General features: G+C 42.9%; 1 protein-coding gene across 1 annotated transcript; it reads left to right on the forward strand.

Annotated features, from left to right (window-relative positions):
* The first annotated feature begins 6114 nt into the window (after positions 1-6114).
* On the forward strand, positions 6115-58749 carry LOC124770913 (poly [ADP-ribose] polymerase tankyrase-1-like). The gene is made up of 3 exons (XM_047249228.1): positions 6115-6211; positions 37552-38086; positions 58224-58749. Exons 2-3 carry the CDS (start codon positions 37563-37565, stop codon positions 58702-58704), a joined length of 1005 nt encoding a protein of 334 aa, XP_047105184.1. The 5' UTR covers positions 6115-6211; positions 37552-37562; the 3' UTR covers positions 58705-58749.
* The last annotated feature ends 13340 nt before the right edge of the window (positions 58750-72089 follow it).

Here is a 72089-nt window from a genome sequence, read left to right on the forward strand (position 1 = left end):
AGTGGAATGAATAGGGACGCTTGAAGTTCTCTAAGGCTATAGATACAGCGATAAGGGATAGCTCGACAGGCAGCTCGGTTTAATAGGAATGGACATCTCCAAAGAGGACATATACAGAAGTTGGGAAGAAAAAAAGTTGGTACAAAGAAGGTAATTAGAAGACACCATGAGTAACAGAAGAAAAACCTCAGCTGATCGATGAAAGAATGAAGTACAAAAATGTTCAGGAAAATTCAGGATTACGGAAATACATCTAGGAATGAAATAAATAGGAAGTGCTGGGAAGCTAAGGCGAAATGGCTGCACGAAAAACGTGAAGAAATCGATAAAGAAATGACTGTCGGAAGGACTGACTCAGCATACAGAGAAGTGAAAACAATTTTCGGTGAAATTACAAACAAAGGCGGTAACGCTGAGAGTGCATTGGCAATTCCACTGCTAAATGCAAAGGAGAGAGCGGATAGGGGAGAAGAGTACATTGAAGGCCTCAATGGCGGGGAAGATGTGTCTGATGTGATAGAAGAAGAAACAGAAATCGATATAGAAGAGACAGGGGATCCAGCATTAGAATCAGAAATTTAAAGAACTTCGGAAGACTTACGATCAGGTAAGGCAGAAGGAACAGATAGCAGGCCATCAGTTTTTCTAAAATCTTTGGAGGAAGTGGCTACAAAACGACTGTTTACATTGGTGTGTAGAGTATATGAGTCTGGCGATGTACTATCTGACTTTCTGAAAAACATCATCCACATAATTGCCAAGATTGCAAGAGCTGTCAAGTGCGAGAATTATCGCACAGTCAGCTTAGCAGCTCATACATCCAAGTTCCTGACAAGAATAGCATAGAGAAGAATGGAAAAGAAAACTGAGGATGTGTTAGATGATGCTCAGTATGGCTTTAGGAAAGGTAAAGGCACCAGAGAGGCTGTTCTGACGTTGTGGTTGATGATGGAAGCAAGACTAAAGAAAAATCAAGAAACGTTCATAGGATTTGTCGACCTGGAAAAAGCGTTCGACAATGTAAAATGGTGCAAGATGTTCTAAATTCTGAGAAAAATAGGCGTAAGCTATAGGGAAAGTCGGATAATATACAATATGTACAAGAGCCAGGAGGGAATAATAGGAGTGGAAGATCAAGAACGAAGAGCTCGGATTAAAAATGGCTTAAGACAGATGGAAGGGAATACAAACGTTTTAAAAATGAGATTGCCAAGAAGTGCAAAATGACTAAGCAGGAATGGCTGGAGGACAAATGTAAAGATTTACAAGCATATTTCATAAGCTGAAACGTAGATAATACATATAGGAAAACTAAAGTGACCTTTGAGAAAAGAGAGGCAGCTGTATGAATGTCAAGAGCTCTGATGAAAAACCAGTCATAAGCAAAGATGGGAAAGCTGAAAGGTGTAAGGAGTGTATAAAGGTCCTATACAAGGGTGATGCACTTGAAAGCAATATTATAAAAAGGGAAGTGGACATAGATGAAGATGAAATGGGAGATATGATACTGCAAGAAGAATTTTAGAATGCTCTGAAATATCTAAGTCGAAACAAGGCCCCGGGAGGAGACGATAGTCAGTCAGAACTACTGATAGCCTTGGGAGAGCCAGCCATGACAAAACTCTTCAATCTGGTGAGCCAAATGTATGAGACTGATGAAATAACCCCAGATTTCATGAAGATGTAGTAACTCCAATTACATAGTACACAGTCGCTGAAAATTACGGAACAGTTACTTTAATAAGTCACGATTGCAAAATATTAACACAAATTCTCTACAGAAGAATGGAAAAACTGGTAGAAGCCGACATCAGGAAACATCAGTTTGGATTCTGGAGAAATGTAGGAACACGAGAGGCAATACTGCCCCTACGACTTATCTTGGAAGATAGGTTAAGGAAAAGCAAACCCACATCTATAACATTTGTGTTTTTAGAGAAAGCGTTTGACGAGTGTTGACTGGAATAATCTCTTTGAAATTCTGAAGATAGCAGGAGTAAAATATATGGAGCGAAACACTATTTACGAATAGTACAAAAAACAGATGGCAGTTATAAGAGTTGACGGGCATGAAAGAAAAGCAGTGGTTGAGAAGGGAATGAGATAGGGTTGCAGCCCATCCTCGATGTTATTCGATATGTACATTAAAAAAAGCAGTATAGGAATCCAAAGAAAAATCTGGAGTAGGAATTAAAGTTCTGGGAGAAGAAATAAAAACTTTGGTGATTGCTGACGATATTGTAATTGTGCCAGAGACAGCAAAGGACTTGGATGAGCAGCTGAGCGGAATGAACACTGTCTTGAGAGGAGGATAAAAGATGATCGTCAGCAATAGCAAATCAAAGATAATGATATGTAGTGTATTAAATCAGGTGTTGCTAAGGAAATTAGATTAGAAAACGAGACGCTTAAAGTAGTAGATGAGTTTTGTTATTCGGGCCACAAAATAACCGTGATGGCCGAAGTAGAGATCGTATAAAAAATGCTTTGGCAATGTCAGAAAAGCATTTCTGAAGAAGAGAAATTTGTTAACATCGAACATATATTTTAAGTAAAATATGGCGTTTCAGTCTTCGATCGCTATTCTTTATTTTCAATTACCGGTTTCGGGCTAGCTGCCCATCTTCAGATCATATATTGTAGTTACAGAGTAACTTGTCCGTACAGAACACTCGGTTCGCTGTCACAAGTAAAGTAAATTTCAATCTGTTAAAACCTTATATCGCAGTTTTTAAGAGTAACCTGATTGGTAACAGTAAAAAGTGCCCTTTACCTATAACAATTGTGCATCTGTTATTATTTCACCATATATATTAATGGCGAATATTCTACATTTCAATTATATTTTATGTTTCTTTATAAAGAAATTTTAAATTAATGTAAAAATTTTTCATTTCAGGGTCCACTCAAAAAAGATTATTCATATGTTATTACCTTAAAAATTGTTTTATTAAAAAGAATATTCGCCATTAATATACACGGTGAAATAATAACAGATGCACAATTGTTATAGGTAGAGGGCACTTTTTACTGTTACCAATCAGGTTACTCTTAAAAACTGCGATATAAGGCTTTAACAGATTGAGATTTACTTTGCTTATGGCAGTGAACCGAGTGTTCTGTACGGACAAGTTACTCTGTAACTACAATATATGATCTGAAGATGGGCTGCTAGCCCGAAACCGGTAATTGAAAATAAAGAATAGCGATCGAAGACTGAAACCCCATATTTTATTTAATGAACGATCGCTGAATTCCCATTGAGACAATCATGTCTAGTTTTGATATATTTTAAGTGTTAGAAAGTCTTTTCTGAAGGTATTTGTCTGAAGTGTTGTCATCTATGGAGATGACACTTTGACGATAAACAGTTTAGATAAGAAGAGAACAGAAGCGTTTGAAATGTGGTGCTACAGAAGAATAGTGAAGATTATAGGGGTCGACCACGTGACTAATGAAGATTTGATGAATAGAATTGGGGAGAATTTATGGTAAAACTTGACCCAAAGAAGGGATCGGTTGATAGAACACATTCTGAGACATCAGAGGATCAGTAGTTTAGTATTGGAGGTATTTGTGGGCGGTAAAAATCGTAGAGGGAGGCCAAAAAATGAATACAGGAAGCAGATTCGGAAAGATGTAGGTTGTAAATAGTAGGAGTTGAAAAGGCTTGCACAAGATAGGGTAGTGTGGAGAGCTGCATCAGAGCAATCTTCAGACTGAAGACCACAACAACAAGAAGACAGGGATGTAGTCTATTGCCCCGTCTGTTCAATCTATACATCGAAGAAGCAATAACGGGAATAAAATATAGGTTCAGCAGTGGAACTGAAATTCAAGGCGAAAGGATATCAATGATAAGATTCGCTGATGACATTGCAATCCTCAGTGAAGGCGAAGGAGAATTACAGGATCTGCTGGGTGGAACGAACAGTGTAATGAGTACAGAATAGCAACTGAGAGTAAATCGAAGAGAGACGAAAGTAATGAAAAGTAGAAGATACAAAAGCAGCGAGAAACTTAACATCAGGATTGGTGGTTATGAAGTAGATAAAGTCAAAGAATTCTGCTACCTAGGCAGCAAAATACACATGGCAGATGGAGCAAGGAGGACATAAAAAGTAGATTAGGCCGGTATTACACTATCAAATTTCTTTGTCCAATATCTTTGTCAAACATATTTGATAGTGTAATAGGGACTTTGTCAAATGTCGTCCAATATTTGATCAAATCTAGGGCCTCGCTGTAGATTTGATCAAAGAAATCGTTTGTCTTCTGTTCACTGCAATGTGACATGTTACCACATGGAGCGCTAGCATCGCTACAGCACTCTGTCGTCTGTAGTGTTTTTATAAACATTGCCGGTAAATACAATTGGTGTGTGCCGACAACTACAAAATTAATAGAGATGTATGAAGCTGATGAGGCGCTTTACAACGTAAGGCACCCTGAATACAAAAATAGATTAAGAAGATTGGTGACCTGACCTGACCTGACGTAACCTAACCTAACCCTCTCCTGTAGCAAGGAATCGGAGTGTTACAGTGAGCCTGTCTTCTGCAGATGTAGCAGTTCTTAAGTGAATATTGTGCTTTGTGATATGAGGATACACTTCACTGAGGACATACAGAAATGTATGCTCATCCATTCTTAAGTAACTGATGTAAGACTTGACGTCTTCCACTGTAAGCTCACGTAACAAGTTTTGTTCAATGCTTTTATCGTGTCGTTGTAAAACCCACGGCTTCACCGAGATTAGATTAGCTTTTCGTTCGACAGATCTATGCTGAGGAGATCCTCGTGGATGTGAAACATGTCAATTTTTTTAAAAATCTGAAATAACAATACTAATAGTATCAATAAATACAATCCATCACATGTTTCTATTAAAAATTTCGTCAATGGAGTAGGAGGAGTTGACCACTAGTAAGCCTTTCAGGCTCCTTTTAAACTGATCTTTATTTGTAAATAAACTTTTTATGTTTGCTGGCAAATTATTGAAGCTGAGTGTTCCTGAGTAGTGGACCCCTTTTGGAAGTAAAGTAAGTGCTTTTAAGTCCTTGTGCAGATCATTTTTGTTCCTGGTATTGTATGTATGAACTGAGTTGTTTGTTGGAAAAAGAGATATATTATTTAGGACAAATTTCATTAAGGAGTAAATATACTGAGAGGCAGTGGTTAGTATACCCAGTTCTTTGAAGAGGTTTCTATATGACGTCCGTGAATTTAATTCACAAATAATACGTACTACACGCTTTTGGACTATGAAAACTTTTGTTTGACTTGAATTTTTACCCCAAAATATTATACTATATGACATTATGGAATGAAAGCAGGTAAAGTATGCAAGCTTTTTCATTTTTATGTTGCCTATGTCTGCTAACACTCGAATTGCAAATACAGATTTGTTAAGGAGTTTCTGCAGTTCTGTGGTGTACTCCTCCCAACTGAATTTATTATCAAGTTGTAGTCCCAGGAATTTAAGTGTCAACCTCGTATGTATGGTTCCTTTTTCTCCCCCGCTTCTTTTCCGCATGTGCACACAATGCAATTGCGGTACGTGGAACTGCTGTGGTTAATAACAAGTTGTTGTCAGCCATCTTGAACTTTGACGAAAAATTTGGTGACAGTGTAATACCCCTTCTAGCGCTACGTCAAAGATCTTTGTCAAATATATTTGACGGAATATTTGATCACATCTTTGATCAAATCTTTGACAAACAAATTTGATAGTGTAATACCAGCCTCAGCCACAGCCTGGGGCATGTTTCAAGAATGGGATTTTCACTCTGCAGCGGAGGGTGCGCTATATGAAACTTGCTGGCAGGTTAAAACTGTGTGCCAGACCGAGACTCGAACTCGGGACCTTTGCCTTTCGCGGCAAGTGCTCTTCCGACTGAGCTACCCAAGCACGCCTGAGTCGCTAGAGCACTTGCCCGCGTAAGGCAAAGGTCCCGAGTTCGAGTCTCGGGCACACAGTTTTAATGTGCCAGGAAGTTTCAACGACGGCAGTGTTTCGCAGAAGGAAGAGTCGGCTGGTTTCTCAGAAGGGCGTTGCGCAACGCCGAGGCCGCACCTTGCGATTTCCGCCGGCGTCCACAGAGAGTGGGTCACGTGACGACAGAGCTGCGGCGCTCTCGCGCTGCGCTGGGCAGCCAGGCAGTCGCTGGCGAGGCGTGGCGGAGAGCGCAGTGCTGCGAGTACAGAGCAGGTAATTCACTGTGTGGAGCACGAAACTGTTTCACATATAACTATCATCTCTGGATGTTTTAAGACTCGATGGAGTAAAAACACTTCTCATGTCTCAATACTAGTAAACGGTTTCACAGTGTGTTTTCTTACATTGCATTGCAAATGTTACTATCGATTGTGTGTAACCGGTACATTCCAAGCCAAAGTTGAGTGACCTTGGCTTGTGGGATTCCTTTGAAATTACGAAGTGTGTAATCGCCGTGTCGCGGACTTGTTTAATGTTATTTGGAAAAGATGCAGATCCCGTTTTATGCATACGGGGTGTTCAAAAAGTCTCTCCGCAGTGCCGTATGATAGCCACGCGTGCCGTATGCCGCTGTGAATATACAGGGTGTTACAAAAAGGTACGGCCAAACTTTCAGAAAACATTCCTCACACACAAATAAAGAAAAGATGTTATGTGGACATGTGTCCGCAAACGCTTAATTTCCATGTTAGAGCTCATTTTAGTTTCGTCAGTTTGTACTGTAATTCCTCGATTCACCACCATGATTTCATACGGGATACCCTCTGCCTGTGCTGCTAGAACATGTGCCTTTGCAAGTACGACACAACATGTGGTTCATGCACGATGGAGCTCCTGCACATTTCAGTCGAAGTGTTCGTACGCTTCTCAACAGCAGATTCGGTGACCGATGGACTGGTAGAGGCGGACCAATTCCATGGCCTCCACGCTCTCCTGACCTCAATCATCTTGACTTTCATTTATTGGGGCATTTGAAAGCTGTAGAGACTCTTCGTGCTCGTATTGTGGACGGCTGTGGTACAATACGCCATTCTCCAGGGCTGCATCAGCGCATCAGGGATTCCATGCGACGGAGGGTGGATGCATGTATCCTCGCTAACGGAGGACATTTTGAACATTTCCTGTAACAAAGTGTTTGAAGTCACGCTGGTACGTTCTGTTGCTGTGTGTTTCCATTCCATGATTAATGTGATTTGAAGAGAAGTAATAAAATGAGCTCTAACATGGAAAGTAAGCGTTTCCGGACACATGTCCACATAACATATTTTCTTTCTTTGTGTGTGAGGGACGTTTCCTGAAAGTTTGGCCGTACCTTTTTGTAACACCCTGTATACCGAAATGAAACTGAGTGAAATACAAGTTATTGATTTATTGAATATTAATTTTTACTCAAAAATGTTCAAATTAAATGTTGAAAGTGTCCCCCCTGTTGTTGAATACACAATTCAATTCGTCTAATCATGTTTCCAAACACACGCTGTAACATCTCTTCTGTAACAGCAGCAGTGAAAGTGGATATTGCAGTTTTCAATTCGTCGATGGATTTTGGACAGCTTTTATAGACAGTTGCTTTCGCTGCACCCCAGAAGAAAAAGTTAGGTGATGTTAGGTCAGGCGCCGGCTGGGGTGGCCGAGCGGCTCTAGGCGCTTCAGTCCGGAACCGCGCGGCCGCTACGGTCGCAGGTTCGAATACTGCCTCGGGCATGGATGTGTGTGATGTCCTTAGGCTAGTTAGGTTTAAGTAGTTCTACGTTCTAGGGGACTGATGATCCATAGTGCTCAGAGCTATTTGAACCATTTTCTTTGTAAGGTCAGGCGATCGTGGAGGCCAAAGTCCGTGTGAAATTATGCGATCACCGAAAACATCAGCAAGCAGTGACATTGAAACGCGAGCTGCATGCGCGGTTGCACCATCTTGTTGAAAATAACCGTTCACTATTTCACTTAACACAAGTTCTCCTATGAATGGGTACAAATGGCTCTAAGCACTATCGGACTTAACTTCTGAGGTCATTAGTCCCCTAGGTGTAGAAACTACTTAAACCTAATTAACCTCATGACATCCCACACATCCATGCCTGTGGCAGAATTCGCACCTGCGACCGTAGCAGGCGCGCGGTTCCGGACTGAAGCGCCTAGAACCGCTCGGCCACAACGGCCGGCTATGAATGGTTACAGAATATCACTGCAGTATCGTTGTGCGTTTATTGTTTCGTTGAAAAATATGGGACCCACAATCTGACGTCTAGAAAAACTCCTATTTGCACAGAATGATGTGCTTCCTCATGAATACACAATGGATTTGCACTATTCCACAAACCAGAATTTTGCGAGTTCATGTACCCGGATAAATGAAATTACGCCTCATCACTGAAAAACGTTTCATTAAGAATACCCCTTCCAATTTGTTGAACGAAATTTTGGAACCATTGACAATAATGCAGCCTCTTGCCATGATCAGTATTTTTCAGTTCTCGCACGACTGTCACTTTGTATGGAAAAAGTTCTAATTTTTTCGTTAGAGCTGTGTGGGCCGTTCCGACGCTAACATCGTTTCCTGGGCGAGTTTTCTTACTGACTTGTGCGGACTGATCGATATTTTATCGGAAATATCGAGTAGTTTATCCGTAGACAAAACACTAGGACGACCACTTCTCGGTGCATCTGTCACTGAACCCGTAGTTCGAAATTTGTTAGTCAGATCTCGCACAGTATCGCGATGTGCGAGTGTTGTCTCCGGGAAAACTGAAGTAAGTGTTTGGCGAACTGAAACTGTGTATTTACCGCCAGCTTTGAACACTTGTTCGACTAAAAACACACGTTCTTCAGTGGTTAGCATTTTTAACAGTAACAAAAACGAAACAAACGGACAAAGGAAGTAAACTTAAACGCTCACGTCAACACGTAACGACACACACCAACGATACTACTGACGCTGGCTGAGATAAACGGAACAGTGGAATGTTGGGAGAGTCCACTTGAAGGGAAGTAACCCAGGCAGGCGAATAATCATACGGCACTGCGGAGAGACTTTTTGAACACCCCGTACATTCGATTAACTAACTGTCGGTAAAGCCGACCAAATTTTTTTCCCACTACAGCTCCAGTTTTTACATTGCTGTAGGCCACTTTGAGTAACTATTTGAAAATACAGGATGTATCAAAAAGAATCATCAGATATATGAAAAAAATGTTTGACATATGTGCGTGAGCAACGTACAGTTAGCAAGAGTAAACTCTCGAGTTTTACACGGTCCCCGCTGGGTAGCAGCAGTGTGTGCCCACTTCAGTTCTGGTAAAAATGATGTCGGGACAATAGAAACCGGCCAGCCGCAGTGGCCAAGCGGTTCTAGGCGCTTCAGTCTGGAACCGAGTGACTGCTATGGTCGCAGGTTCGAATCCTGCCTCGGGGATGGATGTGTGTGATGTCCTTAGGTTAGTTAGGTTTAAGTAGTTCTAAGTTCAAGCGACTGATGACCTAAGATGTTAAGTCCCATAGTGCTGAGAGCCATTTAAACCATTTTTGAACAATAGAAACCGTTTCGTATTCTACGTTTTGCGCAGTGTGGATCAGCGATAACTGTTAAGCGTGACTTTCGCACTAGGTATGGTGTGGATCCTGCAACAGCACAGAGCATTAGACGATGGCGTGAACAATTCCGAGAAACAGGTTGTTTGTGTAAAGGCAAATAGCCGGGCCGTCCCCGAGTGTCCGACACAGACTTCGAACGCATCTACCATATTTCACAAGGAGCCCGCAGAAATCCGTTTGCCGTGCAGCTCGACAGCACATGCCCCCCGATGTCCGTCAGGCATGTGTTGCGTCGACGTTTACACATGAAACCATACAAAATTCAACTACTCCCAGCTTTTGGTGAAGGTGACAAACATTAGAGTTATGTAATTTCGTTCTTGCCAAGATAACAGGATGACTGCTTTCTTGCACAGTGTTTGGTGATGAGGAAACATTCCGTTTAAATGGGAAGCTCAACCATTTCAAAGGGCTTTTACTGGCACACGGCAGCGCCTGCTGTTCGAAATATTCCATGAATAGATTTGCAACAGCTGGACTCAGGGCGCTTTGTTCGTAAAACTCATTATCTTACTGGAAATTAGTCGCAGCTACTGGACTCTGCCAGTGAAAGCCCTCTGAAGTGGTATCGGTATGTGGATGACACTTTTGTGGTATGGAACCATGGGGAAGGGGAATTGTATGGTTTCTTGTTGCACCTAAATGGTATTAATCCAAAGATACAATTTAGTATGCAGAAAGAGCGTAATGGAGGGCTTAATTTATTTTTTGGATGTAGCAGTAATTAAACGGGCAGATGGGAGTGTATGTTATACACTGCACAGAAAAATATACACACACCGACCGTTACCTCCATAGGGATTCGAACGATCGTCCTAGGCAGAAGAGAGGTGTCATTAAAACATTAGTGGCCAGAGGTAATAGTACACTACTGGCCATTAAAATTACTACACCAAGAAGAAATGCAAATAATAAACCGGTATTCATTGGACAAATATATTGTACTAGAACTGACATGTGATTACATTGTCACGCAATTTGGGTGCATAGATCCTGAGAAATCAGTACCCAGAACAACCACCTCTGGCCGTAATAACGGCCTTGATACGCCTGGGCATTACCATTGACCAGACGTTTTCAATTAGTAAGAGATCTGGAGAATGTGCTGGCCAGGGCACCAGCCAAACATTTTCTGTATCCAGAAAGGCCCGTACAGGACCTGCAACATGCGGTCGGGCATTATCCTGCTGAAATGCAGGGTTTCGCAGGGATCGAATGAAGGGTAGAGCCACGGGTCGTAACACATCTGAAATGTAACGTCCACTGTTCAAAGTGCCGTCAATGCGAACAAGAGGTGACCGAGACGTGTAACCAGTGGCACCCCATACCATCACGCCGGGTGATACGCCAGTATGGGGATGACGAATACACGCTTCCAATGTGCGTTGACCTCGATGTCGCCGAACACGGATGCGAACATCACGATGCTGTAAACAGAACCTGGATTCATCCGAAAAAATGACGTTTTGCCATTCGTGTACCCAGGTTCGTCGTCGAGTACACCATAGCTGGCGCTCTTGTCTCTGATGGAGCGTCAAGGGTAACCGCAGCCACGGTCTCCGACCTGATAGTCCGTGCTGCTGCGACCGTCGTCGAACTGTTGGTGCAGATGGTTGTTGTCTTGCAAACATCCCCATCAGGGATCGAGACGTGGCTGCTCGATCCGTTACAGCCATGCGCACTAGATGCCTGTCATCTCAACTGCTAGTGATACGAGGCCGTTGGGATTCCATATTCTGCTAACAGTCATTGGATCTCGACCAACGCGAGCAGCAATGTCGCGATACGATAAACCGCAATCGCGATAGGCTACAATCCGACCTTTATCAAAGTCGGAGACGTGATGGTACACATTCCTCCTCCTTACACGAGGCATCACAACAACGTTTCACCAGGCAACGCCGGTCAACTGCTGTTTGTGTATGAGAAATCGGTTGGAAACTTGTGTCAGCACGTTGTAGGTGTCGCCACCGGCTCCTACCTTTTGTGAATGCTCTGAGAAGGTAATGATTTGCGTATCACAGCATCTTCTTCCTGTCGGTTAAATTTCGCGTCTGTAGCACGTCACCTTCGTGGTGTAGCGATTTTAATGGCCAGTAATGTATCTGCGAGCCAGTTTATTTGCAAGTTGAGTTAAATCATTTGCGAATGGCTTTTAAGAAAAATGGATACGCTGACAACGAGGTAGATCGCGCACTCCATCCCAGAAGAAAAGAGTCTGACAACAATCAGCAATAACTGTCAACCGGAAAAGTTTTTTCTTGCACTTATCCGCAATATTACAGACCGTAATGGCAAAGTTCTGGTCAAGTTTCAGGCTGAAACCATCTTTAGACCCACCAAGAAGATTAGTGAGTGTTTAAGATCGGCGGAAGTCGCTCGACACCCGCTAGCAACTCCTTGGGTGTATGAAATTCCGTGCAGCTGCGGGAAGGTTTATATTGGAACGACGAAAAGAAGTGTCAATACCCATTTAACCGAACACAAAAGGAACTGTGGACTGGGACATACCGACAAATCAGCCGTAGCGGAACATGTTTTTAAAGACGGTGATCACGAAAATAAAATTTAGTGAGACGTGTGTGCTAGCCCAGACATCGCATTATTATGCACGTATCTATAGAGACGCTATAGGGATTCAGAAACACCACAATAATTTTAAAAGAAAAGAGGAACGCTTAAAGTTAGACAAGATATGCTGTCGACTTTGCACCAGCGATGTGACAATCGATTATCTTCGATCGAGAACAATGACGTTAGAGATAGACTTACAGTCGGCTCCACCTGACGAATGGTGGTGCCCTGTATGCGCTCTATATAAACGGGACCCCCACGGCCTATCAGCTCATTCATCACCGTATCATCTCATCAATACTCTGGGAAGGAACGCACATCCTGAACTCAGAGCTCCAGTCAATACGCTTCATCGCCACTTTAGGCGGTAAACTTCATCTCATCATCATAAAACAAAATACTCATCTCCATCAGTATAAACATCACCCTCAGCATTAACATCATCCACCCGGGGTCATACTCCCCAAGCCAGTGCCACACACAAGCCATATCCGTACACCTAGGACCATTTCGTGAGACAGAGCGTGGACAGAACGCTGGCTCTTCAATACACACATGGGTTCCTGGCAGCCAGTCTTTGACTCCCCTCGGAAGATGCCTGCAGTTGGCAACGAAACGTCGGGAAGTAGTTCTAGTTCTACAGACCCACCACGGCCTCTCAGCCCAGTAGTTTTAACTAATGAAGACGCCGGCTGTAAAAGCCTACACGTTATGATTGGTTCGTATTTAGTTTTCCCATGTGTTTCAGTAGGTTCTAAACTGAATCATAGTAGTACCACGTTTAAGGTAATTGTCATTTATTCTTCGCTCCCAGTTACACATTTTTAATTACATTGAATGTTTGGATCGCTCATTGGGGAAAAAAAAAAATAGTTCAAATGGCTCTGAGCACTATGGGACTTAACGTCTGTGGTCATCAGTCCCCTAGAACTTAGAACTACTTAAACCTAACTAACCTAAGGACATCACACACATCCATGCCCGAGGCAGGATTCGAACCTGCGACCGTAGCGGTCACGCGGTTCCAGACTGAAGCACCTAGAACCGCACGGCCACACAGGCCGGCCTCATTGGGGGAGGCTGACTGGGAAGCCTCACGCCACTTTCCCTTCCCCCATCTCTCCCTTCTTCCGACATGTACGTATTAAAATAAAAAGACCGCAATTAAGAAACACATTACTCTGACATGTGGCACTGAGTAAATACAACTACTTAGGTAAATTTTACATTTATCAACAGTTCTTTCCTTTTCAACTTATTGCAAAATTTTAGATGTTACTTATTTCGTATTACGTTGTTTTAGATCTGAAGATGGTCCAGAGAGCGATGGAAACATTTAATGTAATTAAAAATGTATAAGTGGGAGCGAATAATAAATGAGAATTATCTGATAAAAGTACAGTTGCTCACTCTCTCTAGCCGATTATGTCGGCTCCTGCCGGCCGGTGTGGCCGTGCGGTTCTAGGCGCTTCAGTCTGGAACCGCGTGACCGCTACGGTCGCAGGTTCGAATCCTGCCTCGGGCATGGATGTGTGTGATGTTCTTAGGTTAGTTAGGTTTAAGTAGTTCTAAGTTCTAGGGGACTGATGACCACAGATGTTAAGTCCCATAGTGCTCAGAGCCATTTGAACCATTTGTCGGCTCCAGTGATAATACCTAGTTGTTTTGAAACAAACGTGGAATCGTTTCCTATGTAGGTGAAGCTGCCCTGTGAACGTAACGCAATGTTTCCAAATTTGTCACGCGCATACCAACTTCTTTAACGGAAAAAGTTTCCACATAAACTGCAAATGCTTTAATTTCGCTTTACTGCGTGTGCCGCGATGCCCGAATATCTTCCACACAAATGAGTCCTCGCATGTTCATTGTCATCTAAAAGAAATCGTGAGCTCTTCAGTGTACCGTTCGTCGTTGTAAAACTTGACGCCATTTTAAATTTAACACTATCCGTCTAGACGTGTTTCAAGCTGCGTTGTAAGGCGTGGGCGGGTAGCTCATCCGGTAAGAAGCGTGGGTGGAGGTTGAAACGCTGTTCAGGGCACAGACGTCCGATCCGCCAGATGCCTTCAGCTGTGGTCAGCTGCAGTAAGCAGTCTCGCTGCAACCTTGAAACGTGCGAGGAAATACCTTAGCAATGCGCGGAACTGGTTTGTCGGCATACGGTTGCCATCCGTCCGTCTCCATGTATCGGTCCCGCCACCGTTATGGAGCTTCTTGTCCCGATATTCCGAGAAAAAAAAAAGGAAAAAAAAAACGTTAAGAGTTTGGCTCCGGTACTGAAGGAATGTCATATGTTGGGGCGACGCGTAAATGCAGCCTGAGTTTTATTTATGTCAACATATTTATGATTACAAGATCGGCTCATAGATGGAGTTGCATGTTGCGTATCTTCCCTCCACGACGCAATCACCTTTTACATTTAGCGCCATCATTCTAGAAAATACGAGACTTCTCCGGTAGTACGGAGCCGGAAACATTTAAGCAGCGCCCCGCGGAGGAATGGGGCAGTTGCCATTTGAATAGCGATCTGATAAGACTTCTTGCTGAACGTAACACACACGAGCGCAAGCTGGTAACGGCTGAAGTGTTTACTGTGGGTATGGAGGGCGCGAAGTGTGTAGTGACGTCTGCTTCGATGATTAGTGTTATTATCGACTGACTACCGTGTAATAAACGAAAATGCCTAAGGATGGATACATGAAAAAAGAATGTGTCCTTTTCGAATGATAGCACAAAAGAGTGGTCCTTCGTCAAGAAAGAACGTACGGATCAGGAAGCGATGGGTGAAATTTGTAGCTGTTTCATCGAAGTAACTCATGGAGGTAAGGCAGATGTGATGCATCACATTTTTACACAGAATCAAATAGACACGCAGTAAAACAGACATTAAAGCCTGTTTCTACATTCGTCATGAAAGAATTGCTCGTTGCTACTGCAGAACTAACTACAGCTTATAAGAATCGTAAATCCTTTCAGTTGTTTTGACTGTACCGTAAAACTGAATGCCAAAATGTATCCTGACACCAAAGTCGGCTGAAAGCAGCCTACAGCCAGGACCAAAGCCACAGCGATTACTAAAAATATTCTCGCACCACACTCAATGTCCGAAGGCATAGACACCGGTGCATCGAACCACAAGGCCGAAGAGATGATTCCTTTAGTTGTCCGATGCTTTACTGAAACTGACGGGATGTAACGAAAGCTGTTGAAGTTTGATTGGCTGAATAACGAAACATCGCAGACAGTTACAAAGGTTTGTCTAGGCACTTTCAGACAACTGCAAATCTCATTCGATAAATTAATCGCTATTTGCGGAGACAATATCAACACGAACACCAACATCGGAGGGCTTCATTGACGCGACCAGCGGGATGTGTTTCACCAAATTAACACTTTCGCTGCGGCATCGGTGCAGGCGCGCAACTCTCCAGTGCGGCCCGGCGACACTCTGGAACGGCGGGCACCGCTCGGAGCCGACGCTCCTAAGCACACCCGAGCTACAGGCTGACGTCAAGACCTCGTAAGATCTGTAGGATCATGTTCTATACTGACTTATTGATGACTCCTTAGATGCATTACTTCAAATAAGCTTCGACTGTATTGTGGTCATGTTTTAAAGTCTGTTTGCTGTCTCACACCTGTAGGGGTACAGGCGTCATTCAAATGTCCGTGATTTGTTGATAATGTAACAAAAAGTACAATTCAAACAAGGTTAGGTTAGGTTAGTGTTGTTTTAACGTCCCGTCGACAACGAGGTCATTAGAGACGGAGCGCAAGCTCGGGTTAGGGAAGGATGGGGAAGGAAATCGACCGTGCCCTTTCAAAGGAACCATCCCGGCATTTGCCTGAAACGATTTAGGGAAATCACGGAAAACCTAAATCAGGATGGCTGGAGACGGGATTGAACCGTCGTCCTCCCGAATGCGAGTCCAGTGTGCTAACCACTGCGCCACCTCTCTCGGTAATTCAAACAAGGAACAAATCCACTGCATTCAGGAAAAATTTTGATTCCATCTATATCTTAATGCCATATTTATTACGATTGCTTTTTTATGTATTGTGTAAATGACAATCTTCCCCTGCAAAGAATCATTGATTCATCTATTGACAAACCTCTTCCCGGGTAATACACTTGAGGCATTCTCGTGTTAAAATAATCCAATATAGGTCGTATCTTATACAGGGTGTTACAAAAAGGTACGGCCAAACTTTCAGGAAACATTCCTCACACACAAAGAAAGAAAATGTGTTATGTGGACATGTGTCCGGAAACGCTTACTTTCCATGCTAGAGGTCATTTTATTACTTCTCTTCAAATCACATTAATCATGGAATGGAAACACACAGCAACAGAACGTACCAGCGTGACTTCAAACACTTTGTTACAGGAAATGTTCAAAATGTCCTCCGTTAGCGAGGATACGTGCATCCACCCTCCGTTGCATGGAATCCCTGATGCGCTGATGCAGGCCTGGGGAATGGCGTATTGTATCACAGCCGTCCACAATACGAGCACGGAGAGTCTCTACATTTGGTACCGGGGTTGCGCAGACAAGAGCTTTCAAATGCCCCCATAAATGAAAGTCAAGAGGGTTGAGGTCAGGAGAGCGTGGAGGCCACGGAATTGGTCCGCCTCTACCAATCCGTCGGTCACCGAATCTGTTGTTGAGAAGCGTACGAACACTTCGACTGAAATGTGCAGGAGCTCCATCGTACATGAACCACATGTTGTGTCGTACTTGTAAAGGCACATGTTCTAGCAGCACAGGTCGAGTATCCCATATGAAATCATGATAACCTGCTCCATTGAACGTAGGTGGACGAAACTAAAATGAGCTCTAACATGGAAATTAAGCGTTTCCGGACACATGTCGCCATAACGTCTTTTCTTTATTTGTGTGTGAGGAATGTTTCCTGAAAGTTTGGCCTTACCTTTTTGTAACACCCTGTATAAACGATCGTCTGGTTTCGGGTTTCCTGGAAGTGAATTTTTTTGCAAAATGCGGAGAGCGTAATATGATCAAATACCGGTCTCTGCTTATACACATCGCTATTCCTCTATTCTCAGACACCGATTCTTTCTTCCAGTACTCTTGTAATCGCGGATATTTAACGTTACTCATATGTAACGAAACACCCAGGAAAGCTAGTAATTCGCCTATACTTAGAGGTTTCCATTTACAGTTCCTAGATCCCTCTTTTGTATTTTAGCTCAGCAATATGTTGACTGCGTTATCTTTCGTTTCGTCAACTGCAAGTTGCAACATTTCGTCTGTTACCAATAATCTGAAGAAATCCATAGGAGAATTACCAGCAGGGTGAATTTTCAAAACTTCTTCCTTCGTAAATGGGTGATACTGCATGTTATGTGGTTCTTTATGCCAGGACTCACCTGGATTATCTCCGAGTGACAGGTCGGGCTCTTTTTCGTCGTCGATTTCCTGTCACAGTCGTTGTGATAGGTATCGTCAGATTCGGAATTGTCACGAAACAGATTCGAAAGCTGTGCTTCCACGCTATCATCACTCTGCAATTCTACTGCGGCCTCTAAACGACAATCTCCGTGCTATGCCTCTTCTTCACTACGCAGAAAATCACTGGCGTCTAGTACACTAACAAGGGAACCTTCCCATCGCACCCCCCTCAGATTTAGTTATGAGTTGGCGCAGTGGATAGGCCTTGATAAACTGAACACAGATCAATTGAGAAAACAGGAAGAGGTTGTGTGGAACTATGAAAAAATAAGCAAAATATACAAACTGAGTAGTCCACGGGTCGCATAGGCAACATCATGGACAATGTGAGATCAGGAGCGTCGTGGTCCAGTGGTAGCGTGAGCAGCTGCTGAACGAGAGGTCCTTGGTTCAAGTCTTCGCTCGACTGAAAATATTATTTTCTTTATTTTTGCATAGTTATTATCTGTCCGTTCGTTCATTGACGTCTTTGTTCACTGTAATAAGTTTAGTGTCTGTGTTTTGCGACCGCATCGCAAAACCGTGCGATTAGTAGACGAAAGGACGTGCCTCTCCAATGGGAACCGAAAACATTTGATCGCAAGGTCATAGGTCAACCGATTCCTCCACAGGAAAACACATCTGATATATTCTATATGCCACTGGTGACGGCATGTGCGTCACATGACAGGAATATGTTGTCGACCCACCTAACTTGTACACTTGGCGAATGGGTAAAAAGATTCTTCTACCTTGCCCGATTTAGGTTTTCTTGTGGATGTGATAATCACTCCCAAAAACGTGATGAAAACATAACAGTTTGTCACATTAACTGAAAATAAAATATTAAACTTTTCACTCGATGGAAGATTTGAACCAAGAACCTTTCGTTCCGCAGCTGCTCACGTTACCACGACACCACAGCGCTCCTGCGTTCCCAATGTCCTTGACGTTGCCTATCTCCCTATGAACTACTCAGTTTGTATATTTTGCTTATTTTTTCACAGTTCCACACAACTTCTTCTTGTTTTCTCAATTGATCTGTGTTCAGTTTTTCAAGGCCTATCCACTGTGCCAACTTATAACTAAATCTGAGGGAGGTGCGATGGGGAGATTCCCTTGTAAGTAACTGTTCCTCTGTCAATGTAACACTTCTCCTGCTCCTTTTCACATCGGAAGGTCCAGGTGTCGATTCATTAGCCGCCATTACGGGCAATATACGTAAGTTTATACGCTTTGATGTTAGCTTTGATGCTGCAACTAGACTGAGTAATCCGACAGTGAGCGCAGACACTTGTAAGCGTCAGCCGCAGCGAAAGTCTTAAAGAGCTAGAAAACAATGTAGAGTAAATAGGATGCTCTGCCCATATCCTCCACAATATTCCATCAAGCGCTCCTGGAGTCTTAACTGTCGACATTGAAATAATCATCACGAAAATGTTTAATACGCTGGCCGGAGTGGCCGAGCGGTTCTAGGCGCTTCAGTCTGGAACCGCGCGACCGCTACGGTCGCAGGTTCGAATCCTGCCTCGGGCATGAATGTATGTGATGTCCTTCGGTTAGTTAGGCTCAAGTAGTTCTAAGTTCTAGGGGACTGATGACTTCAGAAGTTAAGTCCCATAGTGCTCACAGCCATTTGAACCATTTTTGAATGTTTAATAATCGCCAGGAAAATGTTTCATTATTTTTCAATGTACACGTTAAGGACAGAGAATCTGAAAGAGTTCTGCTTGTACATCGTCAGTCATCAGACTTTTCCATCTCACTCAAAAACAAGATCGCTGTCGTTAATGTCCACAGTTGAGAGAATTCTTAAGCTTTGGATTCCATTCCAACAATCTTTCGACGATGAAGACAGGCCTTCTAAAATAATTTCAGACATCCTTGGTAGTCCGATAAGTGAAATTTACTTCATCTTTCTGCAGACAAACTTGGATCTGTCTGAAAAAATATTAAGCATGGAGAAGAATAAAGTCTAGATAATTTGGATAAAAATTATTAATCGGGACCTACAGACGTCTGAATGAAAGGAAGACTGCCAATTTTCTTGGCATACAAACCAAGTTGACTTTGAACAAATTAAAGAATGAGAACCGTAAACCAATAAATAATTTGATTTCGAAATTTGAGGAAGAGAGAATGACTTTTTATGCCGTAGCGTTTTATTACTTAGAGAAATTGGTTGTGTAGTCACTGAGATGAAACAGCTACAAATCTCAGTCTTCCTGATCCCTACGTCCTTTCTTGACAAAAGACCACTCTATTGTGCAATCATCCGAAAACTGACGCTTTCTCTTTCCATCCTTAGGCATTTTCGTAATCTATGATACGTTTATTAGACCGTAAACAGTCAATAATACTTTGTCATCGAAGTAAACGTCACTATGCACTTCACGCCTTATACATCCGCAATAAATATTTTAAACATTGCAAACTTGCACTCGTAAGTTCGTCTTAGGTTTACAAGGAACCGTGTTACGTGATTGCTATTCAAATGGGAACTGCCCGATTCTTCCGCAAGAAATTGGGGCTCATACGGAGAAATATAAACAGTCGTTTGTTGCTCGCTCTATTTGCCAGTGTAACAGGGGAGGGAATGACTAGTAATGGTAGATGGTACCCTCTGCCACATACCGTACGGCGGCTTGCGGAGCATCTGTGTGGATGCAGAACAGAAATGGATTCACAGTAGTAATTTATGACGAGCTACTCAATGGCCCTGAATATCCAATGCCATCTGAGACCGCAAATCCGTGCTGCGAGGATAGGACGGGCCAGTGTTTCCTAATTGCTAATTGGAAGCCCCATTCACATCGTTGTATTCCTCTGACACATCGAAGAGAGGACTGCTCGAAGGGCCGCTGTGGCCGCGGCTAGTGCCTTTTCCAGTTATAGTAAGAGTTCAAAAGCAGTACCGTCAACTTCAATGCACTTAATGATCCGCTTTCCAAATGATCCTGCACAGGACAGAAGCATACCTGCGGGGATGTCGGCACAGGCGTTTCTGATGCAGTCGACTGTGTCTTCACGGCCTGTTGGCACTTGCTGGTACACTTTATCTTTTAAATATCCCCACAGAAGGAAATCCGGCAACATCAAATCAGACAACCTAGTGGGTCAATTAATAGAGCCACCTCTGCTGATCCAGCGACCAGTGTGGTCTGATATCTACTCTGCTTCACTTGAGTAATACGCTGGGCAACCGTCATGCTGAAACGACATACGTTGTCGAACGTCCAGGGCAGCATCCTGCCGTAGTACCGGTAGTCCCTGTTCCGAAAACGTACGGTACCTTCGTCCATGTATACATGGAAGAAGCCTGGAGATACTGACAGGTTTCAGATAGATTATATAATGGTAAAAAAGAGATTTAGGAACCAGGTTTTAAATTGTAAGACATTTCCAGGGGCAGATGTGAACTCTGACCACAATCTATTCGTTACGAACTGCAGATTAAAACTGAAGAAACTGCAAAAAGGCGGGAATCTAAGGAGATGGGACCTGGATAAACTGACTAAACCAGAGGTTGTACAGAGTTTCAGGGAGAGCATAAGGGAACAATTGACAAGACTTGGGGAAAGAAATACAGTAGAAAAAGAATGGGTAGCTTTGAGGGATGAAGTAGTGAAGGCAGCAGAGGATCAAGTAGGTAAAAAGACGAGGGCTAGTAGGAATCCTTAGGTAACAGAAGAAATATTGAATTTAATTGACGAAAGGAAAAAATACAAAAATGCAGTTAATGAAGCAGGCAAAAAGGAATACAAACGTCTCAAAAATGAGATCGACAGGAAGTGCAAAATGGCTAAGCAGACATGGCTAGAGGACAAATGTAAGGATGTAGAGGCTTATCTCACTAGGGGTAAGGTAGATACTGCCTACAGGAAAATTAAAGAGACCTTTGGAGAAAAGAGAACCACTTGTATGAATATCAAGAGCTCAGATGGAAACCCAGTTCTAAGCAAAGAAGGGAAAGCAGAAAGGTGGAAGGAGTATATAGAGGGCCTATACAAGGGCGATGTACTTGAGGGCATTGTTATAGAAATGGAAGAGGATGTAGATGAAGATGAAATGGGAGATTTCATACTGCGTGAAGAGTTTGGCAGAGCACTGAAATACCTGAGTCGAAACAAGGCCCTGGGAGTAGATAACATTCCATTAGAATTACTGACAGCCTTAGGAGAGCCAGTCCTGACAAAACTCTACCATCTGGTGAGGAAGATGTATGAGACAGGCGAAATACCCTCAGTCTCCAAGAAGGATATAATAATTCCAATCCCAAAGAAAGCAGGCGTTGACAGATGTGAAAATTACCGAACTGTCAGTTTAATAAGTCACAGCTGCAAAATACTAACGCGAATTCTTGACAGACGAATGGGAAAACTGGTAGAGACCGACCTCGGGGAAGATCAGTTTGGATTCCGTAGAAATGTTGGAACATGTGAGGCAATACTGACCCTATGACTTATTTTAGAAGCTAGATTACGAAAAGGCAAACCTGCGTTTCTAGCATTTGTAGACTTAGAGAAAGCTTTTGACAATGTTGACTGGAATTCTCTCTTTCAAATTCTGAAGGTGGCAAGTGTAAAATACAGGGAACGAAAGGCTATTTACAATTTGTAGAGAAACCAGATGGCAGTTATAAGAGTCGTGGGACATGAAACGGAAGCAGTGGTTGGGAAGGGAGTGAGACAGGGTTGTAGCCTCTCCCCAGTATTGTTCAATCTGTATATTGAGCATGCAGTAAAACAAACAAAAGAAAAATTCGGAGTGGGTATTAAAATCCATGGTGAAGAAATAAAAACTTTAAGGTTCGCCGATGACATTGTAATTCTGTCAGAGACAGCAAAGGACTTGGAAGAGCAGTTGAACAGAATGGACAGTGTCTTGAAAGGAGAATATAAGATGAACATCAACAAAAACAAAACGAGGATAATGGAATGTAGTCGAACTAAGTCGGGTGATGCTGAGGGAATTAGATTGGGAAATGAGACACTTAAAGTAGTAAAGGAGTTTTGCTGTTTGGGGAGCAAAATAACTGATGATGGTCGAAGTAGAGAGGATATAAAATGTAGACTGGCAATGGCAAGGAAAGCGTTTAAAGCGTTTCTGAAGAAGAGAAATTTGTTAACATCGCGTATAGATTTTAGTGTCAGGAAGTCGTTTCTGAAAGTATTTGTATGGAGTGTAGTCATGTACGGAAGTGAAACATGGACGATAAATAGTTTAGACAAGAAGAGAATAGAAGCTTTCGAAATGTGGTGCTACAGAAGAACGCTGAAGATTAGATGGATAGATTACATAACTAATGATGAGGTACTGAATAGAATTGGGGAGAAGAGGATTTTGTGGCAGAACTTGACTAGAAGAAGGGATCGGTTGGTAGGACGTGTTCTGAGGCATCAAGGTATCACCAATTTAGTAATGGAGGGCAGAGTGGTGGGTAAAAATCGTAGAGGGAGACCAAGAGATGAATACACTAAGCAGATTCAAAAGGATGTGGGCTGCAGTACGTACTGGGAGATGAAGAAGCTTGCACAGGATAGAGTAGCATGGAGAGCTGCATCAAACCAGCCTCAGGACTGAAGACCACAACAACAACAACAACAACATCGTCCATTCAACGTACCGTCGATACAAAACGGACCAATGAGTTCATTCCCCACGATGCCACACCGTAGGTTAACCGACCAAGGACGTAATAAGTGGGGATTGTCTACAGTAATGCAACTTAACGCTGGTTAGTGAGTGTAAACCCATCGCAAAATAGTAGTTCGGAAAAGATGATGGGGGTTGTCTGCATTTGTTGACGTGCTCATTCTCGAAACACTATCTGGTTATGGAAATCCGCGCCCTAAAGTTCTTGATGCAATGGCACGTGATATGAAAGATACTTATGACGTTGCAGTATTTCGACGGTACTACCTACGGAGATACTGGAATCGCTGTGTAGGGTAAATTAGGGTGATATGGTGAACGTAAGATTTGGGCCTCGTAGAAGACAACGCACACTGATCTGTATTTGCACGCAGACAGCTGCCACCACCCTTCACAGAGGAATGGGGTACTTAAAACTCTAGTACATAGGGCGCGCACTATCTCTGACGCACAGAGTCTACCCCAGGAATTGGAACATCCGAGAACTGCATTTCGAAAAAATGGGTACTCAGAGTGGCAGATTCAACGTGCTCTCCGCCCAACCACTACAGCACAACCTGTTGAGATGGATGAAATCACGAGGGAGCAGGTAGGCACTGCGTTCATCCCATAAACAGGCGCACTCTCGGGGAAAGTCGCCCGCATTCTGAAGAAACACCGGGTCGGATCTGTGTTTTGTCCTCCGAGTAAAACTCGTACACTGGCGCGGAGCGCCAAAGATGACCTCGGTTTGAGGAAGGCCGGCGTGTACCAGATTCCGTGTCAATGTGGCAAGTCGTATATCGGTCAGACGATGCGTACCGTCGAGGATCGATGCCGTGAACACCAGAGGCACACTCGACTGATGTATCCGAGCAAGTCGGCGGTCGCTGAACATTGTTTGTCGGAAAATCACGCTATGGAGTACGAACGCACGAGGATTCTGGTACAGACGTCGAGATACTGGGACAGCGTTGTTAGAGAGGCCACCGAAATTCGCACCAATGACGACCTCATAAACCGTGACTGTGACTATAATCTTAGCAAGGCTTGGGAACCAGCGATCGGGTTAATCGAGAGTAAATCCAGCAGACGTATAGTTGTGACGACCACGGCGGACAGAGCCATCACACCGACGTCATCTCAGACGCCGTCGCAATCTGTTCCGCCGCGCGACCGTGGCGCGGGGCGCGGACGGCGGAGGGAGCGCGCCGCGGGCGGAGGGTATTTAAATCGGCCGCCGCCGCGACCGAACCCAGTTCCCCCTGAGCAGCCATAGCGTACGGATCTCCGTGCCGGCACGTTCACAGGAGCTCAGTCCGACATGTATGATCGCCGAAATATTGTGCCCGTTGGACGCTGTAGACCGGCAGTACACCCGTGGATATTTTGATTATCAAATACGCCGGGAGAAACTCAAGAATCACAAGACGAGAAATTGTTTATTTAAACAAAATAAAAACACTCTCCTTTCACAAAATACATAAGTAACACATTAGCAGTACCACATCCTCTTTAAGGCACTACAAAAGATAAAAATAAACAACACTTATTTTTATGCCCTTTGGGTGAAACGGTGAACTTATTTCCCCTGCTTTTTGCCACATACGTCGCACATAGATTCATATTTTGAACAGTCTTCATGCACCCAACGTTGGCAGCTAATACATTTGATCCAATCCACATCCTTTTTAGTGCAACTGTACAGTTCACCGCACCCTACACAACTACACTCTTTACCATCCGCGTCGCCATCATCCAGCGACGAGTCGGATTCGGTGTCAGTGGTAGACGCTTTTCGTTTCTTAGGCTGCTTCTTTCTGATAATTCCTTTGGCAGTCTCTTTGGTTACGGTTTTTCCTTTGGTTACGGTTTTCCCGTTTCAAGCTGTCTCTCTACCGTTCCACTCTCGAACGACACGCGGAAAAAACGAGCAATTAAAATTTTTCTGTGCGAGCCCTGATTTCTCATATTTTACCGTATGATCGTTTCTCCCTATGTAGGTGGGCGCCAACAGAATGTTTTCGCAATTGGAGGAGAAAACTGGTGATTCAAATTTGATGAGAAGATCCCGTCGCAACCAAAAACGCCTTTGTTTTAATGGTTGCCACTCCAATTCACGTATCATGTCTGTGGCACTATCTCCCCTGTTTCGTGATACTGCAAAACGAGCTGACCTTCTTCGAACTTTTTCGATGTCATCCGCCAGTGCCACCTGATGCGGATCCCCCACCGCACAGCAATACTCCAGAATAGGGCGGACGAGCGTGGTTTGAGCAGTCTTTGTTGCACCTTCTAAGTATTCTGCCAATGAAGCGCAGTCTTTGGTTTGCTCTACCCACAATATTATCTATGTGATCGTTCCAATTTACGCTATCCGTAATTGTAATCCCTAAGCATTTAGTTGAATTTACTGCCTTAAGATTTGCGTGACTTATCGCGTAATCGAAATTTAGCTGATTTCTTTTAGTACTCATGTGAATAACTTTACAATTTTCTTTATTCAGGGTCAATTGCCACTTTTCGCACCGTACAGATATCTTATCTAAATCATTTTACAATTCGTTTTGGTCATCTGATGACTTTACAAGACGGTAAATGACCGCATCATCTGCAAACAATCGTAACAGGGCTACTCAGAATGTCTCCTATGTCGTTAATATAGATCAGGAACAACAGAGGGCCTATAACACTTCCTTGGGGAACGCCGGATATTACTTCTGTTTTACTCGATGACTTTCCGTCTGTTACTACGAACTGAGGGTTTTCTGACAGGACATCACGAATCCAGTCGCACAACTGAGGCGATATTCCGTAGGCACGCAGTTTGGTTAGAAGACGCTTGTGAGGAACGGTGTCGAAAGCCTTCTGGAAATCTAAAAATATGGAATGAATTTGACTTCCGCTGTCGACAGCACTCATTGCTTCATGAGTACAAAGAGCTAGTTGTGTTTCACAAGAACGATATTTTCTGAATCTGTGCTGACTATGTGTCAATAAATCGTTTTCTTCGAGGTACTTCGTAATGTTCGAATACAGTATATGTTCCAAAACCCTATTGCAGATCGACGTTAGTGATAGGGGCCTGTAATTCAGCGGATTACTCCTACTTCCCTTTTTGGGTATTGGTGTGACTTGAGCAATTTCCCAGTCTTTAGGTACGGATCTTTCTGTGAGTGAGTGGCTGCATATAATTGCTAAATATGGAGCTATTTTATCAGCATACTCTGAGAGGAACCTGACTGGTATACAATCTGGACGGGAAGCCTTGCCTTTATTAAGTGATTTAAGCTGCTTTGTTACACCGAGGAAAACTACTTCTATGTTTCTCAACTTGACAGTTGTCCTTTATTGGAATTCAGGAATATTTACTTCGTCTTCTCTGGTGATGGAGTTTCAAAACCGTGTTTCATAACTCTGCTTTAGTGGCACTGTCATCAGTGACTTGGCCGTTGTTATCGCGCAGTGAAGGTATTGATTGCGTCTTGCCACTGGTGTGCTTTCCGTAAGGCTAGAATATGTTTGGGTTTTCTGGCAGATTTCGAGACAGAATTTCGTTGTGGAAATTATTAAAAGCATCTCGGATTGAAATACGCGCTATATTTCAAACTTTTGTAAAACTTTGCCAATCTTGGGGATTTTGTGTTCCTTTAAATTTGGCATGCTTTCTTCGTTGCAATAATGTATGGTGCAACATGCACCAAATACAAATTCAAAGATTCTGTTTTTCATTGCACACTATTGATATTTCGTGCAGTGAGTTAAGCGCTCACTAAATATCACAATGACTACCAACATTGGTGAAACCATACCTTAGGACAGCATTAGATCTTAATATAAGTGAAAACTTTCCTCTTACCAGTATCATCTCCAGAGCAGTGGTAATGTGAGAGGAGGTCCAAAACCATAAAAAGTATGTTAGTTGGTGGAGGGCACATTCTCTATACCTGGATCAACATTTCGTCGTACGCATCCTTGGTATACGACAGGTTAGCTGGGAAGGAGTTGCAGACGGACTGGAGCAGTTGGCCTGAGGTAACATTTCCAGGTGTAGAACCCCAAACTTCAGCAGCAGTAGGTCGGTTGGCAGTGCCTATCAAATCCCGCACTGCAACATAGACTAGTTGTTAAGAGCAGACTAGTTTAGATTACAGTAGTAAAATATCGTTTTCCTAAATATATTGAATAATAAGGAAGGTAAATCTTTCCGTGACACAACGCTATAGACCCTTCTGGGCTTGTTTCATTGTGTTAGGTGCCCATTTTGGAAACCTTTGTGATCATGTGACACTGCACTATAGCTACAGTTTATAGAAATAGTATCTCTACTGTTTCTGTTCACACGTCCTGCAAAAAAAAAAAAAAAAAAAAAAAATGTTTTATATCGCCAGTAGCGTTTAGTAAGTATACATTCTGGGTGTTCACAAATTTTTAAATTCAGATGAATATGAAAGTGTCAATTCAACAGCATCTGCTGCATAGCAGTTACGCTTATCAACATACGTATTCAACTTCAGCCGGCGATTTCGACGATAATAATATGCATATCTTGTCCGAAAAAAGAAAGAGAAATTTTTGTGGAATTTTGTTGTTTTGTACATAATTAAATGCAATTTGTGGGAAGAACGGCTCTTCATTTCGCATTTTTGTGTAAGTGGGGGCTTCTGTGCATTTTTTATTTTGTCAGACAAACGTAAAACATCACCAATACATGTATTAGTTACTGAATTAACTTCCGGGTTGAAAATCAGGCATTCTTAAATTACACTGAACGTACACAATTCTTTGTTAAATGTTCGTTTGTAGTGATGGTTATTTGTTTTCGTCACTCTCTCAGACAACGGATCTGGTCTGGGTGGTGCTAATTCCTTTGCGGCTAACTTTTCCCGGTAATTTCCTTTTCCTCGACTACTTAAAACAAATTCAAGACAGTTCAGGTCGACAATGCACAGGGAAGCTGATTCCTGCACAGGAAGCAACCAACTCCAGACACAAACTGCCATTTGCGGACATCAGTAAGTTCAGGTAGTACGATCTACCAACAAGGTCACTTGACTAGAATACAAATGAGGTGCTGACAACCATAAAGGCCAAACGTACACCGTCTTCGATCCCACATTTTAGTGAGGAAGCAGTGAGACAGCTTTTTCGGAATGTTGATATGTACGTACAATGTGGGCTTACAGTGCAGATACAACAGACCCGCCGTAAGATCAACAGATGTCAGAAGTGCTCTGTCGTCCGAACAATACACAGCCAGGACCAAAGCACCACAGGCGCAAAGATGCGACCTGGAGCCAGTGCCGTAGAGACTCTCCATTTGCGCGAATGAGGGACTTTTTGTGTTTTATTACAAGCAGTGTTGCAGATTTAATCATTAAACAAGTCACAAAGGTAAGTAAACGTTTTTAACTCATTTGTGTGACTTTGTTACTACACTACTGCCCATTAAAATTGCTACACCAAGAAGAAAGATAGATGATAAACAGGTATTCATTGGACAAATATATTATACTAGAACTGACATGTGATTACATTGTCACGCAATTTGGGTACATAGATCCTGAGAAATCAGTACCCAGTACAACCACCTCTGGCCGTAATAACGGCCTTGATACGCCTGGGCATTGAGTAAAACAGAGCTTGGATGGCGTGTACAGGTACAGCTGCCCGTGCAGCTTCAACACGATACCACAGTTCATCAAGAGTAGTGACTGGCGTATTGTGACGAGCCAGTTGCTCGGCGAACTATTTCTGTATCCAGAAAGCCCCGTACAGAACATGCAAGATGCGGTCGTGCATTATCCTGCTGAAATGTAGGATTTCGCAGGGATCGAATGGAAGGTAGAGCCACGGGTCGTAACACATCTGAAATGTAACGTCCACTGTTCAAAGTGTCGTCAATGTGAACAAGAGGTGACCGAGACGTGTAACCAGTGGCACCCTATACCATGACGCCGAGTGATACGCCAGTATGGCGATGAAGAATACACGCTTCCAATGTGCGTTGACCTCGATGTCGCCAAACATGGATGCGAACATCATGATGCTGTAAACAGAACCTGGATTCGTCCGGAAAAATGACGTTTTGCCATTAATGCACCTGTACACCATTGCAGGCGCTCCTGTCTGTGATGCAGCGTCAAAGGTAACCGCAGCCACGGTCTCCGAGCTGATAGTCCGTGCTGCTGCAAACGTCGTCGAACTGTTCGTGCAGATGTTTGCTGCCTTGCAAACATCCACATCTGTTGGCTGAGGGATCGAGACGTGGCTGCACGATCCGTTACAGCCGTGCGGATAAGATGCCTGCCATCTCGACTGCTAGTGAAACGAGGCCGTTGGGATTCAGCACGGCGTTCCGTATTACCGTCCTGAACCCACCGATTCCATATTCTGCTAACAGTCATTGGATCTCGACCAACGCGAGCAGCAATGTCGCGATTCGATAAAACGTGATGGTACGCATTTCTCCTCCTTACACGAGGCATCACAACAACGTTTCACCAGGCAACGCCTGCAATTGCTGTTTTTGTATGAGAAATCGGTTGGAAACTTTCCTCATGTCAGCACGTTGTAGGTGTCGCCACCGGCGCCAACCTTGTGTGAATGCTGTGAAAGGTAATCATTTGCATATCACAGCATCTTGTTTCTGTGGGTTAAATTTCGCTTCTGTAGCACGCCATCTTCGTGGTGTAGCAATTTTAATGGCCAGTAGTGTAATTTGTTGGAGATTTGCAGAACCTTCGTTCTCTTGTCCTGTTACCTGACCCTGGGGTATAGCTGCGTAACAGCGGCAGGGAGGAATTGTCTTACCAGTGTAATGCACCATGGGCTGTTCCGTGAGCCCACGAGCTCGGCCTGCCGTAACAGCAGTGGCAACTCGGCCTCCGCAGCAATAGCGACAAGGCCTCCACTGGCGACGGGGGTCTACAAAGAGAGGCGTAAATAAATGCTAGATCGTCACAATCGACGATGGTGTGTGACGCACACAGTGGTTACGGTTACTACAAGCCACACCGCAAGTTGGGAAACGGGGCCAAATTTCTAGTAGTTTACTGTCGAGTTGAGATTTTCACACATAAATGTTTTATTCATATCTTACAGAAACTAGCGGTACGGCAATAAACAGCCTTTTAAACACGCCGCTAACTGCAATCAAGTAATTTATAGCAATACAACAATTTTAAAAAAAAATTCTTTTTTAAAAGAAAATAGAAGTGACAGTACAGCAGTAAACAACCTATCAAAACACGCCGCTACCGGCAATCAAGTAATTTATAGCAATACAACAGTTTTAAACAAATTTAAAGAACATTAGTAAACAGGCTACTAAAGTAAATACAGAACTTTAATAAAGTACGGTGAGGTAGTGAAGCTACCAACACCGCCATTAAAAAAAAATCAAATGTCTCAGCAAACACACGATTAATGGCAATAAAGAAATGGAGGAATTTAAAAAAGTTTTTAAACAAAAGTGTCCTCGAATGTCATCAGAATATAACAGATATGACGGACTCGTGTTAGGCGCCCACAAATCACCCACTCAGGGATGCTCAGGCTAGGCAGAAAACTGGCCAATTTAAATTCTCCCGTATACACAATTGCCACTCTCAGGCTGGTCACTGCACCGACTTTTAGCCAGCGAAAACTTGTAATAAGATGGCTTAACTAGTTGACAGAATTAGAGCTAACCTCGTGCAAGGAAACATTACACCACACAGTCTTGAATGAGGGACCACATGATCAAACAACAAGAAGCATGAATTTACTCATAACACACGACAGAATAGCGAAACAATTAAACTGCCAAAACTACACCTCTCATCTGGCAGTAACGAGAGGAGGAGGAAAGATCACTGTCTTCAATGACACCGGTGCCGGGGACAGGAAACCCGATCGTCGGAGGCCACAAGGCAGAAGAGACGCTGCTTACGCAAAATTATTACTTAATGATTAAACCTTCCACGAAATTAACTTGCAATTATGCTGGAACAGGCAGTACACGACCTCCGATGGCCAGGATCCACACATCCGACCGCGCACGCGTCGCCAGCGTACCCGACCAACACCGACTCAAAGGAAGGCCTCGGCGCTTGTTGGTGACGTCACGTCGGCTACGCAGGGCGAACGCCAGGTCTGTTGCAGGCATACTCATAATGGTGGTGTCTCCCTCTCTGACACAGGGAAATGTGAAACTATTGGCGGTAGTTGACCAACACACATTGTTCTGAGAGATTTCTGCAATCAATTAATTGTGCAATTCATTACACTTCTTAACAAATAGTGTACTCCTGAACTTAAATTTCCACCTGTTTTAAGGATTGACATACAAAAACAACTTCATGGTCCAGCAGCAACAGAATTCGTGCTTCTTTACCGTATTTGTAAATCTGAGGATGTTACGTTTGTACTGGGTTGCTTTTACAAGAAACTGTGAGCATATTGGTGCCCTTCTTTAGGTATCTTGGTTGACTATGGGGTGAGGAGCACTGAATGTTAACGAAATATCTTGCGATTGTACACATTGGGAGAGGGGGTGGGGGACAGAAGAAGAGGCAAAAAAGAGATACTTGTGTTATCAAATAAAATTTTTTTATCTTAGAAAGTTTCTCCTTTCAGTTGCAAGAGCGGTATATTTATCTTTTCTAATGTGCATGTTCAAAAAAGTTTAAGCTCAGCTATTTTGTTTCCTGTTTAGAATTCCTTTCGTTGAAAACAGTTGTAATCTAATGACTGGCAACAGTTGGACATTTACACATGTAAATTAGTTCACATTTCCACTAACGATGTCAAACGAAAATAAGTAAATAACTAAGTAAAAGAAACTAGTTCATTGTAAGGGGGTTGGGGTAAGTTTCGATAACAAAACGGATCAAGTAAATATAGTTACTTGAATGTAAAATTTCCGAAGCTTGCAATGCGGCAAAGCATCTTCTCATATTGATCTACGTTCGTTTCGACAGGATTCAGTAATACGGAACTATGATCTTCATTTGTAGCTTTACGATAGTAAGAAAATCTTTCATCTAAACAGAACTGCAGACTCCAAAACAGTACCAAACATTTTGTCCAAAAATAAGATCCTTATAGTGATAAGCGCGCCCAGGCGTTTCTGCCTGCAACAGACCTGGCGCTCGCCGTGCCTAGCTGACGTGACGTCACCAACAAGCGCCGAGGCCTCCTTTGAGTCGGTGTTGACCCAACACGCCACGGTCACGCGACAACACGCTCTGTCACCGGAGTTCACGTCTCCTCTGCAACGTCGACGGGTAGTGGCCGCTCTTTCATGTTATGTGTCTCCTTTTTAAGCTCCAGTGTTGAAACGGGGGATTTAATGAGGCTTGTTAACGTCTCACCGAGGTGAAATGAACAGCAACTACTCGTGGGGCGATTCTGTATACAACCAACCCACGGGGAGCTCTTCCGTCAACTCGACCCGTTCGTTACACAGAACCGACCTACATCACGTGCCGACTCGGTACAACCGACCACGCCTGCTTCGCGCTGGAGAGCCACACTGCCCTCCCGTCTCCACCACACTGTCTCTGAGCCAGGCCCCACAACCGCGCGAGTGGTCGACTTTTTTTAAGAGCGGACAAATTGAATAGCTGGGCGGCGGCCATTAGAGTGGTAAACTGACGCGCGGAGTTCGAATGTTTATACGTCGCTTTTGGTTATAAAATGCCTTCCCTTTAGGTCAAAAACATAATGCCTCATTTAAATACGTTACTACAATATACTTTTTAATTTATGAACAAACAGCAAATAGTCACTGTTTATGAATTTATCTTACGTACTACATGGAATCTGCCGTAGCTAAAAGTTATGTTCTGGACCCCTAGCATTTTTCGTAGTTCATTTACGATAGACGTACGCAAAATGCATCAAAATACTCGAAGATTTGCCCACTATATTAATACATATTTTCTGACTCTACCTTGCTTTAGATTTTATGACGAGAAGTGCGTTATATATGGCATAGTGCTTTGGTAACTCACGACCAAATTATCAAGTTTCAACCTAACCTAGACCATGAAAACACTACCGATCAGCCAACTTTCTTCAAAATCATCAGAACATATAAAATGGTTTTCTGTCGGTCGGAAATGTTGCCTACTGACAGCGTGTAACCATTTTTGTAACAGCTGTGGTTTTGAGAAAGGAAACCTGCAAATAGATGCACAGACATTATGCTAATACCGTGTTACAAAAACATTTATTAAGCAAGTGCACTGACATACAAAACAACTTAAAATATTCACTTACCTGTGAAATGTAATATTCGTTCCTTTCTCGAATTTATTTGTAAAATTAATCGCTGCGCCGGCCGATGTGGCCGAGCGGTTCTAGGCGCTACAGTCTGGAGCCGCTCGACCGCTACGGTCGCAGGTTCGAATCCTGCCTCGGGCACAGATGTGTGTGATGTCCTTAGGTTAGTTAGTTCTAAGTTCTAGGGGACTGATGACCACAGCAGTTAAGTCCCATAGTGAAAAAAAAAAAAAAAAATTAATCGCTGCACGGCTCTTCACATTGTACTTCTTTTGATTGGAACATACAGACAGTAGAATTACGAGTAACAAATACTGTATGTACGTCCCAACAAATATACAAAGTTGAATCAGGGTCTTCATAAACAACAATACTACACAACACATCAGACTACAACCACTATAATGGCGTCCAGCCGAAGGTTCAAATTATCCCGCGGCTGCAGCGCCATCAGTGAGTCTAGTTATTTTTTACAAGGTCTTTGCTCTGAGCGCACCTCCCCCCCCCCCCCCCCTCACTTCCGCCCCACCACACGAAGTTACCACCGGTCAAAGATCTCACTTCCTCCAAAGCAGTTTCCCAAAAACAAAAACGCAGATATCGATAGCGGAGTGAAAAGCCAACCAAGCAGCCACTCAATGACAGACAACATATCAAACAAACATGTCAAAGAAGAAAAGGAAAACCAGTGCAATTTAAACACAAGATGTAGCACGAGTCGATACACGGCTGAATGTGCTTTGCTGTTCTCAGCGCTACAATTGATTACTGTATGATACAATCCAAAACTTACTCAGAAAGCCACAAAATAGGTTTTTCTGTCAGTATAAATATCACATACTGATGTCCGATCTAACTTTACTATGTTGTGAGTGAACTGGCATATCTAAGGAATGTGCTAGCACCTGGTGGCATTGACGTAAACTTGAATGGTAAAGGCTAGCTGTGCATGCCATGAACTGTGCACATTGTTTATCGACTCTGTATGTATTTGGAGCAAAAGCTCCTTAAAATTGGCCCAACCAATGGTGTGCTCGCGACCCTGATACCAGATTTTACCAACACAGCACAGTAGATTCAGTGCGACGTATTTCAGATTACCACTTCTAGATTACATTTAACAGCATTCGAAGAAAACTAACCAATAAATCCGCTAGGTGTCAAAAGTTAGGGTGTTAGCGTGTACTTTTACTCTTGCACAACAGCTGATATTGTGTTGTTCAAGATCCGTAGCTGTACACCTGTGGCATCTGCCTGAAACAGAAGCATATCACAGTGCTGTAACTTACTTGGTAACGGGTTACATTTGCCAGCTGTTTGTTGCTTGTCACAGGTCTATGTGCGCCTGAGGGTACAGCATAAAGGCAAAGCCCTGTTCAGAGAACTATATACTTATATGGATATGGTGTCTGTTCTTTCGGACAGACACCATTGATGACCTGCAGCCGCCTAGAACGAAATTAGAATCATACTGTTTCGGACATGTCCAAAAGAACAGACACCGTATCCGTATAAATATATAGTTGTGGCAATACCGGTCATGACCTTTTTCTTCTGTGCGGATGCACACATATTCCCCGAACTCTTACGGGACTTGGTTAGAATGCCTTCCACGAGTCATGATTGTGTTGGGGTGGGTCGCTACGTACGTAGTGTGTGGACATACAAGGTGAGAATGTGGGTCTCGCGGGAGGCGTGGGCGAGATGGTCCCTGCAGTCGCGCTATCCTCTGTGCCCTCGGTGGCTCAGATGGATAACACACCGCCTGACTTGTGCCGCGACCTGCGAGTGCTGGCTACTGACCCAGCGCATGCTGGCATTGCTCTTGCGGCGACTGCCGGAGTCTATCTCCCCGGTTTATACATTGCGCCCCGACGGCGTATACTTTCCACCAACCAGGACGAACGCCGTTAGATGGCTAAAAGGCGTGGCCCTTTACTACATATTTCGCTAAGCTCCCAAAGGCCCACTCGACTTTTGGTCCCTATTGATGACGACACGTGCAGCTTTCAGCCGCCACCCGAAGTACAGAACCCGTTTCGCAAATTATTTAGCTTCATTATTTACGGATCCTCCTGCTCACTGGGGCGTTCCGGGTATGAGACGCTGAAAATGAAGAAGAATCCTGGAGCATATTGATCCTCTACGGACGGATTATGGGGGAATCCCTCCCAACAGATGAGAAGACGACTCGGACACTCAACTACGGCGGTTGTAGGATCCTTTTTGTAATGAAACCAAAATAAATCCATAAATACAAAAAGTTACAGATGTTACAAAAAAATTTAAAAAAAAAGAAAAAATTAAAGAATTAAAACAACATAGACCAACCCACTACATCCTCTTCCTGATCCTTTGATCCTCGTTGCTTCGGCCTGGCGGAGGTGATGGCCAGGCTTCGGGTGTCGACCCCTGCCCTACCCGTCATCTTGCAGCAGTTCCTTACATATATATATATATATATATATATGTGTGTGTGTGTGTGTGTGTGTGTGTGTGTGTGTGTGTGTGTGTGTGTGTGTGTGTGTGCAGGATGTCCCAGCTATCTTGTCCACCCAAAATATCTGTGGAACAATAACAGCTATTGGAAAACGACTTTCACCGGTATCAATGTAGGGCTGGGGCTCATGAATGTACATATTTGGAAACATTCTAAAACGAAAGCATATGTGTTTTTTAACACAAACTTATGTTTTTTTAAATGGACCTCCTATATTTTTTCTTCAGCAATCCATGTGATTGACAAGTAAGTGTCCCTCTTGATAAGTATGGAGGTGTGATTACACATGTCAATCACATTGCGATTACGGGCAGCATGGGGTTCACGCCTGAGCCTCAGGACGTGCGCTAGCAGCGCATGTCGGGTGTTTCAAGCGTCAACTTCGCGTCTTAGTATCTCTGGATGTAATGGGAATATTGCGATGCAATCAATGCCATTGTGTATGTGCTTTGTCATGCTATGGATTGCTGAAGAAAAAATATAGGAGGTCCATTTAAAAAAACATAAGTTTGTGTTAAAAAACACATATGCTTTCGTTTTAGAATGTTTCCAAATATGTACATTCATGGGCCCCAGCCCTACATTGATACCGGTGAAAGTCGTTTTCCAATAGCTGTTATTGTTCCAGAGATATTTTGGGTGGAAAAGATAGCTGGGACACCCTGTATATAAACAGCGTCGATGTCTGGTAAGTGGAGAGTCTCTGGTTCGAATCTCTCTTACAGTAAACCTTCTCTTACTTTTATTTAAGTTCTATTTTTTGTTAAGTAGAAATTATAATGAACAAATATTGAATTAAAATTTTCTAAAAAAAAAAGAAATGGAGAGCGGTTACCATGTAAGCACGAGATCCCAAGTTCGAGTCCCGGTCAGGGCACACATTTTCACCTGTCCCCGGTGATATATATCAGCTGACGGTATTAATATGATTCTAGCAGCGCATGTCGGGTGTTTCAAGGGTCAACTTCGCGTCTCAATATCTCTGGATGTATTGGGAATATTGCGATGCAATCAATGCCATTGTGTATGTGCTTTGTCATGCTATGGATTGCTGAAGAAAAAATATAGGAGGTCCATTTAAAAAAAAACATAAGTTTGTGTTAAAAAACACATATGCTTTCGTTTTAGAATGTTTCCAAATATGTACATTCATGGGCCCCAGCCCTACATTGATACCGGTGAAAGTCGTTTTCCAATAGCTGTTATTGTTCCAGAGATATTTTGGGTGGAAAAGATAGCTGGGACACCCTGTATATAAACAGCGTCGATGTCTGGTAAGTGGAGAGTCTCTGGTTCGAATCTCTCTTACAGTAAACCTTCTCTTACTTTTATTTAAGTTCTATTTTTTGTTAAGTAGAAATTATAATGAACAAACATTGAATTAAAATTTTCTAAAAAAAAAGAAATGGAGAGCGGTTACCATGTAAGCAGGAGATCCCAAGTTCGAGTCCCGGTCAGGGCACACATTTTCACCTGTCCCCGGTGATATATATCAGCTGACGGTATTAATATGATTCTAATTTTGTTTCAGAACTGTCCACAATGGCAGCTGCCAAAGAGATACAGGAGGCTGCGGCCGCAGGCAGGGGGGACAATGAGGAGGTGGCGCTGGTGGCGGGCGACACGCGTCTCCAGGCAGGCGGGAGCCCAGTGTTGGCCTCCACGTTCCAGCACGACACGCTGGAGGCCAGCGGCGGAGAGGTCACGGTCCCCGACGTGGAGGGTCCAGCACTCCGGGAGCTGCCGGTCTACGTGTATTCCCTCCGGGCCCCCCGGCTGTCCAGTATGGCCGCCCTACTGGCAGCTGCGGACACCGACTGTGTCCCGGGGCTGAAGGGAGACTGTGAGCGGGAGCTGGCCGCTCAGCTGACAGTGGAGAACGCGGCAGCCACAGCGGTGCTGGCAGTCGGATACTCGTGTCTCAGCCTCACAGAGGCCGCTGTCGCCTTCATAAAGGCTAACTTGCAGGTGTTAGCCACACAGGGCTGGGCCGATGCAGTCCTCAACCACCCTGATGAAGTGGTCGAAGTGAGTCGGCTGCTCGGTGAGCCGTCGGAAGAATACAGGTAAGCACGGCGTAACATGAAACTTCCTGGCAGATTAAAACTGTGTGCCTGACCGAGACTCGAACTCGGGCAAGTGCTCTACCGACTGAGCTACCCGAGCACGACTCACGCCCCGTCCCCACAGCTTTACTTCTGCCAGTACCTCGTCTCCTACCTTCCAAACTTTACAGAGGCTCTCCTACGAACCTTGCAGAACTAGCACTCCTGGAAGAAAGGATATTGCGGAGATATGGCTTAGCCACAGCCTGGGGTATGTTCCCGGAATGAGATCCTTTCTTTCAGGAGTGCTTGTTCTGCAAGGTTCGCAGGAGAGCCTCTGTAAAGTTTGGAAGTTAGGAGACGAGGAACTGTCAGAAGTAAAGATATGACGATGGGGTGTGAGTCGTGCTTGGGTAACTCAGTTGGTAGAGCACTTGCCCGCGAAAGACAAAGGTCCCGAGTTCGACTCTCGGTCCGGCACACAGTTTTAATCTGCCAGGAATTTTCATATCAGGGTACACTCCGCTGCAGAGTGAAAATCTCATTCTGACAGCATAATATGCTCACCTGTTTTTCCCACTCCTATATTTGTGTGTGTATATTGTTGAGGAAACTTATATAATGTGTGTGTTTTATTGTACATACAAACCCGGACTCACAGCCTAAATGTGCCACTGAACTCAAAGCCACTTCACTTGCACAAAACTGAAGAGAATGCTGTGTTTCTGAAAACGGATCTTATTCATAAGCAAATAAATAAGCGAACCAATAGTTTCACGCTCAGTAGACATGATCAGTGCGAACTGTTCAAGAAAAAAAAATGTAACTGTATAAAAAAAGTAATGTCGACCTGTATAACACTGCAACCTGAAGCACACGAAAATTTCTCCACTGACATACGGCTTTGGTAAAATAAAGAAACTGACAGAACCTACATTGCGCAAAGGAAACGAAACAATAACATATTATGAATCTCACCTGCAAAATGAAGTACTGGCAGAAACGGCAACACAGCAAGACTAAGCAACAACTGAAAAACTTGCTTAAAACTAACTATAGTTGGTCCAGGGAAATTGGGTTGATAATCTTGACAGAGTGAGCCAATGAAACACATGACTTAACAATGAAATGAATACTCCTAGCTCCATACAGGCGTTGATATGTCAACGGGTGCAGTTGAAAATGTGTTCCCCGGAGGGACTCGAATCCGGGATCCCCTGGTTACATGGCAGACGCTCTATCCATCTGAGCCACCGAAGACACAGAGGATAGTGCTACTGCAGGGACTTATCTCTGTGGCGCCTCCCGTGAGATCCACATTCCCAACGTATTGTCCCGCACTATATTCATAGTGCCCCTGCCCATTATACTCATTACTCGCGGCTTGTTGCCGATTCCTGTAAGAGTTCGGGCACTGTTTGTGCATCCGCACAGAAGAAGAAGATGGTCAAGTGGCCAGTGAGCCTTAACTATATATATATATATATATATATATATATATATATATATATATATATATATGACTTAACCTTTAAGTACAGAAATTTCAGTTAGGAGGGAACCTGTCAAAGAAACCAGTTATAAACTCTAATATGAAAATTTATTTACTAACTTCCATGGTACCGTAAATTAAGTCAGAAGATCAATCAATAGAATAAATATCAAAAACTAGACTGTGACGATGGGGAAGTGGACCAACAACACAAGCCTAGAAAAATAAAAATAAACCTTTTATCTCATCAAATAATACCTTGTTCTTCGATTCAAAACATTTTTTATGTCCGTATGCTGTCCAGCCTTTGTTCTGAGTCATCATTCCTCCTCGTAATAAATCTCCAGTTCACACAGGTCCAAAAGTGTGTCCATGCATTACACTGCACACTCAACTAACCACGCAGCTATCCACTACTGACCTTCAAAGATTCTACGACTCCACTGTGCTGCCATCGCAGACACAGATACCGTTGCCTAACAACTACTTCTCTGACCATATTTCTTCAAATAAAACATTTTCCTTTACAAATATTAACACATTCAATAACGCCATCAAAAAATAGCCACCTTGCACCATTCTCCAAGGTAATTAGAAGAAACCGTAATTTTACGTAAGAAAATAAGACTGAAAATTATATTTACTAGAACAACTTCACATTTATAAACATCCTGTTAGAGAGACGGTAACATTTTGAACTATCAGTTGTAATACGCGAGTGAGCACTCCCTTGCTGGCTTTAAAATACCGCTCGCGGACACGTAAGACGTGTTTACCGATCTCCGCTAACATCGGCGAATGCGCGCCGTTTTCTTCAAAATATTTTTGTCTCTATTGTTGAGCTACTGACATTTCATATTACTGGGTTTCGTTTGTCATGGCTTTTTCATCACATGTTCCTACAGTTGGCATTCCGAAAAGAAAAACTGAATTAGTACAGTTAAGCAGAAGATTCTCATTTTTTATGTTGTACCTTTATCCATTTTATTCTTTCCTCCACTTTTTCGAAACAGAAGCAATTTTTTCTAATAGAATTCTTAACTTCTACACATTACATTTACGTGCAGTCTCACTCTGCTGCATACATGTTTCACAGATAATTTTGCATTTAATGAATACCTCTAAGAGTATTGCTTATCACTAGTCATCTATAAGAGATTGTCATTTTGCTTTAATGTAAAATTACGTTAACTGCTACCAGCAAGACGCAGTAATACCGCCTGCTGTATTCCAATTTTTCCTTATTGCTTAAGCTTCCGTAGTGTTAAGCGTAAGTTTCTCTTTTTAGTGACGTTGTCTTTGCTCCTTACCCATGTATTTGTAACAGTGGTGCTTTGTAAATAGAACTCTCTTCTGCACGCTGAATTTACATACAGTATTACTCTGTCAGCAAATGTGTTAGAGATTTTATGCGTAATGTATATCTGTAAATTTATCGCTTGCTAGTAGCCTCGTAGTGGAAATTTTCATTCTTACTTTAATGTAAAATGCTGTTACTGGACGCAATCCAAGCGTACTTCTTACGCACATGTATTTAGCACCCTCCGCACCCCAAATTTTCCTCATCGACTGAGCCTGTACTTGTGAACAGTTGACCTTTCTCTGAAATGCTAAATACTTAGGTTACCAAATATTTTATCCTTTGGACTCACGTTATAATTTTATATAGACAAGAGCCTTTACCAATGGGCGAATACATTTGTGCATTTATTCTGACATACGCTGAATTTATTCTGGCTGCTGTCCCTAAGCCATGGTATATGATGTTTCTCGTTTTCACATCAATTATGTATTAGGCAATAGCCGTTCAGCTTCAGCTAATGTAATTTACCACCATGTGATGTAACTATTGAGTACACCTACCTTACAAATATTTCGCGATTATTGATATTTTTTTAGATACGTAAAAATAGTTTGTAACCGTTTGTATACGTTTATAGGACTGACATATTCTGAAGAAGATTTTTTAGAAATATCGTAACCTGGACCAAGGGCTAACTAAACCTTTGGTTTGAAACTCGGTGGCTGATTTTTTTTTCCCCACATCTTCTATTCTTAATGATGTACATCAGATTCTTGTTGTTATTGATGACATAAGGTCGTTCTCTGCCTAATATTTCACACCCTTTTGGTGCCTTCCTCACACCCTGCCCTCCCAAACTTAAATTGATTTACTTTTAAAATGCTACAGATGCGTAAAATTTCAATAATAATAAAAATAAAATATTTAACTGTTCCAGTATAAGCACAATTTCACATCATACATTAATACAATGCTTTTTTGTTGTATGCTTAACATCAATTCCTCTTAGAATTCAGCATTCACGCCGCCTGTATGCACATTAATAGGAAGCTCAGAAAACAGCTTACACTCCACAGTATCATAAATTGCAAACATTCTTCATCACACACACACACACACACACACACACACACCACCACCACCACCACCACCACTATGTCGTAGGGATGGTAGAAGATCGAAAAAGTAAATATAATTGGCCACACTAGATTTAGTCGTGCTCAGTGAAGTGAAAGACGAATAACGGAATATATGAACAGGATGAGAGAGTTGTATCATGAAAGGTTAGGTATGAATAGGAAGATAGGGCAAACAGTGAGTTATTGTGAACAGTCCAGTGATTTGTCATCACAATCTCCAAACCGATGTCAACAATAACGCAGCATCACGTGCGGAAAATTTAGTGACAGGACGAGTATATGACAACAATGAACAGCTAACTTCGTATATAAAAAGCGATGAATATATAATAATCACGCGGTATTGGAATGCTGCAGTAAGGGAAAGTTTGAACACAGAGTAACGAAACAGTATGGGGTCGCTGGAATGAGAGAGGAGCAAGCGTGCTAGAGTTCCGCGTTATATTTCCGCTAGTAACAAGAAATGCACTGCTCAGGAATAAAATCAGAAGCCTTTTCCACCTCGCCATCTCAGGGTGTGGATCACCCCGGTCGCACTGGCGTAGTTTGGCGTAGCAACCAGTCTCAGCAACGACACATAGTATGCATACCAGATTCTCCACCCACTGTCGATGATGTTTCTGGCTGTTTCAGCAACAGATTTAGACTGCTGAATTCCCCTCCTGAATTTCTGGGACGGTGGGTGTTCGGTCTCTTTACTGTAGCGTGTGATTTGTACCCACCGCCCTTAGTTATTTGTCGCATGTATTCCAATCTCTATCTCGTTGTTGTTCTCGTTAAGATCTCCCTGTCGTACCATTCCATTGCAATCTCTCTCTCCCTATTGTGTTTATCCATCATGCCATTGAAATCTCCGTCTTTCCCTGTTGTTTTTACCCTCCACAGCTCCATGAAGTACCATACAATTCCAATCTGTCTTCCCCTGTTTATTATCCTTTACAGCTTTCTGTAGTACAGTGCAAGTTATTCGCTGATGTCTTCGCACAAGTCCTATCACCCTATTCCTTTTTCATGTCACTGTTTTCCACATATTGCTGTTCTCAGCTATTCTGCAGAGAACTTACAGTTCCTCTCTTACGAATTCGCCTAATTTTCAAAGTCCTTCTATAGCACCCCATTTTGAATGCACTCATTCTCATCTTTCCATGTTTTCCCCACAATTCGTGATTCATTTTCACACAATACTGTGTTCCAAACGTACATTCTCAGATATTTCTTCCCCAAATTAAGATTTAGAGGCTTTGTTTTTCGATGAATGCCCTATTTTCCTGTGCTACATTACTGTTTGTAACAACTTCGCTTCGTCTCTTATGTCTGTTTGCTTCCAGTGTAGTAGAACCCCCTCAATTCGTCTACTTTGTGGCCCCTAATTTTAATGTTAAATTTGCCACCAATGTTATTTCTCCTGCTGCCAATACTTCACTTTTCCTTTCGTTTATAAATCCTAATCCTGTGCTCATTAAAGTGTTCATTCCACTTAACACCTCTTATAATTCTTTCGCTCTTTCGTGGTACACAGCAATGGCATCAGCGAATCGTATCAGCGGAAACCTTTCCCTTAGGATTTTAATTCCATTCCTGGAACTTTCTTCTGTTCCACCATCGATCATTGATGTTCACTTTAAACAACTGGGAAGAACCACTGCATCCCTGTCCTGCACTTTTTTAATCACGGTACTTCTTTCTTCCGTTCTTATTTTTCCCTGTTGATTATAGTGCATACAATATTGTATATTGCCTGACTTTCCATCTTACAATTAGGTTTTTTTGAGAATGTCATATGTGTTGCACCATTTTACATTCTCAAAGGCTTTCTAAATGTCGACAAATAAAATGAAGGTTCCTTGTGCAACGTCCCCTTTGAACAATTATACATAGGACTGTGCTTAAACTGACACACAATATTTTGTTAGCGCAACGCAATCTGACTTTCAAAATTCTCTGCAAAAGAATTTCCCTGACTAACATTAAACTATACCTCTCACAAATCACTTACCTCACAAAAATCTTCGCTGCTCAAGCTACTGCAATACAGCGAGCGCCACTACTGCCAGCTAAATAAAAGATTCAAACTATGGAAGGCACTAACTACTGATAGGGATAGTTAGCAAATGAAAGATATTAATAGAGAACAAACAATGTATTTACCTTAATATCATCACAGGTCTTAATATATATATCAGTTCATGACACATTACAAACCTCCGCCATCTCTCTCCCCACATCCACCACTGCTGGCGGCTCACCTCCAACTGCGCAACGCTACGCGCTGTTCACAGCCAGCTGCCTAACACTACAATGGCGAGTATTACAACAATGCAAAGCAGACACAGACTGCCCACAGCACAGCCAGTGATTGTCATACAGAGGTGGCGTTACCAATAAAAAACCTAAACAGCCTACTTACATAGAGAAAACATAAACAGCCTACTTACATAGCCCCCATGCTCCCCACAAAAATTTTTACAAATGGTGTTGGGCACTGGCCAATACAGATTTGACAAAAATTTTTCACAATTACAGTAATAAAGATATAAAATGCACACACTTATTAATATTATGTTGGTCAAAAGATCAAAATTTCTCACAGTCCATAAAGACAGTCCACATTGTTCATCACAGTAAAAATGCAGAGTTTTTCTCAAAGTCCAAGCAGTAAAAGAAAATGCACATAGAAGTAGTGGATTTCCATGCAGTCTTGAAGAAGTAGTGTTGACCTTCCAACGGAAAGACAGTGCTGGCTCTTGACATGCTGACAGGTAATGGACCACAACAGAGCAAACCCACAACAGAGTCATTCGAAGTTTTGAAGACTATTGGTAGGTAGGTCATCACAGAACAGACCCACTGTAGTCCTGGTAGAGATTACGGTATTGGTGGGCCACCAGAGGTGCCGACCCACTGCAGGCCTTGTAGAAATAATGGTACTGGTGAGTCAGCAAAGGTGTAGACCCACTGTAGTCCTTGTAGAAATGGCCAGCAGCCATCTGTTGCGACTGTGCAGGTGCACAATCATCATCGAAGAGTCTTGCGGATAATATAGCAAGTCCATAAACCACCACTTGTGCACTCACAAAGTTTTTGAAATTGTCCTTAGAACCAGCAATGCTGTTATCCAGTCCCTTGCTGAGTTATTAACACACGTGCAAACACTAACAGTCCCTACTTCTCACAGATTGTCCATATACTATGACCAACAGAAACGTGTGCAGTGAAATGTAACTAACAAGTTAATAATGTCATGAACTGGTGACAATTACAATTTTATAACATAAGAATACAATTACAAAGGTACAAAATACATCATTAAAAACATAACAATACAGATAACATTTGTAGTAAAACAGGCGTTACAAAAGAATAGAAATAAACATATACATCAGTGTTACAAAAATAGTGACATAAGTACATACATAAAATAATGAGAATAGTTTTCGAAACATTAATTTCACACATGAACATTGCAACAGAACAGAATTGTAAACAACTTTACAAAGAAAATAACATATTATTAATGCAACTTATATTTGAGGATAACAGTATTCCTCCTCATAGTGAATATAGCTTAGTATTAGAAGAGAAAAAAATTCTATGAAACAGTACACAGAGACAGGAAGAAAACAAATACTCAAGGGTACACAAACACATAGTAGGATAACACCAATAGGAAAGGACAGGGTTCGTTTTCAGTGTAACATTTGGTACTGCAGTCCAACCCAAAACTTCATATATCTTTCCTCTTATTTCATCCTTTGTTTCCACCAAAAAAATTCTATCTAAGCATGCTTTCTGTATTTATATGTTCACACATTTCTTACCTCAACATTTATTTCCAAGAAAATCCTACCTAAACCTGTTTTCTCAATGCATTTCTTTACCTATTCTCCATAGTCAGTTTCTTATATAGTCTACCCCCTCTTAAGCTAACTTAAATCTACTGAGCTCAGATGATAAACTAAGGGACGAGGCAATGCAGCATTACATAACAAATCAACACAAACAGCAATGCAAAAAATGCAAATTGGCAAAGCTAGCAGCATAAATGAGCAAAAGTCAAATTCAATAACACTATGCCTGGCAAACAGCAGCAACTTATACCTAAACATGACATAGCGCAAGCAGAAAAAATATTACACTAAACAACAATGCAGATAAGGGAAATGTATATTCACATCTTAATGTCTATGTAATTAAAGTGGTGCACCACAAGAAGTTATTCTACCAAAAAGTTACCAATTACTTGAAAAGAAAATTATGAATGCAGTTACTAGTTCCTTCTTATTGTTCTTTCCTGTCCAAGTGCTCCTTTTTTAAAGAATGTGGATCATAAAATAATTATTTAATAGATCTGTTGACAGAAAGTGTTCACATTAGCAAATGCATTTCACTTTATAAAAGCAATGCTGCAACACAGCTGGAAACCAGATATCAAATGAAATAAGCAATTACGCAAACCAAAGCATAAAAACATCATTCAATAGTCATGTGGCATTTCGTAAGTCAGTAGCTCTCAACTCTCATAGAAAGACACTTGTCATAATCAGGTGTGCAGATGTACGAATATTTCCCATCAATTCATAAGCATTTCAGCAATTAGCACAAAGTGCGAGTAATCATATGTTTTCAAGTAACGAGGGTGTCGCATTAGCGATGAAAGGCACACCCTAATGGCTTGTTCTCCAGGTGTTTTCCTGTGCTCTGAAAGGCACGCGCTAATGGCTTTTTCTCCAGGCGTCTGACACAGCTGGGTGCCCACGACGCATTATGTGTAGGTGGTCCGTTAACTTTCTTACGGAAATATTTACGACAGCAGTTTCCGCTACAGAGACAGTCGCATATAAAAATATTTCACAGGTCAAGAATTTGCGTTACAAATCTGTAGAAACAAAATGCTATTGATATAACAGTGTCCAAAAAAAATTTTCGTCTGCATTGTAATACATTCACGAATATACACACACATTTCATAACTCTTAAAGTACGTTTCTTGGTTTCCAACATCCTTTTCATAAATCAGAGTCCCTAAACACTACTCATTATTCCTTACCTCATTATACATATACATATTCGTCGACACTTCTTCAATATTTCATCATGAGAAATACGTAGCATAATAAACATTCCTCAACAACATAATACACATCGTCGTCGTAATAATAACATCATAACACCTCAGTCAAATCTCAAAATCGTCGTAACTTCCTCCAATAATTTCTAAGCCTAAAAAAATTCTCTGCTCATGTCAAAAGTGTCATCTGCCTCAAACGTACTTTAAAAATCATGATCTCATACCAAATACATCATTCAAAGCTCTCATAGTATCACAATGATTCCGAAAAAATATGAACAGTTTACAAAGTACAGACAAAATACAGTTTCATAAGTGTGAAGTTATCCAACTGTATAATTGCGTTAACATGTGTCACTGATGTAGTAAAATAAATGTTTGTCTCTCTCAGTTAAATAATCAGATAGCTGTGTAATTTGTGTGTTAGAGAAATATGGTACCGATGTGTAAAGTTGTATAAGCAAATACCATATTAGCTAGGGTGCCTTGTGGTTGCCACACACATGGTACACAAAGTAAGCGTGTACCCCCCTGAGGATTAATGTAATTATACCCTCAGGTGTTACAGATTACAGCAATGGAATGAAATGTATCACGGAAAACTTTCTTTGTAATTCAAAAATCTTTAAAAATAAATGTTTTAAGTATAAAATTGATCACTCAAATGCGTGTCCTGTAGCGCTAAATGCGCGTCTTGCTGTAAGATAATTCTGTGGAACTGTCGTAGTTATCGTCCTCTGTAAGCAAAGTTCTGCTAAAGTCGGTGTACTTACCTCATGATAAACAAAAGTAAAATGCTTTGTGTATAGATATCGTAGTTATTACGCTTATTGTTGTGATGAAGAAAGTACTGTGCTGTAACGTATTGTTGTGCTACAGAAAAGGCTGTCTCCTTGTAGCTACACCATAAAAGTTACTACTAAAACATGTTTTACTTTCCGGAATAATACAGAAAAACTGTGCAGATATAAAACAGAAACACCGCAAAATCAACATTGTAAATTGTCACTCATTAGTAGCGTCGTGATAAAAATCGTGTAGCTGTCACATAAACTAATCACTCTGTCGTCTGGTATCTCACAGAAAGTACTTTAAACCCAGAATGTATTTTCAAGTAAACCAAAATGTTGCATTAAAATCTCATTAGCAGTACCAATATAGTATGTGTCCTAAGTATGTAAGCCTGATAGTCGTTACGTAATCGTGCAACTAACAAGCAAGAATGTACAAATACAGCACTGTGTCGTCTGTTCACTATAACAATGCATTCGTAATTTCTGTTTAAAAATGTTCCCTAGGTTCTAGACTGGATATTTAACTTCAAACATTGTTACATGTTAACAGATTCTAAATCTGACAAAGCATATTAGTAATGTGAAGCGAAAAGTTTTATGGCAATGACAAAGTTAAAAAGCAGATTATCTTTCAATAAACGGTTTTACATGTGAAATGTGGTGTAAACCTTTACTCTTCCTAGTACGCAGAGTTTCAACTTTAACGCAATTATCATGTCGTATACGTCGGTAAAGAATACTGGAATTTTTCTCAAGGTTAGCGTCTATGTTATTTTTCTCTGAGCCAGCCGGCGCACGCGGCTGCCTGCGGTGCGAGTCATTGTCTGTTCCTTTGTTGGCGCGCGTCGTTATTGGGATTAGGAGGCCTAACTTCTACAAATTCACCGTGACGAGAGGGCCCAGCTCTGTTTAAAGCTCGCCAGTTCTGATGGAATTCAGGTCTGTCGTTTTGTCGGTAGTTTACACAGTTTCTTTCGTGTCGGTCACGTGGTGGAGAATTTCTCCCTGAATCGTAACTGCGCGCTGAACTGTTGCGTCTGAAATTATTCTGTTTCCCTTGATAATAATCGTTTTTGTTCCCATATTGTCTGTTTCTTTGGTTATCTCTGTCATATTCATTACTACGGAAATGCGATCTTTCTCTGTAACTATTATTACTCTGCCAGTGGTTGTCATATGGGTGGTGTCTGTTTTGGTCACGATATGTGTTGTGAGAATAGCCTTGTCGTGTCCAGTTATTATTTCTTTCATCGTGGAATTGTGACAGATGTGACCTGTAATTATTGTGCTCCTGTTTCCGCGTTCCCCGATTGTCAGTGTCAATTTCCAATTCTTGTAACAGACCCTGAAATGCTTCAATGTCATCTTTGCAACGTCCTGCTAAAATAATATGTCGTAAATGTTCAGGCAATTTGAGTAAGCAAATGCGGATGAGTTCTGAGGGGCTGTATGGGTTTGAAAGATATTGATTCTTATGCAACATGTCTTCAAAATATTTCACAAGACTGGAGAATTCAGATTGTTCGAAATGTTTCATCATTATGATACCATGTTTTACGCGGTCTTGTGTGGCTTGAGACCAATACGCTGAGAGGAAGGCATGGTAAAATTCTCCTTCACTGTGGCAATCGTGAATGACCGATCGCATTCTTACAGCTGGTTCATTCTCTAAGTAGCCACACATAAATTCTAATCTGTGCTCTAATGACCAGTTGGGAGGAAAACAATGAGAGAATTGATGGAGCCATGCTTGTGGATGAATGTCGTTGCCAGAATTTTTAAATGTTTTGAATTTACGTGTAGTAATGAACAGCTTATAGTCAAAATCATCATGTCGGCGAGTCGCATATCGGTCATTGTTAGGTCGTGTCGGCCGTTCCATCTCAAAATTCGGTGCACATTGCCAATTTCTTTCATAACTTCCGAAATGCCCTGTGTTATTATTTTGCGGCTTTTCCGTGTTTCTAAGTCCCTCTTCCCGTGTTGGAGCGCGAGTGTCCTCTGAAATACGTAATTCTTGTATTACCTGTGTCAGCTGATCTTGTACTTCCCGGATTTCTCTTTGGTGTTGCGTATTAATTTGATTCTGATTTTGTTTGAATTTCCTAATTTGTTCATACTCTTCTGTGTCAGTGAAGGCTACAGGTGTTGTGTCATTCAGATCATCATCTACCTTTGTAGATAAGTTAGTGAACTGATCTGAAAGTTCGGCTACTTTATCCGATAGTGTACTTATTTCCTCAGTGTGTTTTTCTGAACCAAGTTTCAGAGTATCTACTGTGTCCTTTAAGTTTTCCTGAGTTTTTGCAAGTTGCGTAACCGAATCGGTAGATGCAACTGAGTCAAATTTAGCTTGCAAGGTCTCATGATTTTCATGAACAATAGTTTGCAGTTCTTTTATGGCTGCTTCGTGATTCCGTAATGCATTTTCATGCCGCGAAAAAATAGGTTGAAAATGCTCACAAATTTGAGTTTTTACGTCATTACAGACCTTTTGACATTTCGATTCGATGTTATGTAACTCAGTGGTTAAATCTACACGTGTTTGTTCAAGTGTAGTGTCTAACTTTTGAAGATTTTGTTCCATTGTGTCTAACTTTTCAAGCTTTTGTCCCATTTGTTGCATTAACTGTAATAACAATGCACTGGTGTCTGAAACATGTTCCTCAGTGCTTTTCGGCAGTGAATTTGCACCGGCAACATTCACATTTTGACAAGCGGAAAATGTGTCTTGACTCATTTGAGAAAACGGTGAGGACGCAAAACCTGAATCTACAGTATTTGCAAAATTGTGTCCTGACATTCCCGATTCCTGAGGCAAGCTGTTGCCGACCGATCGATCGATGATGCGTCCCTCTTCACTAATTGTTTCACTGTCCACGCCATTGTTTGCCGCCTGCTCCATTTCCCTATGAACAGTTACCAAATTACTACTTTGAACATCAGCTAATTCATTACTCGGTGGCGCTAACACACTGCTTTCATTTTCACTGTCATTTCTCAGTTTACTTTGGAGCCTAGTATTACGTTTTTCACACGCCATAATTGTCACAATATTTCACACGATAACACAGAAAAGCACAATTTGAAGTGCAAAAATAGGAGAACACATTAACATATCACTGAAAATAATATCTAGTTAATTGCAAGCGTAGCTGCGAAATACTTGGTGCAAATCTACATGCATGCCACAACTGTTTTACTGTACAACAATGAAAAACTACAACTACAAAGGAAATTCTCTCTATGATTACGCGCTACCAATAAACAATAGCTACACCAATTACACAAACTACAAGAAAAAAATCAGAAGATTCCAGTGAGGTATCCTCGGCTAAGGGTCGACATATGCAACGTCCCCTTTGAACAATTATACATAGGACTGTGCTTAAACTGACACACAATATTTTGTTAGCGCAACGCAATCTGACTTTCAAAATTCTCTGCAAAAGAATTTCCCTGACTAACATTAAACTATACCTCTCACAAATCACTTACCTCACAAAAATCTTCGCTGCTCAAGCTACTGCAATACAGCGAGCGCCACTACTGCCAGCTAAATAAAAGATTCAAACTATGGAAGGCACTAACTACTGATAGGGATAGTTAGCAAATGAAAGATATTAATAGAGAACAAACAATGTATTTACCTTAATATCATCACAGGTCTTAATATATATATCAGTTCATGACACATTACAAACCTCCGCCATCTCTCTCCCCACATCCACCACTGCTGGCGGCTCACCTCCAACTGCGCAACGCTACGCGCTGTTCACAGCCAGCTGCCTAACACTACAATGGCGAGTATTACAACAATGCAAAGCAGACACAGACTGCCCACAGCACAGCCAGTGATTGTCATACAGAGGTGGCGTTACCAATAAAAAACCTAAACAGCCTACTTACATAGAGAAAACATAAACAGCCTACTTACACTTGCTTTTTAACTCTTGCCTCCATGTCGTATCTACCTCTCTGGGTGTTTTACCTTTCCTAAACCCAAACTCGTTATCCTCTACTAGATTTTTAGCTTTCTTGTCCATTCTTCTGTATATTGTTGTCAGTAATTCCTATACATGAGCTGTTTAGCTCATTGTGCCAAACATGTCGCTTCTGGAGCGTCTGGATGATATTTTTCTGAAAGTTATGTTTCCTATTCGTCTTCCATTTCTCCGTCTATCATGTCATCCAATAGTTTCTCCCCCTCATAGAGGTGTCCAATGTACTATTTCCATCCATCCTTTCTCTTCTCTACGTATACTAATGGAATTCCTTTCTATTATTAGTTTGTTGAAATTCCCACTTTTAATTTCACAAAAGGTTGTTTCGAGTTTGCTTTGTGCTGAAACTGCCCTTCCTACTTATTTTTCGATTTCATCTAATTTTTCCTTCATGTAGTTTGCTTTATTTGTCGTGACCTACCTATAGATTTCATTCCTTAGCGGGATATACCACTGTTTTCTTGTCTTTTCGTGAATATTGTTATATTTTCTTATTTTGTCAATCAATTTCAGTGGACTTCACATTCCCCAGCATTTCTTCAGTTCCTTTTCTTGTACCTGCCGTCTCCTGTGATTTCTCCTTTTAGAGAAGTCCACTCTTGTTCGATTGAATTTCTAGTTTCGGTATTCGTTGTCGCATTATCTCAAGTTTCATTGAACTTCCGATTCGCGTTTTACTCCTCACTACTGTAGAGTCCCATTCATTTGCAAACTGAATCCACTTGACGGTTTCGTTAAGCTTCAGTTCACTCATTATCACAATAAAAATGTCATCAGAGTCTACATCTCCTCTCACATATTCCTCACAATTCAGTATCTGATTTCAGAATCTGTCTGGCCATGATGTAATCCAACAGGTATTCTCCTCCGTCTCCAGGCCTTTGCCAAGTATACCTCCAACTCTACGAACAGCCCAAAACACTGAGGCGCTGAACAGCTCATATGGATATCCCAGTGTAGAGAATGTAGACTTCCGGTACCTGCACCATCCTGAAAATCTGTTGGAATGGAGCAGTGGTGGTGGGGGGGGGGGGGGAGTCTCGCACACCGACTGGTGTGGAGAATGAGCTGCTAATTTTAATTAGTAGTTAGTAATTAGCGGAGTAGGTCCCAGAAAATGCCCTTCAGTGATGAGAGTATGTGGTAAGTTATCATAATTAAATTTCACTGATGGTTACCATTGCTGTTACTGTCCAATATCATTATGACACACAAAAAGAAAATGGCGTATGGCATCGTTGGCCAGTTTACCCCCTCAAGAGAATTTCGGCCGCCAAGTGCAAGTCTTATTTCATTCGACGCCACATTGGGCGACTTGCGCACCGGTGATGCGGATGAAATGATAACAGAACAGCCAGTCCACGAGTGGAGAAAATCTCCAACCCGGCCAAGAATCGAACCCGGGCCAACTTAAATGGGAGGTAAGCACAGTACCACCCATCTAAGCAGGCGAGCTGACACACAAAAATCTCTGTATCTATGAATATAATATGAATGAGTCACAGACGTGGTAGTAGCACTGTGTAGGAGGGGGGGTATGAATTGTAATAACGTAGGCTCTGTCATGGGTCTAGTGGGTGGTAGACTTAGATTTATTGGTAGAATACTAGGGAAATGAAATCAGTCTACAAAGGCGATTCCTTGCAATCACTTGTGTAGCCTATCCTACAATATGGCTCAAGTATGCAGGACCCATACTAATACGGCTAAAGGGAGGTGTTGAATGTATACAGAGCACGGTAGCATGAAAGGCCACAGGTCTGTTTCATCTATGGGGAAGTGTGAAACTAAATTGGCAGACTCCTGAGGATAGTTTGTGTGTTTCCTGAGCAAGCCTACTTACAGAGTTTATAGATCCGGCTTTAAACTATAATACTCAGAATATACTCCAGTCTCCTATGTACCACTGCAGTAGGGATCTTGAAGAAAAGATTAATCACCACACACACACACACACACACACACACACACACACACACACACTTAAAAATGACTTCTCAAACTCCAAACGTGAACGAAATGGGAAAAACCATAAGTGGTACACTGGGATGTACCCTCTGCCACGCGCTCCACACTGATTTGCAAGGTATACATGTAGATGTAGGTGAAGCATACCAAAGCTTCTGATTCCACATGTTAGGGAGTGATTCCCTCACAGTTCTATGCTGTTTCAACTGGACTTTCACACAGGTCTGGTCTACAATGAAATACTATCATAGTTAGCAGGCCCAGATCTAGGGGGAAAGGGTGGGCAAGCCAGAGAATCTGTCCCAGGCGGCAATTTCATAGGGCGCCAAATTCATAATTTTGAAGAAAAGAAAGCCTTGTTTCTCAAACCACCTGGCAGCCAGCTCATGTTGGTCTATCGATTATTTGTATGATTTTAAAACATATCGCTGTTGGTTTTCGAACACATTCTAAGTTGATTTCTGAACGAATAATAAGTTGATTTTTGAATGCGTGCATAGTGTACATGATTCTCTGCCAGGGGAATCCCAGTCGAATATAGAACTAAGAAAACTGTCCCGCATACAAAAGGGGACGATGCTACACGAGCTGAGCCGAATAAACCCGAACGGTTAAATGCCAGTCGCGGTTTATGTGGGTGACTGACTTACGAATGATCAGCTTTGTTGTAATTACTTGCGAAATCCATAAATTCAGACTACCTGAGTGGAGATGAACGACTAATGGGAATTACAGGTAAGAAAGGTTACATATTATTCCTCAGTGTTTCCAAGAAAATGAAATTTTGGAAGAAAATTTTTACCAGGTCGCTACACCACTAAGAACCGCTTGAACAGTCCCCGGTTAGCGTCCGCTTAAGTTCTGTTCTCGAAATAGTGCGGAAAACACGTTGTACGAACGCGTAATAACACCTAACTGGAGAATAAACGTAGGATAACTGAACTGATGATTCTGGCAGGATTGGTGAAGTTCACCGGAGAATATGTTTTGATGGTGGTAGCAATAGTTATCGAATTACTGACAAGATTGTCAGAACGAGAAAGAGGAAGAAATGGGGACATCACACACATTATATGGAAGAATATAACGATTCAAAATTAATGTAAAAATTCCGTACAACTACTTTTCGATCTCATGCTTGAGAAACAGGAGCATTTGACCGAAATGTGAAACTGTTTCCTAACTTAAAACTTTTTGCCTGTAGTAGTCGTATTAAGCATTTTTGGAACAATGTCTTGAAAGGAGGATATAAGACGAACATCAACAAAACCAAAACTATTATAATGGAATATAGTTGAATCAAATCAGGTCATGTTGAGGAACTGGATTAGGAGGTGACACTTAAAGTAGTAGATGAGTTTTGCTATTTGGGGAGCAAAATAACTGATGATGGTCGAAGTACAGAGGATGTAAAATGTAGGCTGGCAATGGCAAGGAAAGCTTTTTTGAAAAAGAGAAATTTGTTAACATTGAGTACAGATTTAAGTGCCAGGAAGTGTTTTCTGAAAGTATTTGTGTGGAGTGTAGCCATGATGGAGGTGAAACATGGACGATAATAGTTTGGAAAGGAAGAGAATAGAAGCTTTCAAAATGCAGTGTTACAGAAGAATGCAGAAGATTAGATGGGTAGATCACATAACTAATGAGGAAGTATTGAATAGAATTGGGAGAAGAGGAATTTGTGGCACAGCTCGACCAGAAGAAGGGATCTGTTAGAAGGACACCTTCTGAGGTATCAAGGGATCACCAATTTAGTATCGGAGGGCAGTGTGGAGGGTAAAAATGGTAGGAGACAGAGAGATGAATACACTAAGTAGATTTGGATGTAGATTGCAGTAGGTACTGGGAGGTGAAGAAGCTTGCACAGGGTAGAGTAGCATGGAGAGCTGCAGCAAACTGGTCTCAGAACTGAAGACGACGACGACAACAACAACAATATTGGTACTTTGTGAACTATATTCTGTCATGATATTTATGTAAATGAGTTATTTATGTAAATGAGTTGTACAAAAATTACTATTTGTGCCAAAACTGTCTCATGTATTTGGCGTGTATTACAATTGCTGCAATATTTGAAATGTCTATTTTTTTTTTATCTAGCATACAGTACCAAAATATATGTACTCATATCGAGAAAGCATATCAGTCTTTCGTACTATTCATATCAACAGCTTTTTTCGTATTAGACAACGACATTTTGATTTACCACACAGCAAACCTTTGCCGAAATTCGATGAGGTAATAGATCCTTTCGTAGAAAGGAAAGCATGCAGTGTAAAGGTGCAGCAAGATGAGAGAGAGAAAAAGATGTTGGGACCTACAGATTGAAAAAATGTGTACTGTCTTGCTTGTCTCTCGTCTTTACTGGTTTTACATTTCCCGTATTTATTTTTGTCGCACAAAACAGAGTGTTATTAGATAATAGGTAACAAAGAGCGCAAATTTCTCTGAAGAGTTCGTATTCTCCCGGTTACAGATAACCTCATCCAGTTTTACTTTTGAGTTTTTTAAGGGGGGGCACGATATCAAACCTGCCGACAGGGAGCTGGAGAGGCTCCACACGACATTTTAATTTCCACTGTCCTGAATAGATGTCTGATGGATTTCATTATAAAATATACACGTCTGAACTCCGCTGAGTGAATACAGTGACGTGCGATAGAAGAATGCTGTGTGAAGAGGCGTGGCATTACACTTTGGCATACTTAAGACCAAATAACATATTTTACATTTCCTCGAACATATGTGTTTGATATATAAAAGCTCTTCAGAAAGATGTGCGCTACGAAATGAACATATTTTTAAAAAATTGATTTTTTAATGTTTGGCGTCCCGTCTCAAACGCTTGGAGAGGGGGGGATGGGGGCGATGGCAACTATAAAGTTTCAAGCTTTTGCCCCAGTTTTGAAATATCATAGATCCGGGGTTAATTGCTAGTACCCTAAATCAGACTGGTTTCACGTGAGTCAGTGTACACACCAGAAGCAGCCAATGGAGCACAACCTCCACCATGGCCACACCTAGTAAAGCACTCTGGCGATCAGAACAACTTTCAGGTTATAAAACTGTGTATAGTCGTTCATAATTCACGTTTTCAATCTCGTCATTGCATAGAAAAGGATACGGAATGTAAAATGTAAATCTTCAGAAAGTTGAGATTCATCTTGAGTATATGACACATCTTTGCAGAGATCTATTTTCAGTTGGCAGAGTAGCACCACTATCTGTGTCCATTTAACATTTATCGAAAATAAAGTATCTGGAAGCGAATATTAGATTGATTAGCTGTAATAACTTCATTGACAGAATAAAAAAAAGAACATTGTTCCTGTCCACTTGATGTTTGTAGAAATATTGCCATGTTTTATGTAATAGCGCATGCAAGTCACAGTTTGCAGTATCAGAAAATAGCTGTTATGTGCTAGAGTGATGATAGTGATCTTGTAATACGAAAGTGATACTATGGATTTCTCAGTACTTGCTTCAGTAGTATGAGGTAGACGTTGTGTTCACAAAGCTGATGTCTGCTTAGAGGAAGATCAGATTTATAATGATAATCTAGCAAAGTGCATGAAGAATAAATTTAGTCTGAGACCGCAAGTTTTGAAGTACCCAGCAGACATGTAGTGCACACAAGAATTTAATTACAGGTTTGTGTTTTATTTGTTTTCGTGTGTGCGTTTGTTTGTTTTCGTGTGTGCGTTTGTTTGTTTTCGTGTGTGCATTTGTTTGTTTTCGTGTGTGTGTGTTTGTCTGTTTGTTTGTTTGTGCGTGTGTGTGTGTGTGTTTGTTTTCGTGTGTGTGTGTGTGTGTGTGTGTGTGTGTGTTTGTGTTTGTTGGTGGTTTTCCTAATGTTTCGACAAATTCATGTTTTGTGTGAAGCAGAAACTTTTTCTATGGCTATGGGGAGGCTATGTTACGAAATTTGGCAGTAACTGGACTGAAATCTTTTGGCTCCTTCTAAGGAAAATGTTTAAATACATGGAGAGGTGATTTGTTTGACGTGTTACCGACAATAGTTTTTGGAGGATTGCTGCACACACAGATAACTAGTATCTGTAGTATGAAGCATCTGTTTCAGTAGAGGTCAACGACTGGTTAGCAATAGCGCTTTAAGGTCGAATAAACTGACTTCTAGATAACAAGGAGAAGCGCAGTTTCTTGAGAGACTGATAAGGGAATTTTTAATGGAAAAGGGATGAAGACTTTGATCGTAGGGTAAAACAGAATCTCAGTACCTTAATACAAACGGTGTTGGACACTCTTTTCTACTGTCTAAGGTGATTATATCTGCATGCAGAACTGTTCGAGTTTTTTGTGTGTGATGGGTTTCTTCATTAGGTGAGTGTGTTTTCGTAGTAAACTCTGGGAATATTTCTGTTTGTTGCAGACGCCTTCCCGGAAAGGAGTGTGGCAGGAGGCTGATCGAGGCAGCTAAGGAGGGGGCAGTGGAGGAGCTGAGGGCGCTTCTGGCGGCAGGTGCGAATGTGGAGGCGAGGGACGAGGACATGTGGACTGCCCTGCACTGGGCGGCAGCGAGGGGACACGAGGATGTGGTGAGGTGTCTGGTGGAGGGTGGGGCGGACGTCGAAACCAGAGACAGCAGGGGGAACACACCCATGCACTGGGCTGCATACCGCGGCCACGCGGCTGTGGTGCGGCTACTGGCCGCCTCCTCTGGTGACCCCGACGCCAAGGACGAGTACTGGTGGACGCCGTTGCACTATGCAGCGAGGCAGGGCCACGCAGAGGTGGCGGCTGTGCTGCTCGATGTGGGGGCCGACAGAGGGGCCTGGGATGATCACGGACACATACCTCTGGACCTAGCCATGCAGAACAGAGAGCAGCAGCTTGCAGATATGCTATCATGAAGCATGCAGTCCAAAAAATTCTTTTGCTATAACATTTAAACACATCTCTACATTTATTTTGTATAATTTTTCAATAAAGAATGTAAAAAATTAATTCTCCAGTCACTCATTTACATCCACATTTAAGTAGTACATGAAGGTACTCTATTAGCTCCGTGTGGAAACTGAGGTTCTGGAAAACGAATTGAAAATAGAAGACACTACCTGTGTTCATAAGAAAAAAACTCAAATGCATTTCTGGGCTAAGCTTTGCAGACGTCAACAAGTACTGAAAAATAAATACTTCACTGCAAATGAAGATAACTACTGCATGGTATCTGGTAGCTGAAAAGTACAGGCTGTTTCAAAAAGGGCTTTACAACTTTAAAAACTCATATAAATTTATTGAAAGAAGATGCAGAGCAGAGTTTAGTGTTACTTTGTAGGAGAACACATTAAGTTTTCTTAACCTTAAACTAACATCCCTTTGGAAGTAAATTTCTTCCCAAACTCGCTGTAGAATTCCACGTGTAACTTGATCAGTGGCGGCCTAAATTTTTGTTCTAAGTCCAGGTAGAGAAGCCAGCACAGGTAGTTCAAACACGATAACCTTCATGAATCCCCATAAAAATGTCGAGTGGTATGAGGTCTGGGGGACGTGGTGGGCCATGCATTTGGCGAATCGCGACCAATCCATTGACTTGGAAAGCGGTCACTGAGAAAATCCCGGACATCAGCCATGTAGTGGGGTGTTGCACCATCTTGTAGGCTTACTAGGAGGATCTTTTGCGTACACGAAAGGGAAATAATGGTCGAGGAAATAACGCTCGCCGACTTCGATTATTCAAACCAAAACACACAGCTAGCACTCTCTGGTCCAATGAAGGCAGCCATCTTTAACGCAACTGGCTCTACTGCTCCGTACAGTGCGATTCGGCACTAGCGAGCTACGAGAGACAAAACTTGATGTATTTCCCTACCAATTGGCACTACAATCACCTCTGTAGGAACTATGAATTAATATGAATTTTCAAAGTTGTAAAGACTTTTCTGAAGTAGCATGTATATCAGGCTGGCTTATATACTGCTACAATATATGATCAAAAGTATCCGGACACCTGGCTGAAAATGACTTACAAGTTCGTGGCGCCCTACATCGGTAATACTGGAATTCAGTATGGTGTTGTCCCACCCTTAGCCTTGACGACAGCTTCCATTCTCGCAGGCATACTTCAATCAGCTGCTGGAAGGTTTCTTGGGGAATGGCAGCCCATTCTTCACGGAGTGCTACACAGAGGAGAGGTATCGATGTCGGTCGGTGAGGCCTGGCACGAAGTCAGCGTTCCAAAACATCCCGAAGGTGTTCTGTAGGATTCAGGTCAGGACTCTGTGCAGGCCAGACCATGGATTATGCCAGGCCGTGCATTATGAACGGGTGCTTGATCGTGTTGAAAGATGCAATCTCCATCCCCGAATTGATCTTCAACAGTGGGAAGCAAGAAGGTGCTTAAAACATCAATGGGCCTGTACTGTGAATAGTGCCACGCAAAACAACAAGGGGTGCAAGCCCCCTCCATGAAAAATACCATAACACCACCGACTCCGAATTTTACTGTTGGCACTACACACCCACACCCTGCCATCTGATCGCCACATTGTGTACCGGGATTCGTCACGCCACACAACGTTTTTACACTGTTCAGTCGTCCAGTTTTTACGCTCCTTACATCAAGTGAGGCGTCGTTTGGCATTCACCGGCGTGATGGGTGGTTTATGACTAGCCGCTCGACCATAAAATCAAAGATTTCTCACCTCATGCCTAACTGTCATAGTACTTGCAGTGGATCCTGATGCTGTTTGTAATTCCTGTGTGATGGTCTGGGTAGATATCTGCCTATTACACATTACGACCCTCTTCAACTGTCGGCGGTCTCTGTCAGTCAACAGGCGAGGTCGACCTGTACACATTTGTGCTGTACGTTTCCACTTCACTATCACATAGGAAACAGTGGATCTGGGGATGTTCATGATTGTGGGAATTCGCGTACAGACGTATGACACAAGTGATACCCAGTCAACTGACCACGTTTGAAGTCCGTGATTTCCTCCCCCATTCTGCTCTCTTACGATGTCTAATGACTACTGAGGTCCCTGATTGGAGTACCTGGCAGTAGGTGGCAGCACAATGAACTTAATATGAAAAACATCTGTTTTTGGTGGTGTCCGGATACTTTTGATCATTTTGTGTACGTGAAACCACTGAAAATCGCACCACACCCAGATTAATGAGGAATGATCTCTACGGATAGAGTTTCCACACTGATTTCAGACTGCATTTACTTGTTCATCCGCAGCAAACATGGTGCAGTACTTCTTGTCTTTTATTATAATCTGACATTGGTAGTAATATTCACAATGCATTATGCTCTTATCATCTGGAAGAGTGTTATCAGTTGACATTCCAATTGAGTGGTTCCCAGAGAGCTGTAATGCTGCTGATATGAAATGTGCTGGCAGGTAACGTGTATCTTAGCTCTGATACTGCAGGATGTGACAGCAAATTGTCACTTTACACTTCACCTTCTATTGATCTTCAGTGATTTCTCTCATCCTGGCATCTTTTCAGCAGAGCACCTGCAGGGACTGCCACAGTAGCCACCATGCAGGAGCTCTGCAGGACAGCACCACCGCCAATAGTGCCCCCCGTGTCCCAGTCGGTACAATGCAGAACTACAGCATGAGGAACTGTACAACCGAGATTGGAATGCTTTGCAGTCGTGTAGGCAATTAGGTTGGTTGGTTAATTTGAGGGAGGACACCAAACAGCTATGTCATCGGTCCCATCGGATTATGGAAGGATGGGGAAGGAAGTCGGCCATGCCCTTTCGAAGGAACCATCCTGGGATTTGCTTGAAGCGATTTAGGCAAATCACGGAAAACCTAAATCAGGATGGCTGGACGCGGATTTGAGCCGTCGTCCTCCCGAATGTGAGTCCAGTGTGCTAACCATTGCGCCATCTCACTCGTTTAGGTCACAAAATGGAACATTTCACACGAGGTATATATCATTTCCAATGCAAAAAAATGAATACAGAGAGTACAACATAAATCTGTCCGAAATCCAGCAAATTTGACTGTAGAATTTACAGATAGTTCATTCTACATCCTTTCCTTTTTGGCAATGCCAAACATCCACCTCGATTACAGAAATAGAGCTGAAACAATTGCCAGAAACAGAAATAAAATTGGAGATAAACGAAGGAACATGCAAAAAAGTTCAGTCCTTGTAGCATTGTCTTAATGAAGTTACAGCTGCCACAGTAATAATAATTATAGATGTGCTTGAAGGAGAACATGTTGGCAACTTTGAACACCAGCCAGCAATACAGATTTCACAATGTCACACACAGAACTTGATAGATACCAGACAGAATAGAACTAATAAGGTCGGAAGTCATCAAACTACAGGTAATAAAATTACATTATCTTGAGCACATAAATCAACTAAATAATTGCAGTGAATGATGTATACCGTACGAGTGAAATACAGTAAAGTTATTTAATTTGTTGATCTTTTTATTGGTGGCAATTGTACACTTTCGCATGCTTTAAACGAAAGGTAGTATAAATCTTTTACAGCTATTCCATGTTAATATAACCACCAAAACAATAATTATGCCGTTTCATACTTCAGTACCTCGATACAGCTGTACGAATAATGTCTGTCATTTAGACATTTATCAGACATACACTCAACCTGGAGTATATTTCATTTAAAAGTTATTTTAAACTTCTTTTGCCGCTGGTTGCTCAGATGTTGTATGTGCAATTTACTTGAGTTGCCAGTGCCACATACAACTCTATTTTGGCATGTTTTGATTCACTCAATAAAGGTTCAGAAACCCACCCAACCATTTCGCAGTTGTTATTGTTGTTGTGGTCTGCAGTCCTGAGACTGGTTTGATGCAGCTCTCCATGCCACCCTATCCTGTGCAAGTTTCTTCATCTCCCAGTACTTACTGCAACCTCCATCCTTCTGAATCTGCTTAGTATATTCATCTCTTGGTCTCCCTCTACGATTTTTACCCTCCACGCTGCCCTCCAATGCTAAATTTGTGATCCCTTGATGCCTCAGAACATGTCCTACCAACCGGTCCCTTCTTCTCGTCAAGTTGTGCCACAAACTACTCTTCTCCCCAATTCTATTCAATACCTCCTCATTAGTTATGTGATCTATCCATCTAATCTTCAGCATTCTTCTGTAGCACCACATTTCGAAAGCTTCTATTCTCTTCCTGTCCAAACTATTTATTGTCCATGTTTCACTTCCATACATGGCTACACTCCATACAAATACTTTCAGAAACGACTTCCTGACACTTAAATCTATACTCGAAGTTAACAAATTTCTCTTTTTCAGAAATGCTTTCCTTGCCATTGCCAGTCTACATTTTATATCTTCTCTACTTCGACCATCATCAGTTATTTTGCTTCCCAGATAGCAAAACTCTTTTACTACTTTAAGTGTCTCATTTCCTAATCTAATTCCCTCAGCATCACCCAATTTAATTCGACTACATTCCATTATCCTCGTTTTGCTTATGTTGATGTTCATCTTATATCCTCCTTTCAAGACACTTTCCATTCCATTCAACTGCTCTTCCAAGTCCTTTGCTGTCTCTGACAGAATTACAAACCTCAAAGTTTTTATTTCTTCTCCACGGATTTTAATACCTACTCCGAATTTTTCTTTTGTTTCCTTTACTGCTTGTTCAATATACTGATTGAACAACATTCGGAGAGGCTACAACCCTGTCTCACTCCTTTCCCAACCACTGCTTCCCTTTCATACCCCTCGACTCTAAAAACTGTCATCTGCTTTCTGTACAAATTGTAAATAGCCTTTCGCTCCCTGTATTTTACCCCTGCCACCTTTAGAATTTGAAAAAGAGTATTCCAGTCAACATTGTCAAAAGCTTTCTCTAAGTCTACAAATGCTAGAAACGTAGGTTTGCCTTTCCTTAATCTTTCTTCTAAGATAAGTCATAAGGTCAGTATTGCCTCACGTTTTCCAATATTTCTACGGAATCCAAACTGATCTTCCCCGAGGTCCGCTTCTACCAGTTTTTCCATTCGTCTGTAAAGAATTCGCATTAGTATTTTGCAGCTGTGACTTATTAAACTGATAGTTCGGTAATTTTCACACCTGTCAACACCTGATTTCTTTGGGATTGGAATTATTATATTCTTCTTGAAGTCTGAGGGTACTTCGCCTGTCTCATACATCTTGCTCACCAGATGGTAGAGTTTTGTCAGGACTGGCTCTCCCAAGGCTGTCAGTAGTTCTAATGGAATGTCGTCTACTCATGGGGCCTTGTTTCGGCTCAGGACTTCCAGTGCTCTGTCAAACTCTTCACGCAGTATCGTATCTCCCATTTCATCTTCATCTACATTCTCTTCCATTTTTATAATATTGTCCTCAGGTACATTGCCCTTGTATACCCTCTATATAGTCCTTCCACCTTTCTGCTTTCCCTTCTTTGGTTAGGACTGGGTTTCCATCTGAGCTCTTGATATTCATACAAGTGGCTCTCTTTTCTCCAAAAGTCTCTTTAATATTCGTGTAGGCAGTATCTATCTTATCCCTAGTGAGATAAGCCTCTACATCCTTACATTTGTCCTCTAGCCATGTCTGCTTAGCCATTTTGCACTTCCTGTCGATCTCATTTTTGAGACGTTTGTATTCCTTTTTGCCTGCTTCACTTACTGCATTTTTGTATTTTCTCCTTTCATCAATTAAATTCAGTATCTCTTCTGTTACCCAAGGTTTTCTACTAGCCCTCGTCTTTTTACCTACTTGATCCTCTGCTGCCTTCACTATTTCATTCCTCAAAGCTGCCCATTCTTCTTCTACTGTATTTCTTTCCCCCATTCCTATCAATTGTTGCCTTATGCTCTCCCTGAAACTCTGCACAACCTCCGGTTTAGTCAGTTTATACTGGTCCCATCTCCTTAAATTCCCATCTTTTTGCAGTACATGGCAGGAAGTACACCGTACCTGTATTTAGTCATCACTTTCACAACTCAATAAGGAATAAAAACGGTATTGGCTCCATATTGGGCATTACGTCCCTTTAATTATTTTTAAGGTTCCAGCGCAGGTAAGCAAAACAGCCGGCATTATACTGTCAGTACTGGTATTTATCCAATGGATTTTTGTCGAACGGTTGCATTTCTTCAAAACACTCTCAATTTAATTTTCTTTTCGTCCCTTTTTCAACTTCATCTGCAGAATTACACCATCGCAACACACATTAAAGCTCATTTATTGTTTGTCACCACACTTACCCGATACATAAGGAGAACATTAGGACAACTAGTTGGGCCACAGCAGTCTATTGAATGCACGTTACTAAACAGATGTACCAAACTTTCGGAAGATCGTGTGATCAAATGCAAGTTTTCCATGCTGCGTAGATGGTGACGTACTAGGTAACCCATATTGTGATATAATCTTGGATATCTGCAACAGTGTCTTAAGGTAAAAAATCATTTTAGTAATTTGAAATTTAGGCAGCGTAGATATCTCCGAAGTTACGATGTATCCACTATAGAGGGTTTTAGTCGAGAGCACTGTGTCATATGGTGCTGAAGATGCTGACAAAGAAAATACAGACTCCACACAATGGAAATGTTTTGGAGAAAGTTAAAAACTGCCATAATAGGGAAGATAGGGAATGAAATCAAATGAATAACAGAAGCAGTCAATACTAGGACAATGGATAGACAGGGAACAGGTGGAATAGTATGACAATGTGAGACATGTGGATGCTAACATGTGGCGTGGCAGGCTAGCTTAAGTTTGCTCTGCTTGTCCAGACTCACCTTTCCATGTCAACATATCCGCTCCCTAGTCTAGGCTGAGGTAATAAAACATTATGAAAGAGAATCCACAGCCGCTCAAAATCTGAGACGATGCAAAAGAATTGTAACCTCAGTGTAAAGTTTTCGTTGTGTTTCTGTTTTAAAAACGTTTCGTGGGACTAGCTCAGCTGAGCTTGTTGTACCACTTACCACTTGGCGCCTCTTCTGTCTGCTCAGAAAGCAGAAGGTGATATTGTTAATCATCGTACAACTTACATTAATTACATGTGATCTAAAGCTGCAATGCTTTTGTTTAACATCACTAATATTTCCTAAAATTGCATTTAAATGTTTTTTCGAGTCCGTTGTGGTGAGCGTCTAATAAAGATGGGTGTGTATAACTAATATGGTGCTGCTAGTGGCCAGCCACCATTGCTGCAACCTTAAATGCACATTGGACAATCAGTATGAACCTGCGTTTATTCACAATCAGTATCACGAAGTCTAATCAATCCTTTTAAAACAAGCATTGTGTGCAACACAAATACTGGCTTTGAAATACTTAATTTCTTCCCATTGTCACACATCACGGTCAGTAAATGACCAACTATCACTGACTGTGCAGATTATCACCACTCCCACCATTAAGATAACTCGGTTTGCTTTTCTGGTTAATCACATGAAACAAATACCATTTAATTATTCACTAAACAGGAGGAGTAGGAATTATGATGACGAGACCATTTTTGTTTTTGTGTTTCTTGTCCGATACATAACTGGAGATGTGAAAATTATTATGATTGAAATGAGAGCATCCACAACATGCAAATGAAATAGATAAAAAGAGAAAAAAATTTTGTGAGAAAATATGGATTGTTACTGAGAATTAAGCCATGTGACTGCTTAAGAAGAGGCAGCAGACTTACTTTGCTTACCTTTAAAGTGCTTACAACTTTTGACATACTCCAACGCGATCTTTGTTCGACGGAAATGGCAGTTAGCTCTATACACTGTCATATTTTTGGTTAACGTACAAAAGTTTTCCAAATTGTTTTATGGTTTATGAGGGTCTTAAGAATTAACACACTGCATACGATCAATGTGACTGCAAATACTACGTGATTCTATTTCAGGTAGTCACGAACTGCAGACGGCGACAAGAGATGGGGATAAAATGATCGCCATGTTTTCCCGACAGCGTTTTGAGCTGACATCTGCCTACGACGTCGAGCAACAGTGCAGGACGTAACGGCTGTGTACTGGATCTCGCAATAAACTGTTCAATAGGAAAATGCTGAAAATAAGAAAGATGTCCTTACTGACATCAATTAGTTCTATCGAGTTGCTTCAGGAAATTGGAATAAATATCCATATCTATGGTCAACTTGTAAGAAATGTACTTCACACCCAACAACGTTCTTGCTAATGTGTTTGTTATATGTGGCAAATCTGCAAGCATACAGCCATCTCTGGCGATTACCGCCCTTCGATAGTGGCATTCGCCTCTGATCGAAGAGTTAGGTTTTGCCAGCCAGCCAGCCAGCCAGCCAGATTTCCTGCCTGCGTTCCAGCCTGCTCAGCCAGCCAGTGTTCCTGTCAGCCAGCCAGTCAGCCAGCATTCCTGCCTGCGGTGGCCTCCCACCAGCGTCAGCGGAGTGGGGCTTTGGCCCCAGTCGGCGTTCCATCGATCTTCGTCCGTCTTTGTCCGTCCCTTGTTTTCTTCTGTAGTTTTCGTCCTGTCCTGTTTCTTCTCCTCCTTGCCGTCATGTCAACCGCCACAACCACTACCACTACCACTACCACAACAACCGCAATGGTATATACCTCTCCCTCCGCCACTGCCACCACAATTCTGTGGTGTGCCCATTCTTCCCCCCCTCATTCCATCCCACCCTACTCACTCTCCCTTCGCCTTCACTCTTTGTCGCCCGATCCCCAATTTCTTCCTCCCACACCTCCTCCTCTGATCCTTTCCCTTCCCCCCCTCACCCTGTTACTGCAGCTCCCGCTAGGGTGGTGGCCCAGACAGCCAAGGCCCAGGCCCCGCTCTCGCCCTCACCTTCACCATTGCTGTCATCTTCATCCTCGCCGTCGCCTTCACCGTCGCCATCCCCATCTCCGGCGCCAGCTCCAGCATCCACGCCAGGACCTACCACTTCCCGCCACCTCCCAGTTGCTCCTGTGCCACATGCCTCCTCTCACCCTTCTGTCGCCATCAAACGCCCTCTTGGCACCCCTGCCTCCTCTGCTTCCAAAAATGCCCTGCCCCGCCCTCCTTCCCCCTCCCAGGATGCCATGGATGTCTCCCCACCTGGCCATGTTACCCCCTCCTCCTCCTCCTCCTCCTCCTCCTCCCCCTCCTCCTACAAATACCTCCTCTCTCATCCTGAGCCATCCCTCCTCGAGGCCCAGAACCTCTCACTCCTCCTCCGCCAACACTTTCCCGGAGTCCCCATCTCCCTCCTCACTCCCTGAAGGGACTCCGTTCCCATCTCCTTCCCCAGCCCCACTCTTCACACAGACATCCTCTCCTGAAACCCCATTACCCGGTTTGGCCCCAATGCCTCCCTCACCCAAGTTCCTTCCCAGTCCCCCTCCCACCAACGCCAAAGCCCGCGTCGCCCGCCGACCCTCACTGCCGTGATCACTCGGCTTAGTCCGACGATCATGGAGGAGGAGATGTTGGCAGAGCTCAAGGCACACCCCTCATTGGAAATACAGGCCGTCCACTACATCTTTAACCCGGCCGGCCCCACCCACCTTATGCAGCTGTTCTCAGAGCATGCCCCTTCCATTGACCGTCTCCTGAATGCGGGTGCCCTCCTCTTCCACCAATGCTACAAGGTCGACCCCTCCTGTTCCCCTCCTCAATCCCTCCACTGCCAGAGGTGCCTGCACTACAATGCACATACTACATCTGAGTGCTGTGAGGCCCCTGTATGCCTGCACTGTAAAAAGGCGCATTTCCTCCGGCAGTGCCCCAACCTACAGTCCCCTCCCTCCTGCAATAGCTGTAATCTCTCACATCCCACCTACTCCCAGTAATGTAAGGCCCAATCCCCTCACACCACTCCTGAACTCCCTGTCCGCCCTCTGGACGCCCCCACCCCTCCTGGCAATTCCCCTCCCCCCCCCCCACACCACTGAGGACATCATCAGGTGCCTCACCATCGTCCGCCAAAATGTCCCCATTCAGCTCCTCCACACCCTCCAGCAGATATCCCTCGCCACCCTTTCCATCTTCCACCTGAACATGTATGCCACCTACTCTCATAATCAGGCCCATTTCACCTTCTCCCATCTCAATACCCTCGTTTAATTCCCTGTCATGGCGCGTCAGCACCGTATTGTGTCCAATAACATCTGTTCCTTTCCTGTCAACAAGAACCTCTTCCTGCACACCCCCACAACCCACCACATTCATGCCTTCCTTCTCAATGAAAACTTTCTTCAACCCCAACACACTGTCCACACTTCGCCCTACCTTCTCCACCTCTCCGATAATCCCCTCCTGATTGCACGTGGCGGAGTTGCCATTGGTCACCACCGCCAGATCCCGGTTCAGCTGCAACCTCTCCTTCCCAACCCCACAAAACACCTGATCCTTAGTCTCTTCTTCCCTGGCCTTACCATCACCTGCGCCACCATCTATGTCCGCCACAACACTCCTATTCCTTTTGACTTCCTCTCTCGCATTGACCGTACCTTCTCCTCCTACATGATTGCTGCCGACCTTAACATCCATAGTCGTTCAGCCGCCCAGTTATGGAGGTGGCATCAGTTCCTCTCCTCCCTTCAAGGCGACCTCGTCCCCATTCCCCAGCACACTCACCCTGAATCCACTCCTGATGTCATCCTCTCCTCCCCTAACCTCCTTGGCTGCATAGCGGTGGATGTCCTGGCCCCCATTGGTAGTGACCATCTCCCTGTACTCCTCACCGTTTCAGATGGTCGTCGCCCCCATCCCAACCCTCGTACTGCCCCTCCCCCGAAATACGTCTATGATTATTCCCGTGCCGACTGGAATGCCTACTAGGATACCCTCTCTACTCAGGTCTATAGCCACCCCCTCACCTACCACCACCCTGATGATATTACCTGTGCCGCCTACTTTCTCCAGCAGACCTTGTCTGAGGCCGTGGAGGCCCACATCCCTTCTGTTGCCATCCTTCTCCGTGAATCACGCCGTCTTTACCGTGCCTTCCTTCACACCCGTGACCCGGACACACTGCGACGCCACCGGAAACTCCAATGACACATCAGGAACTTGCTCCTGGCTAAGAAACACCGGGACTGGCGACAGACATGCACCTGCCTTAATGCTACACTTCCTATCAACTCGTCCAAGTACTGGTTGGACTTCCGCTGCCTTACCAGATCTAAGCCCACTCCTTACTACCCTCTCCTTCATGATGATCAACACTTCCCTGACAACCACTTTGCCTCCTACCTCTCTGATGTCTTTACTATCCCCGATGATCCCCAGTTCGATTACTCCCTCTTCCCGGATGTCCACAATCGAACTGACACTTCTGTCCCTTCGCTCGCCCCTGGTTTCCAGTACTTGGAAAACCACACACCGAACTCAATGACCCCATCACTACTCAGGATTTCATTGCTACACTCCGCACGAAACGTAACGCCACTCCTGGTCACGATCGTGTCACCTATTGCCACCTTCATGAAGCTCCTGCCTCCTTTCTCTCCAGTCTGGCCTGGCTCTATAATGTAGTCCTGTCCACCGGTTACTACCCCAACCTGTGGAAAACCTCCCGCATCCTGATGTTCCTTAAACCTGACAAACCCCCATCTGCTGTCTCCTCCTACCATCCCATTAGCCTTGCCTCAGTCTTCAGCAAGGTCCTGGAATCCATCCTTACCTGACGCATCCACCAGCATCTCTGCCACCACCAAATCCTTCCCGTTATACTGTGTGGCTTTCGGCCGTCCTTCTCTACCGATGACCTACTCCTTCACCTCACTCATCTCCTCGCCGAACAGCTTAATTCCCGTCGCTCTGCTGTATTCCTCTCCCTTGACCTTGAACGCTCCTATGACCGTGTGTGGCATTCCAGTCTCCTCTTCAAGCTCCAAACCTTTGGCCTTCTTATTAACTACGTCCGTCTGATCAGGTCCTTTCTTTCCCAGAGTCCTTCCTGCATCACCATCCATAACACGGATTCCTACACCTTCTTCCCCTCTGCCGGTGTGCCCCAAGGTTCCGTCCTCCCCCCTCTTCTGTACCTTTTGTATACGGCGGACATGCCACTGCCTTCACCCCCTATCCACCTTCTGCTTTCCTTGCCCTTGCCCCCACCCAGCAGCTCTCCCAACACTTTCTCCAGTCCCATCTTGACCGATTCACCACTTGGTGCAGCCAGTGGTAGCTTAAGGTCAATCCTTCCAAAAACCAGGCGATCATTGTAGACAAAACCACCCCTTCCTTCCACCTCCTCGACTTCTATGTCACCATCTATGGCCGTCCTATCGCCCTCACCCCCATCCTTAAGTACCTTGGCGTCACCCTTGACCGTCGCTTCTCCTGGACCCCTCACCTCCAGACAATCCAAGCCAAGGCATGTTCCCGATTCCGACTCCTCAAGCTCCTTTCAGGCCGTACATGGGGTCTGGACCCCTCCACCATCCTCCACACCTATAAATCCCTCATCCGCCCTATCCTCTGCTACGTCCACCCTGCCTGGATCTCTGCTCCTCCTACCTTTTACAAATCCCTTCAGATCCTTGAACACCATGCTTCACCTCGCCTATCACATCTGTCCCCCCCCCCCCACGCGGATCCTGTACGACCTTATTCCGTTCCCCCACCTCCTCCTTTTCCTCAAACGGATACAGATACTCTACACCTCCCGTAAACTCGATCCTCCTCACCCGCTTGTCTCTCCCATCCTCTCCCACCCCCGCCTGCTGCTGCGCCCGTTTTTACACGTCCCACCTGCTCTCCTCTCTCTTTACCCTCCCCAAGGTGGCTTCCGCCAGTTCCCCCTCCCTGATGATACCCTCCTCCCCTCCATCTATCCCTCCTACCAACTTTGATACTCCCCTCCCTCTTCCTGTGTTTGTTCCTATGGGCACACTCTCTCCCTTCTCTCCCCCTTTCCTCTCTCCTCCCTTTCCCACCTCCTCCCCAGGCTTCCCCTACCCCCATACCTTGATTCCTCCTACCATCTCCTCTGCCATTGGCATCTTTGCTCTCCCCTCTCCCTCCCCCACCACCTTCTTCCCTTCTTGGCAGGTCCCCAGACTCGCACACGTTAAGTGGACATTCGCGCGCCAGAGATCATCGCCATCAGTTTCTCGTGTGTGTGCCATTGTGTTTGTGCTTCAGTGTTTTTTCGCCGCCACGCTCCTTTGTTCACTTGTACCATCCAAGTCCTCAGTGTTTGTGCGCATTGCCGACAGTTTTTCGTGTTTTTTCGTCGAGTGTGAACGGCTACATGTTTTTAATTTTTGTATCTCCTGTTTCTTAACCAACAATCTGTTGCTTTTCTGTCTTCATGTTCTCTTTTATTGTCATGCTTGTG

This window comes from Schistocerca piceifrons, unplaced genomic scaffold (genome assembly GCF_021461385.2).
Source record: "Schistocerca piceifrons isolate TAMUIC-IGC-003096 unplaced genomic scaffold, iqSchPice1.1 HiC_scaffold_839, whole genome shotgun sequence".
Classification (NCBI taxonomy): Eukaryota; Metazoa; Arthropoda; class Insecta; order Orthoptera; family Acrididae; genus Schistocerca; species Schistocerca piceifrons.

What these genes read in the sequence shown, in the direction of transcription:
- LOC124770913 (XM_047249228.1), top strand. Translation starts at nt 37,563, where the DNA reads ATGGCAGCTGCCAAAGAGATACAGGAGGCTGCGGCCGCAGGCAGGGGG. An exon ending in GAGCCGTCGGAAGAATACAG is followed by an intron (nt 38,087 to 58,223) that starts GTAAGCACGGCG and finishes TGTTTGTTGCAG; the next exon opens with ACGCCTTCCCGGAAAGGAGT.